At 41.0% G+C, this 72,089-nt stretch overlaps 1 protein-coding gene and 1 pseudogene across 1 annotated transcript; one reads left to right on the top strand and one right to left on the bottom strand.

Moving 5' to 3' along the window:
* Positions 1-17,619: 17,619 nt before the first annotated feature.
* Positions 17,620-68,520, bottom strand: USP18 (ubiquitin specific peptidase 18; the record flags this gene model as incomplete). The annotated part of the gene is made up of 10 exons (XM_058744295.1): positions 17,620-18,151; positions 19,431-19,480; positions 20,307-20,438; positions 25,876-26,043; positions 26,494-26,589; positions 26,975-27,121; positions 27,416-27,495; positions 53,839-53,984; positions 67,111-67,207; positions 68,286-68,520. Coding segments are annotated over 10 exons (1,197 nt in total), but the record flags the coding sequence as incomplete, so codon positions are not given.
* On the top strand, positions 30,264-30,783 carry LOC131483721 (myelin-associated neurite-outgrowth inhibitor-like; annotated as a pseudogene).
* Positions 68,521-72,089: the final 3,569 nt, after the last annotated feature.

The following is a 72,089-nucleotide window of genomic DNA, read 5'->3' as shown; positions in this document are numbered from 1 at the left end:
ACTCGAAGTTTTCACTTGAAAACTTGAAAACTGTGGAGAAACGATCTTTCAACTCACATCTGGTTTCTCTAAGTTATATCTGTTTCAAAACCTATATGGTGCCTATGTGGAATTGTCCATATACTCAACTGTGACAAAGTGTTTTTGGGGGAAGTCATAATTAAGATTGTGCAAAACTAGGTTAGAAGTGAATGAGGACCTGGGAAGGAAAAGATGAAGACAGTGAAATATACCAGCCACTGTGAAAAACCCTGTGGTGAAAGCATCTTTCAAGTAACATCTTGTAACTCTATGTTAGAAATGTTCAAAATCTATGCAGGGAACGAAGTGGAATGTGACATATACCAGCCACTGTGAAAAAATCCTGTGGAGAAACCGTATGTCAACTATCCTCATGTTTCACTATGTTAGCAGAGTTTGAAACCCAAGCGGGGCCTATGGGCAAAGTCCCATATACGCAACTCTGGGAAGATGAACTTTGGGTAAACAATCTTTCAACTAAATTCTTGCATACCTATGGTAGAATTGTTTGGAAACGTAGGCGGGGAACAATGTGGAAAGTGACATATTCAATAATCTGAAATAACAATGCAGAGAAGCCATCTTTCAAAGAACATCTAGTTTGACTGTTAGAAGAGTTTGAAAACGTATGCGAACGTGTATGGTAAGTGCTCCATACTCAGCTAGGTGAAACAACACTGTGGGAAAAACATCTTTCAAGTAAATTCTTTCTCTACATTAGAAGTTGAACAATTACGTGAGGACTATACTGAAAGTGCCATTATCTCTGTGAAAATACACTTTGGAAAACCATCTTTCACATACATCTTGTATCTCAAAGCTGGAATTGTTTGAAATCTTATGCAGGGAACAATGTGGAAAGTGACATTTACTGGACACTGTGAAGGAATACAGTGGAGATACCATCTTTCAACTAATACCTTGTTTCACGATGTAAGCACGGTTAGGAAATCTATGTGGGGCCGAAGCAGTAAGTATATACCCAATTTTGTGAAAAAACAACATGATGTAGAATCATCTGTGTGGAAACATACTGTGGAGAAAGGATCTTTCAGCTAACATCTGGTTTCTCTAAGTTAAAGGTGTTCAAAAACCTATGCGGGGGTCTAACCGGAAGGAGCCATATACTCAATTATGTGGAAACACACTGTGGTGATACCGCCTTTTACTTAGTATCTTGTTTCACTAAGTCAGAAATGTTCAAAATCACCTATGGGGGTGTTTACAGGGCAATGCCATATAGTCAACTGTGTGAAAGAACACTCTAAGTTAACCCCTTTTCAACTAACATCTTGTTTCACTAGGTCAGAAGTGTTTGAAAACCTATGCGGGGCGATGCAGAAAGTAACACGTAGTCGATTCTCTGAAAGGATACTGAAGAGAAAGCATTTTTCCACCCAAATCATGTTGGACTAACTTACAAGAACTTGAAAACGTATGCGGACGTACACGGTAAGCCCTTACATAACTCACCTACGTGAATCAACACTGTGGGGAAAAACCTTCTTTCAATTAACATCTCCTTTCTGTAAGTTAGAAGAGGTCGCTCCATTTTGTGTGCCCTACACTGACGGTGCCATATCCTCACCTCTATGAAACAGCACTTTGGGGAAACCATCTTTCAACCAAAATTTGTGTCATTATGTTGGAAATGTTTCAAATCTATACGCGGGGCGATGTGGCAAGTCACACGCATCGATTCTCCGAAGGGATACTGTGGAGAAAGCATTCTGCACCAAAATCTTGCTTGACCAACAAGAATTTGAAAACACATGCGGACGTACACGGTAACTGCCACATACTCAGCTAGGTGAAAGAAACAACACTGTGTGGGGAAAACATCTTTCAAGTAACATCTCCTTTCTCTAAGGTTAGAAGAGGTGAAACCATTTTGCGAGGTGCCATATACTCACCTCTGTCCAAATGCCCTTTGGGAAACCATCGTTCACGTAACATCTTGCATCACAAAGCTGGAAGTGTTCGGAACCCTCTGCAGGGAATGATGTGGAAAGTGACATTTACTCGACCATGTGAAGGAATACTGTGAAGGAACCATCTGTCAACTAATACCTTCTTTCACAAAGTTAGAACCGTTAGGAAATCTATGTGGGGCCGAGGCAGAAGTCCCATGTACTCAAATCTGCGAAACGACCCTGTGGAAAAACCATCTTTCATCTAACACCTCCTTTCACTGAGTTACAATTGTTTGACAACCTGTGGGAGCTTGTTCGGAAAGCGCCATGTACTCAACTGTGTCAAGCATCTTTGGGGAAACCATCTTTCAAGGAACATCTTGTTTCACCATGTTAGAAGTGTTTGAGAAACTTTGCTGGGAACGATGAGGAAAGGTAAATATACAGGACTCTGTGAAAACATACTGTGGGGAAACCATCTTTCTGCTAAAATCCGGTTTCACTCAGTTGGAAGTGTTTGAAAACCTATGCTGGGCCTATGAAGAAAGTGCCATACACTCACTTCTGTGAGACAACACTGTGGTGAAACAGAGAATTTGTGGCGTACCCAGGGGTGTCAAATGACTGAGGGATGGTTCCATGGTGCATAATGGAGAAAAAAATACATTCTCAAAAACACAGCAAGGGGACGGGAATGGGCGCCAGGTGGGCCAAACTCACCATTTCAACTGGGAAAAGGGATCCACTTGGAAAGCTGTTTTGTTTCATTTGCCCTCGGCCCAGAAGGTGACAAGCTCCCTGCCCTAATCTCTGGCCAGTATACACACCAAACATCTTCTACTGGGTCCTTTCAAATGCCCTGGGCATCAGAATGGACACATACTTCTGGAACCCAGTGATTTCATGAAGAGGCCCTGTGGCAAAAACTCTCCGACAATCACAAGGACTGGGCCAATCGCAAGGACTGGGAAGATTGAAGACAGGACTCTTCAAACACTGATTCTGAACAGAGTGTGAGAAAAACCTGGTTGCCACAAGAGAGCAACGATGCCTCAAAGTGGATGAGGAGGGCCTGAGCTCTTCAGAGCTTGAAAAGGGAATTCTATGGAGAAGGCACTTCCCTGCACCAGCTCCTGGCAACCTACCTGGCTATAAGAAGAAACACCAGAGAGCTTATGAAAAGCGCCATCTAGTGTCTCTATCTGGGAGTTGTGTCAGGACCAGGCCTGCTTTCTTTCTTCAGAAGGACCTAGGGCACCCTGGGCCTGCTTGGGCTTTTGTTGCTTTTTGCAACATTGAATGGAGTGAGCAGTGACAGTGCTATAGCTGGAAGGTGGGTCCAATGTGTGGAGAGGGGCAGTGGTGCCCTCTTACCGTAAGAGCCTCTTTCTGTGCTGACCATCTCTTGGAAACTTCAGCTCCTGTGTGGTCTCCATTTCAGAAGGATGTCACTTCAATCAGGCAGAACAGAGAGGCGAGGTGGCCCCACTCCCCCCACCCCTGCCTACGAACAGCCAATCACCAAGGTCAGGGTATGGAGGCTCATTCTCCTTTGGGATATCTATCAGATGCTGATGGCTATAACTGAGCATGCAACTGAGTGGGAACCCGATGCCCATCCAAGGTTGCCTGCTGAGTGCTACCTCTAACACTCCTGTGGATGAGGAGGCAGGCAGAAACGCAAGAAGGGAGAGGATAGAGCTACAGCCAGGACTAACGAGCATTCAATATTTCCATCCAGTGGGAATGCGATCAGTGTGGAATGAAGATGATTTTCCTCATTCCCACTAGGCCCAGCAAGGGGCACAGCTCGCTGCTAATATATCTGGCCCAGCGTCCGCACACACAGCTCTTGGCTGGACCCCTTCCAATGCCCTTAGGTCGTTGGATGCCCACGTAGACCGGAAACCTAAATGCCAAGGCCACTTTAGCTCCACCTGTCCCACAGTCGCAAGGGCCGATCCCTGTATGGTATTTGCAAGTCAGTAATAGCACTCTAAAAGTCTGCATGAGCTTGGACCCCAAGATGAACCTTGACAGATGATAAAGCAATGTCATGAAACTGGAAACGAGGGCCAGAGATCTTCATGTTTAGAAGGACCTGACTAGAAAATGTATTCACAAGCTGGCTTGCTCAGGAATCCCAAGCACATTTTACGGGCTTTGACTCCAGGAGTTCTGCAAAAGATAACCGTTGGAACCTGTGAGCAGGAGACCCACATTGTCCCTTAAGAAACAGAGGAAACTTTGGCTTCTAGTGGGTTTCTCCCATCATAACCATCGAGAGGGTCAGGAGTGGACCTGAGAGATGAAGAATGGGCTTCCATGCAATGAGCAAGAAGTAGGAATGAGGTCTTGGTGCACTATTTATTCAAAGGGCCTTTTGTGCACTGATCAGGTTGTGAAACATGCTGTACTTTGCCAGACTGTCTGTTCTTTCCATTAATGGTGGCTTCATCCATTAGGAATGGGGGTCCAGGTGGCTACCCATTCCAGTGATACTGTAAATTGCCCACCAACAAGGGTTCTAGGACTGGGGGAATAGTCTTGTGAGACATGAGACTCTGAGAGCCATGCTCTCAGGTCAGGAAAGGCTGGAAACTCACCCTCAAATCAGGGATCTCGGTTGTTACAGGGGAGAGACACAGGTTCTCCATGTGTGAACCGAGAACAAGTTAGGAAAGCAGCAATGGGAAAGGAATGACTCCAGGGTGAGTCAAAGCTGTGCCTTCAAATAGGCACGGGGTACTCTGAGGAAAGACACCCTGACTTTCCCTACCCCTTGACCCACACAGCAGGTGGGATCCATTCCCAAGTTCAGGTTTAGCCTATGAGCCATGTCGGTTCAGGTTTAGCCACGAGCATTCTCCCAGGGCACCTTCACACACCGTGGGTATGGGCAGGGTCGTATAATTCTGAAACCAAATTGAGAAGGGCCCAATGCAATACCTCTATCACCATCAACACACTACCAAACACCTAAGCTGAAACAAGTGGATGTTATTCTGAGACACTGTTCCTGAATAGTGTCCATGCAAACCCCCTGTCATCGGGAAAGTTCAGGAGTGGTGATGGAGACATACACTGTTAGAGTTCTTCACCACACATGAGATTTGGAGAAAGACAAGAATGAAGTACCCAATGCAGTCTCCTATCAACCAGGCCATAACCAGAATAAGATAGGCCTGTGGGATTAGGCCAAAGGGAACCCCCTGAAGAACTCCACCTGGGAGCCCTGTCAGCAAGAAGCCTGCCTTCCTTCTTAAGGAGCCAGGGATTTCTAGCTTGGTCTATACCTGCCACGTTCCCCATCAGTTAAGGGAGGCTGCAGTGTTTGAGCTGTAGCTATGGAGTTCTGAGGGCTCTTTCTCAGGAATCTCCAAGGACTTTGTTCCCTAATTTCTGGCAAGGGCTCTTTCAATGCTTAGCCCCGCTCCCCCCGGTTCCTACATCTCCATGTTCAAACAGTTTCTCAGAATAAAGGCAACTCAGTCATCCAGGTCTGTGAGGCAAGCTTGCTCCCCTTCACCCTCCATATAATAACTGTCCAAGCACCAAGCACCCAAGGACTCAAGACCCTCTTTCCTTTGGTAGAGCAGAGCCTGACAGCTCTCACTGAACACTGGAGCAGGGTGGGAAACTGTGGCCTAGCCAGGTTTGCCAGCTGAGTGAGTGATGGTTCCATGGTGCCTAAGGTAGAAGAAAAATGTCGGACACACGGCCAGGAAAGGAAATGGACACCGGGTGGACCAAAGCTCGACATTTACGGTGGGAATAGGGATCCAGTTGGAACTATGTTTTTGCTTCTTTTGCGTCTCTCCAGAATGAGGCCCGCTCTCTGCCCAAATCTCTGGGCTAACCTAAACACCAGACCTCCTCCTCTGGTGCCCTTCAAATCCCCGAGCTCTGAATGGCTGTATACTTCTTAATTCCCATGAATTAATGAAGTAGCCCCATGGCAATGTCTCTCCTGCAGTCACAAGGACTGGATCAGACTCCCAGGGGGAAGACAGAGGTTCCACACTTGAGACACTGATTCTGAGTGGATTGCACAAGAGCCTTGTTTCTATGAGAGATCAAAGATGTGTCAAGGTAGATAGGGAGGGCCAGAGAGCTTCAGAGCTTGTAAGGGGAATTATATGGAGAAGAGAGTGCCCAGCACCAACTCCTGGTAACCTGGCTGGCTGTGAGAAGAAACAGAAGGCTTAGGCAAAAGTGTCCTCTAGAGTCTCTTTCTGGGACCTCTGTTAGCAACAGGACAGCTTTCTTCCTTCAGAAGGACATATAGAACACTGGGACTTGGTTTGTTGCTTTCCCATCATTGGAGTGAACAGGGACAGTGTTGTAGCTTGGAAGTTCCTGGAGCTGTGGCTCCAAAGTGTGGGGAGGGCCATTGGTTCCTCTTCAGTACAAGCCTTGTTTTGTGTGACCAGCTTCTGAAGCCTACTGCTCCTGTGTGAACTGTGTGCTTTTCAGAAGGAAGGCATCTCAATCAGGCAGATCAAGGAGGTGAGCTTGCCCCCCTCCCCCCTGCCCCTGGCTACAAACAGCCAAGCACCAAGCCCAGGGATAGGAGGGCTATTCTTCTTTTGTGATATCCAATGCTCATGGCTGGTACTGAGCACGGGATGGAGAAGCCGACACCTGTCCCTGGGTTCCTGCCTAGTGAATGCCAGCTCCAAGGCTCCTAAGAGTGAATGAAGAGGCAGTAAGAAACACAGGAAGGGAGAGGGTATGGCTGCAGCCAGATCCAAAGGGCATTCAATATTTCCACCATATGTGAATGCAGTCATGTGGAATGGGGATGTTTATCTTCATTTCCCCCTGGGACCACCAAAAGAGCCAGATTCCCGCTAACATGTCTGGCCCAACTTCCACACAAACAGCTATTGACTGGACCCCTTCCAAAGCCCTACTGCTCTGGATGTCCATGTAATCCCCAAACCAAAAGGCCAGGGACCCTTTGGTTCCACCTGTCCCAAAGTCACAAGGACTGGCCTCATTGATCATCTGCAGCCAGACACAGTACTCTGAAAGACTGAGTTTTTATGGACCCGAAGACAAACCCTGATGCATGATAAGGCAATATCATGAAAGTGGATGCACTGAGGGCCAGAGTTCTTCATGATCAGAAGAACCTGATCAACACAATATATTCGTAATGTGCCTTGGTAAGGAATCACAAGTGCCCTTGGGACCTTTGGTTACAGGAGTTCTCCACAGGATGCCCCTTGTGAATGAGAAGTCCACATTCTCACTGAAGAAATAGAGGCGGGTGGAGCCTGGGTGTCTCAGTCGGTTGGGTGACCAACTGTCACTCAGGTCATGATCTTGCTGTTTGTGTGTTGGAGCCCCGCATCAGGCTCTGTGCTGAACGCTTCCTCTGAGCCAGGAGCCTGTGTGTCTGCTTCTCTCTCTGCCCCTCCCCAGCTTGTGCTCTTTCTCACTCTGTCTCTCTAAAACAAATAAATGTACAAAAACTTTTTAAAAAGGAAATAGAGCAGAACGTTGGTTCTGGTGTGCTTCTGCCCATATTAGTAGAGAGGGGCAATGTTGGCTGGGACATATGAAGAATGTGCTTACATGTGATGAGATGATTGTGGGAACGAGGCCTTGGTACTCTATTTATTCAAAAGCATTTTGGTGCACTGGTGAGGTCCAGGATCATGGTGTGTATGCACAAACTGTCTGTTATTTCCTTTGAGGGTAGTTCCATCCATTAGGGACAGGGGTCCATGTGGTACCCATTTGCACGATACTGTAGCTTGCCCCCCACCAGGGGTTCAGGGACAGTGGGCTACCTGTCCTCTGGGACATCACCTCTGGGAGCCCTGCATTGGGTCAGGAAAGGCTTGGAAAATCACTCCTCAACTGGGACCTCGGTTGGTGTAAGAGACATACACAGATTAGGGTAACTGTGTGTGAACTGAGACCAAGTTAGCAAAGCAACAATGGGACAGGAATGACTACAAGGTGAGCCAACTCTGTGTGTTCAAACAGGCATGGGGAAAACCGAGGAAAGAGACCATAACCTTCTCTTCTCCTTGTCCCACACAGGAGGCGTGATTCACCCGTAGCCACAGGCTTTGCCTACCCATGAGGATTCTCCCTGGACATCTTCACACACTCTGGGTATGGGCAGGGCCACATCTTTCTGAAGCCAAATTGAGAAGGGCCCAATGCAATAATACCTCTATCATTATCACAAACACCAGCTGAATCATTATCACAAACACCCAAGCTGAAACAAGTGGATGCTACTCTGAGACACTGTCCCTGAATAGTGTCAATGCAAACCCTCTTTCATCAAAAAAGCTCAAGAGTGGTGATAGAGACACACACTGCCAGAAATCATCACCACACATGAGATTTGGAGAAAGTTGAGAATCCGGAATAAGAAACACCCGTGGGCTTAGGCCTAGGGAGCCCTCTGAAGGACACCACCTGGGTGCTCTGTCAGCAAGTACCCAGCCGACTTTCTTTAGGAGCCAGGGATTTCTGGCTTGGACTATCCATGCCATTTTCTCCATTAGGTGAGGGAGGCAGCAGTGTTTGTGCTATAACTATGGGATCTGAGGGGTCTTGCTCAGGAATCTGCTACACTAACTTGGTTCCCTCATTCCTGGCAAGGGCTCTTCCACTGCAGAGCCCCCCCTGGTTCCTACTGCCCATGTGCAAACTGCTTCTCAGGATGAAGGCACCTCAGTCATCCAGGACAGTGAGGCCAGCTGGCTCCCCTTTACCCTCCATAGCACAGCAGGCCAAGCCCCAATATGCAGGGTCTAAAGGCCTTTCCTTTGGTAGAGTGGAGCCTGGTAGCTTTCACTGAGCCCAGGAACAGAGTGTGAGATTGCGGCCAAACCGGGTTTGCCAATTGAGTGAGTGATGGCTCCATGGCCCCTAAGGGAGAACACATATGCTTTGGGAGACACACAGCAAGGGAAAAGAAGTGGGCACCAGGATGGCCCAAACTCAGCAATTCCAGTGGGAATGGGGATGACCTTGGCACAGAATGAGGCCAGCTCCCTGCCTAAATCTCTGGCCCTGCCTACAAACCAAATATCCTCTGCTGGGGTCCTTCAAATGCCCTCAGATTCAGAATGGCCTCATACTTCTGAAACAAAAAGAATTATTGAAGGAGCCCTGTGGCAAAATCTCATGCACCCCCATCACAAGGACTGGACCACACTACCAGATGGAAGGCAGAGGATAGGACTCTTGAAACACTGATTCTGAATGGATTGCGGGAAGAACCATGTTTTCCCAAGAGGTCAAGGTGAATAAGGATGGCCAGAGCTCTAAGGGTGTGAAAGAGAAATTCTATGGATATGGGAATGCCATAGCCTGTTCCTGGCAACCTGGCGGTTAGAAGGAGAACACTAGAATGCTTCGGCAAAAACACCTTCTCAAGCTCCATCTGGGAGCCCTGTCAGCTCCAGGCCTGCCGTCTTCCTTCAGAGGGACCTAGAGAGCCCTGGGACTTGGTCGGCTCTTGTTGCTATTCACATCATTGAATGGAGTGAGCAGTGACAGTGCTGTAGCTGGGAGGTGCCCCAAGCTGTGGTCCCAAAGTGTGGAGACGGGCTTTTTGCTGCCCTCTTCCTGTAACCGGGTTTTTGTGCTGACCAACTTCTGGAGCCTAATGCTCCTGTGTGAACTGCTTTTCAGAAGGAAGGCACTTCAATCAAGCAGCGCAAGGAGGCGATCTGGCTCCACTCCCCCACCCTTTGTTACAAACAGGCAACCAGTAGGCCCACGGATATGAAGAATATTATCTTTTGGGATATCTGATGCTGATAGCTCTAAATAAGCAAGGGACAGAGTAAGAACCCTATGCCTGCCCATGGGTGCCTGCTAAGTGTCAGCTCCAAGCCTCCTAAGGAAGAATCAAGAGACAGTCAGAAATGCAGGGGGGCAGAAGAGATGGCTGCAGCCAGGACCAAAGGGCATTCAATATTTCCATCCAATGGGAATGTGATCAATGTGGGATGGAGATCTTTATCTTCATTTTCACGAGTCCCAGCAAGGGAACAAGCTTCTGGCTTATATGTCTGCCCAAGCTTCTCCACACACAACTCTCAGCTGGACCCCCATCTGATGCCCTCTGGCGCTTCATGTCTTTCCAAGAAACTTGACAGCTAACGAATTGGTCAAAAAATGATTTAAGCAATATAACGGAAAAAGAATTTAGAATAATAGTCATAAAATCAATCGCTGGGCTTGAAAAAAGTATAGAGGACAGCAGAGAATCTATTGCTGCAGAGATCAAAGGACTAAGAAATAGTCATGAGAAACTAAAAAATGCTATAAATGAGGTGTAAAATAAAATGGAGGCGACCACAGCACGGATTGAAGAGGCAGAGGAGAGAATAGGTGAATTAGAAGATAAAATTATGGAAAAAGAGGAAGCTGTGAAAAAAGAGAGATAAAAAAATTCAGGCATATGAGGGGAGAATTAGAGAACTAAGTGATGCAATCAAATGGAACAATATCCATATAATAGGAATTCCAGAAGAGGCAGAGAGAGAGAAAGGGGCTGAAGGTGTACTTGAACAAATCATAGCCAAGAACTTCCCTGATCTGGGGAAGGAAAAAGGCATTGAAATCCAAGAGGCACAGAGAAGTCCCTTCAGACGTACCTTGAATCGATCTTCTGCACGACATATTATAGTGAAACTGGCAAAATATAAGGATAAAGAGAAAATTCTGAAAGCAGCTAGGGATAAACAGGTTCTAACCTAAAAAAGGAGACCCATAAGACTAGTGGCAGACCTATCTACTTGGCAGGCCACAAAGGAAGGGCAGGAAATCTTCAATGTGATTAATAGGAAAAATGTGCAGTTGAGAATCCTTTATCCAGCAAGTCTGTCATTCAAAACAGGAGAGATAAAGGTCTTGCCAAACAAACAAAAACTGAAGGAATTCATCACCACTAAACCAGCCCTACAAGAGATCCTAAGGGAGATTCTGTGAGTGAAATGTTGCAAGGACCACAAAGTACCAGAGACGGCGCTACAAGCATGAAACCTACAGACATCACAATGACTCTAAACACAATGACTCTATTATCTTTCAATAATAACACTGAATGTAAAGGGACTAAATGCACCAACCAAAGACATAGGGTATCAGAATGGATAAAAACAAGATCCATCTATTTGCTGCCTACAAGAGACTCATTTTAGACCTGAGGACACCTCCAGATTGAAAGTGAGGGGATGGAGAACTATCTTTCATGCTACTGGAAGCCAAAAGAAAGCTGGAGTAGCCATACTTATATCAGACAAACTGGACTTTAAATTAAAGGCTGTAACAAGAGATGAAGAAGGGCATTATATAATAATCAGAGGGACTATCCATCAGGAAGAGCTAACAATTATAAATGTCTATGCGCAGAATATGGAGCCCCCAAATATATAAAACAATTAATCACAAACATAAGCAACCTTATTGATAAGAATGTGGTAATTGCAGGGGACTTTAATACTCCACTTACAACAATGGATAGATCATCTAGACACAGGATCAATAAAGAAACAAGGGTCCTGAATGATACATTGGATCAGATGGACTTGACAGATATATTTAGAACTCTGTATCCCAAAGCAACAGAATATACTTTCTTCTTGAGTGCACATGGAACATTCTTCAAGATAGATCACACACTGGGTCACAAAACAGCCCTTCATAAGTATGAAACAATTGAGATCATACCATGCACACTTTCAGACCATAGTGCTATGAAGCTTGAAATCAACCACAGGAAAAAGTCTGCAAAACCTCCAAATACATGGAGGTTAAAGAACATCTACTAAACAATGAATGGGTCAACCAGGAAATTAGAGAATAAATTTAAAAATATACGGAAACAAATGAAAATGAAAATACAACAATCCAAACACTTTGGGATGCAGCAAAGGCAGTCCTGAGAGGAAAATACATTGCAATCCAGGCCTATCTCAAGAAACAAGAAAAATCCCAAATACCCAAATACCCAATATACCAAATACCAAATACCCAATATACCAAATACCAAATACCCAATATACCAAATACCCAAATACCCAATATACCAAATACCCAAATATAACAGCACACCTAAAGGAACTAGAAGCAGAACAGCAAAGACACCCCAGACCCAGCAGAAGAAGAGAAATAAGAAAGATCAGAGCAGAAATAAACAAGATAGAATCTAAAAAACTGTAGAGCAGATCAATGAAACCAAGAGTTGGTTTTTGAAAAAATAAACAAAATTGATAAACCTCTAGCCATGGTGCTGGGAGAACTGGACAGCAACATGCAGAAGAATGAAACTAGACCACTTGCTTACACCATTCACAAAAATAAACTAAAAATGGATAAAGGACCTGAATATGAGACAGGAAACCATCAAAACCCTAGAGGAGAAAGCAGGAAAAAAACCTCTCTGACTTCAGCTGCAGAAATTTCTTACTTGACACATCCCCAAAGGCAAGGGAATTAAAAGCAAAAATGAACTATTGGCACCTCATGAAGATAAAAGCTTCTGCACAGCAAAGGAAACAATCAACAAAACTAAAAGGCAACCAACGGAATGGGAAAAGATATTTGCAAATGACATATCGGACAAAGGGCTAGTATCCAAAATCTATAAAGAACTCACCAAACTCCACACCCAAAAAAAATAATCCAGTGAAGAAATGGCCAGAAAACATGAATAGACACTTCTCTAAAGAAGACATCCAGATGGCCAACAGGCACATGAAAAGATACTCAACATCGCTCCTCATCAGGGAAATACCAATCAAAACCACACTGAGATACTACCTCACACCAGTCAGAGTGGCTAAAATGTACAAATCAGGGGACTATACATGCTGGAGAGGATGTGGAGAAACAGGAACCCTCTTGCACTATTGGTGGGAATGCAAACTGATGCAGCCACTCTGGAAAACAATGTGGAGGTTCCTCAAAAAATTAATAGATCTAGCCTATAACCCAGCAATAGCACTGCTAGGAATTTACCCAAGGGATACAGGAATGCTGATGCATAGGGGCACTTATACCCCCATGTTTATAGCAGCACTTTCAACAATAGCCAAATTATGGAAAGAGCCTAAATGTCCATCAACTGATGAAAGGATAAAGAAATTGTGGTTTATGTACACAATGGAATACTACATGGCAATGAGAAAGAATGAAATATGACCTTTTGTAGCAACATGGATGGAACTGGAGAGTGTTATGCTAAGTGAAATAAGTCATACAGAGAAAGACAGATACCATATGTTTTCACTCTTATGTGGATCCTGAGAAACTTAACAGAAGACCATGGGGGAGTGGAAGGAAAAAAAAATTAGGAGAGGGAGGGAGCCAAAACATAAAAGACTCTTAAAAACTGAGAACATCTGAGGGTTGATGGGGGGTGGGATGGAGGAGTGAGTGGGTGATGGGTACTGAGGAGGGCACCTGTTGGGATGAGCACTGGGTGTTGTACGGAAACCAATCTGACAATAAATTTCATATTTAAAAAATAATAATAATAAATAAAATTAAGTTAAAAAATAAATTAATTAATTAAAAGAAAACCAAAACAAGAAACATCACAATCCTGGACTTCAAACTATACTACAGAGCTGTAATCATCAAGACAGTATGTGGTACTCACACAAAACGGACACTCAGATCAATGGAACAGAATAGAGAACCCAGAAATGGACCCACAAACGTATGGCCAACTAATCTTTGACAAAGCAGGAAAGAATATCCAATGGAATACAGACAGTCTTTTCAGCAAGTGGTGTGGGAAAACTGAACAGCAACATACAGAAGAATGAACCTGGACCACTTTCTTACACCCTATACAAAAATAAACTCAAAATGGATGAAAGACCTCAATGTAAGACAGGAAGTCATCAAAATCCTTGAGGAGAAAGCAGGCAAAAACCTCTTTGACCTTGGCTGCAGCAACTTCTTACTCAACACGTCTCCGGAGGCAAGGGAAACCCAAGCAAAAATGAATTATTGGGACCTCATCAAAATAAAAAGCTTCTGCACAGCAAACAATCAGCAACACTAAAAGGCAGTTGACATAATGGGAGAAGATATTTGTAAACGACATATCAGATAAAGGGTTAGTATCCAAAATCTATAAAGAACTTATCAAACTCAACACCCAAAAAACAAATAATCCAGTGAAGAAATGGGCAAAAGACATAAATAGATACTTCACCAAAGAAGACATCCAGATGGCCCACGGACACATGAAAAAATGCTCAACATCACTCATCATCAGGGAAATAAAAATCAAAACCACAATGACATACCACCTCATACCTGTCAGAACGGCTAACAGTAACAACTCAAGCAACAACAGATGTCGGCGAGGATGAGAGAAAGAGGATTTCTTTTGCATTACTGGTGGGAATGCAAGCTGGTGTAGCCACTCTGGAAAACAGTATGAGCCGAAAACAGTATGAACAGAAAAAATAGAACCACCCTATGACCCAGCAATTGCACTACTAGGTATTTATCCAAGGGATACAGGTATGCTGTTTCAAAGGGGCACATGCACCCCCATGTTTATAGCAGCACTATCAACAATAGCCAAAGTATGGGAAGAGCCCAAATGTCCATTGATGGGTGAATGGATAAAGATGTGGTGTGTGTGTATACACACACACATGCATACAATGGAGTACTACTCAGCAGTCAAAAAGAATGATATCTTGCCATTTGCAACTATGTGCTTGGAACTAGAGGGTATTATGCTAAGTGAAATTAGTCAGAGAAAGAAAAATATCATATGACTTCACTCATTTGAGGCCTTTAAGACACAGAACAGATGAACATAAGGGAAGGGAAGCAAAAATAATATAAAAACAGGAGGGGAAAAAACATAAGGGACTCTTAAATATGGAGAACAAACAGAGGGCTACTGGAGGCGTTGGGGGGGGGGTGGTTAAGACAAATGGGTAACGGGCATTAAGGAATCTACTCCTGAAATCATTGTTGCACTGTATGGTAACTAATTTGGATATAAATTTAAAATATAATAAAAATAAATAAAATAAAATAAAATAAAATAAAATAAAATAAAATAAAATAAAATAAAGTAAAATAAAAAAGATGTGGTATACAGAGATACAGATAGGTAGAGATAGGGATATAGATTATGGATATAGATATATGTATGTATACATATGCAATAGAATATTACTCAGCCATCAAAAAGAATGAAATCTTGCCATTTGCAATGAGGTGGATGGAGCTAGAGAGTGTTATGCTAAGCAAAATAAGTCAGAAAAAGACAAAATACCATATGATTTCACTCATATGTGGAATTTAAGAAACAAAACAGGGGCACCTGGGTGGCTGTCAGTTGAACATCTAACTTTGGCTACTGTGGTAATCTCATGGTTCATGAGTTCGAACCCCAAGACAGGCTCACTGCTATCAGCACGTAGCCTTCTTAGAATCCTCTATATCCCTCCTCCCCCTTGTGCTCTCTCTCAAAAACAAAAAAGAAACATTAAAAAAAATAAACATCTTTTAAAAAAAAACCGATGAACATAGAGGAAAAAAAGAAAAAAGTGTGGCAAACCAGAAAACAGACTCTTAATGATAGAGAACAAACAGGGTTATTGGAAGGGAGATAAGGGACATGAGGATTGGGTTACATGTGTGCTGGGTATTAAGGAGGGCACTTGCGATGAGCACTGGGAGTTGTATATGAGTGATGAATCACTAAATTCTATACTAGAAACTAATATTACAATGTATGTTAACTAACTGGAATTTAAATTTAAACTTGAGGGGGGTGGGAGAGAGGGTATTGAGGAGGGCACCTGTTGGGATGAGAACTGGATGTTGTATGGAAAACAATTTGACAATAAATTTCATATTAAAAAATAAAATTAAATAAGTAAATTAAAACTTGAAGCTAAAGAAGCCTAAAAACAAGTAATTGGTGTTAACTGGAGTCAATTTAGCAGTATCTACAACAATTTTTAGATACCCATCCCCTTGGCTTAATAATTTCACTTCTCAGTACCTACAAAAATATTTATACATGCACAAAAATACATCTAAAGGTAGTCATTCAATGCATTTTTTAAATATTGAAGAAAAGGAAATGCCCTAAACATTCACCATTATGGGGATCAAAAAAATATAGTGTATGTGTCTATGGAATTAAATGCAACAACTTTTCCAAGGAGATTTTCTAAGACATTGTTAAGTAAATAACTTATTGTGCTATTATGTAAAACTTATATATGTGATATTATGTAAAAATTATGTGATGTATATGAATGCAAAAGCATAAAAATGGCCTAGTGAGATACACACTTTTACTGCATTTAGTGTCCCACAAAAATTCATGTTTTCCTGGAACCCTAGAATGTGAACTTATTTAGAAATGGAGCCTTCACAGATATAATTAGCCAAGTAAAAATGACATCACAGTACATTAGCGTGGGCCCTAAATCCAATGACTGGTGTACCTAAACAAAAGCCATGTAAAGACATACAGGGAAGAAAGCCATGTGAAGATGGAGGACGAGACTGTGTGACATTAGCTACAGGTCAATGAATAATAAGGACTGCTGGTAACCACTAGAAACTAGAAGAGAATCATTGGAACAGATTCTCCTTCAGAGGCTCCAAAAGGAACCAACCTTGCCAATACCTTGACTTTGAACTTCTGGCCTCCTAAACTGTGAGAGAGAAAATTTTCTGTTATTTTAAGTCATCCATTTTGTGATAGTTTGTTATGGCAGTGCTAGGAAGCTAGTTATACACTTATTTAACAATGGCTAGCTACAAGGAAGGGACTCTATGTATTTCTATATTGTTTGAATATTTACAGTGAGAATTTATTACTGCATGGCTAATTTTTTGCCAAAAAAATAAAATAATAAAGAAATTATCCATATTTTATGCTGGAAGTTTTGGCTCTGCCACTTATCAAGTATGAAATCTTGAGCAAGTCATTAAACATATGAATGTCTCAATTGCTTCATCTGTAAAAATAGGGATAGTAACATCTACCCTGCTCACCTTGCAGGTTGGTATTGAAGTCTCTTTGGACCCTTTCTTTCACTGTCCATATCCATTCTTCCTCCAAAGTGGCTCTAGTGACTATGAATACCTTTCCTTTCATACTACCATCTCTGTCTCTAATTCATGTTGCCAGCCCCCAGGAGATTTATTGTATCAAAACGCCACTAAATGTTCCTTTCCTTTCTGAACCCCTTCAACAATTCCTCATTACCTGTTAAATTAGAGCCAGTAGTTCTTAGTAGTTCAAGACCTTCTACATTTTGAGCCCCACTGACCATCCATCCTTATCAATCATCACTGCTTCCTTGGTAGAGGAAAACCAGGTTTGTGGTTTTGAACCTTGAGCCTCACCTTTTTCAGCCATACCATTGTGTATATTTATCCCTGTAAATGGACTGTCCTCCATCCTAACCTCCTTTCCAGGCTTATGGCTTATCACACGGTCCTAAAATAGAAATATTGCACTTTACTTTGAACTCCTGTAGCACAAGCCCTCAGTATCTTATGCATTTTAATTACCCCCCCCCCCATTAAACTGAAAACTCCTTTGGAGAAAAAAGAACTTTATTCATTATGGTGTCTAGCACACTACCTTTCAGAGAGTAGGTGATCAATACATATTTGTCAAATAAATGAATAACAATTACAAAACACTTCACTTTTATTAAAGTAGTATGGGTTCTAAAATTGTTTTAAATTATAAACAAAAATAATATTCTGCCAGTACATACCAGTACAGTCAAACTAGCTGTAAAATACTGAAATACTTCCCTACCACTGCCCCTTGCCACCTGAATGCCTCCCATTACAATTGTTGGCCTGGTTTCCCCTCCCCTGTGAACACTTCAACCCCTCTACTCTCCTAACTAAAGGATTCATGCCTTCCACAGCAGGAAGCACTCAGGTCCTGGCTCTAGCCAGTGGAAGTGTCTATTCTGACTGATCAAGACCCATGCAGAGTTACTGGTAAATATTTTGATAATCAACCCCGATTATAAATAAAATTTAACTATACAATTTGAAAATGATCCTTCTTCTCACTGCAAAATCTCTTGAGAGAGTCAGCAGATCCAGGGATAGAAAAGGAAAATGAAACTTTGTCAGTCTCTGACAGTTTAGGGTACATCCATTAGGATTCAATCTTCATGTAAACCAGAAGATATGCAGTTTCCCGCCTAGAAAGAAAAAAAAATGCAACATAACAGAAATGGAACATTCATAGTTAAGTGATATGTTTTTAACTCATGATAGGACAAGCATCAGAAAAGTTTCTAGTTATTGGATAAAGTCTTCATTTATCCATTACCTCAGAGGAGAAGAAAATGGGTAACCTGAGAAAATAGCCATTAAGCTCCTATTAGTTAACATCTGTATCATGGGTTGACAAACTACCTGTCCACAAGCCAAATATAGCCTTGTTTTTTTAAATAAATTTAACTGGAACACAGCCACACTCATTCATTCATGTGCCATCTGTGGCTGCTTTTGTGCTACAAGGGCAGAGTTGAGTGGTTCCAACAGAGACTGTGTGGCCCACAAAGCCTAAAATATTTACATTTTGGCCCTTTACAGAGAAAGTTTGTCAAACCCTGATATAAATAATGGGACAATCACTGACGACCAGAAAGTGACAAAGAGTGCGTATCTAAGAGGGATGTTCAGAAGAAAAGATAAAAAGTAGAAGATTGTAAGAGAATTTAAAATACAAATTTCACCTAATTCATTATTTTTCAAGTGATCAGTCCTACTTAGCTGAAATAATTTCAAATATCACCTTTGGTGTACAATGTCACTGCAACCCAGAAACTCATCTGAAAAAACTTACAAAGTCTCTGCTTTAACTTCATCCAGCTCTTTTTTTTCTCTCTAGCTTCCCCTCTGTAGTTGTTGATTTTTTTTTAATAGATTTATCACTATTTACTAAATGCAAGCCACTGTACCGGACAAAGAAAAAAGAATGATCCTTGCTCACAAAAAGTTCATGGTCTAATGTAAAAAAAAAGTTATATATGCAAACAATTACAAAACAGGGAGGTCGTTTCTATAAATGAGGTATGCTTAAAGTGCAGAGCAAGCATATGAGAAGTCCCTACAAATCTGCTGGGGTCAATCAGTGAAGGCTTTATAGAGTAGGAAAAGCCATGAGCAGAGACATTAAAGCATGGTGGGAGTTTGTCTTAATAATAAATTAGGAGAGGGAAGGACAGATCAGGAACTGCATGTGTAAAACCATGGAGGATATGATGTTTGGGGAGCTACTTATAGTTTAGTATTGTTGGAATCTAAATTGTGAAAAAAGCATGGTATGGTAATATGGGTATTCAGAGATGAGGCTTAAATGTCACTGGGGAGTTACCCAAATATAAGCGGCAGCTGAATTCATGAGAGTTTCATACAGCACTAAGAAACCTGTGTAAACTCACTGGGTTTCCATCACTCAAACACTTCTCTTACCAGCGGTAGTTATGATTTCCATAAGTACACTGGATGTCTTCCCAGGATACCTGGAAGTACATAAACAGATGAAGTGAAGTATCCAGCTCACATATGTTAAGCATCCAGAGTATAGGGTGCTACAATTTACCCTCTGTCACTTATCCAGACAAACCCCTCCCTGGTACCTCCCAAGACCTGAATCATCCAGTGATAGGATGCCATGTATATGAAGCCTCTTTTAGTACACTGGTCCTTCTATTTTTGGTTATGCTTGGTTCTAACTTACATATATCTAACTCTTCTGGCTCTCTATAAGTTTTCCACAAGCATGAAGCTGCAGGGCACTGAGCCTAGAACACCAAAAACCTAGACAATGAGCTAAGTGGATTCTTATAGGGCTATACACCAGATGGGGACTTGATGCAGGAAAGGACTTTAAGCAGGATCAGACCTATAAATACAGAGGACGAACTTATGGTTGGTAGAGGGAGTGGGTGGGGGATGGGAAAAATGGGTGAAGAGGAATGGGAGATACAAGCTTCCAGTTATGTAATGAATAAGTCACAGGAATAAAAGGCACAGCATAAGGAATATAGTCAGTGATACTCTGATAGTGTTTTATGGTGACAGATGGTAGGTAGCTATACTTGTGGTTAGCACAGTATAATGTATAAACTCATTGAATCACTATACTATACACCTGAAACTAACATTGTGTTAACTATACCTGAATTTAAAAAATGTTTTTTTAAAGAAAAGGACTTGTTTAAGGGCTGCACACACAGAGAAAACAGGCTCACAATGTGTCCTGACCTTAAGGACCCATCTAGTCCTGGGTTCATAATTTATTAGAAGTGGCTAATCCAGGACAACATTTTGGACAATGTTCCTCACCCAACAAACATTGGAGTCGTTGAAGCAGAACCATTTTCCATCCACAGAATTCTGGATATAGGCACAGTAATGACCAAAGTCAGCTGCCCCAACATGGGCAACCACAGCAAAGAGCTCATACTGTCTTCCAAGCTGGAGGGACATAAAGCACAAAATTATTCACCTATCATCCCTTTTTTTCTAACCATAGAATAAAGAAACATTATTTCATAATATATTTTACTGCCTACTCTGTGCCAGGCACTGGTACTTCAAGGGGACTAGAAAATAGTCTTTGAACTCAAGAATCTCGTGATTAGTTTAGCCAGAATTAAAATGCCATATTTTATACTAGGTATATTTACAGGTAAATTTGGGAAGACTCAACTTTTGCCCCAAAAGAGAAAAAGGAACAATCAGCTAAGAAAAGCTCCCCAAAGAAGACATTCTTGAATTGATCTTGAATTGATTCTTGAATGAATAAGATTAGGAGACAAGTTATGGGAAGGAGGTATACTCAATGGACCCAGAAATTGCAAAGGCTTTGCAGTGTAACAGAACAGAGCATGCTGAGGAAATGGAAGTCAGAGAGGTTTCTGGGAAGTCACAAGAGATGAGGCTACAAAAATCAAGGCAGGAACTAGAACTTTATCTAATTTTTTTCAAGTTTTTATTTAAATTCCAGCTAGTTAACATACAGGGTAATATTAGTTTCAGGTGTAAAATTTAGTGATTTTTTTTTTATAATAAGAATTAGAATTATTGGGACCCATCATAAGTTTAAGCAGAGAAAAAGCATCATCAGATGTGTTTGAGAAAAATACTGAAATAATGTGGTTTGAAAAATGGAATGAGAGTTCAAGTGAGGCAGAGGCCAACGAGATCAGTTTGGGCACCACTACAATGCAAGAAAAATGGCTATAGTCTAGACAGTGACTATCAGTAGTAGTCACCAAAATGATAATAATCATTCTCAACATAATAATTATTAGCTAACCTTTGGCATTTGCTATGCACTTAGCTATGTCTTTACATGAGTTATTTCATTTAATATTCATAAAAATCATGTTAAGCTGGGTGGTGATATAAATCCTATTTCACAAAGGTGGAATCTAAGCTCAGGGAGGTAAAGTAATTTACCCAAAGGTCAGAGCTTATAACTAGAAAAGGCAGAATTCCAACCCAGACCTGTCTGGCCTCAAAGCCTAAGCTCTTAATCCCTATGCTACACTAAGAAAGTGAGACTAAAGGTGAGACTGAGGGGGCATATTTGCACAAAATTAGGCATAAATAACCAAGGACTGGATATTGGGGTATTGGGGAAGGGGCAAGTAGGAGGCATCTCTGGCTTGGAAATTAAGAAAATATTGGTACTATAAAGTTAAATATGGAACAGAGCTGTTTGGGAAAAAAGATAATGAATTTGGGGACTATGTGACAACATTCAGTAGAGGTGAATACACTGGTTTGGAGCTCAAGTGTAAGACGTGGACAGGAGATACAAATTTGGAAGTCTTAAGTTTGAGGTGATTACCAAAATCATGAGAATTAATGAGATGAAATTTGAAAAATGGATAGGAGAAATAATGGAAAACTATATGCTAATAAAATCATGGGCACGAAAGGATCCACCAATAAAGAAAGAAGCTGTATGAGGAAAGCTTATGGTAGATTCTGAAGGAGAGTAGGATCAATAAAAGAATATTACAAAAAGATCAAGTAAGGGAAGGACCAAAAAGCATCCCTTAGATTTGGCAGTAAGTCATTCTACTCTCTCAAATCTTAGAAACTGAAGATAAGAGAGAATTTTCTGTGAAAAGAGAATAGTGGTAGGGGTACCTGGGTAGTTCAGTCGGTTAAGCAGCCGACTTCAGATCAGGTCATGATCTCACGGCTCATGAGTTTGGGCCCCACGTTGGGCTCTGCACTGAAAGCTCAGAGCCTGGAGCCTGCTTTGGATTCTGTGTCTCCTTCTCTCTCTGCCCCTCCCCCACTCAAGTGCGCTCTCTCTCTCTCTCAAAAAAACAAAAAAAAAAATTAAAAAAAATTTTTTTAAAGAAATGGGAATAGTGGTGGGAGAGATGGAGTTTGGATTGATTGTGAGAAGGATCTCAACATTAGTCAGAAATACCTTATTCTTTTATATTAACACAGTCAAATAATATCCCTAATCTGAGACTTTGAAAAACTATCAATATGGGAGACAGGGGTGAGGGGAGTCCAAATGAAGCTAAGTCACCCAAAAGGGAGAACTCAAATTATTCTCTATTTTCATTTGGGAATTTACACTAGACTTTAAAAATGCAGAGCAATACCTAGCTCTAATTGTTTATAAGAAATACAAAGGATAAAGGAACATGTTAAATAACACCAACCAGCAAATTCTGGATATTTATTTTTGAAAACCTTCAACCAAATGAAACGCAAGGACAAGAAAAAGAGGGGAAAGAAATTTAAAAGAAACAACCTAGGGGCACCTGGGTGGTTCAGTTGGTTAAGTGTCTAACTTAGGCTCAGGTCATGATCTTGCAGTTAATGAGTTCGAGCCCCATGTCAGGCTCTGGGCTGACAGCTAGGAACTCTGAGCCTTCTTTGGATTCTGTGTCTCCCTCTCTCTCTGACCCTCCTCTGTTAGCACTCTCTTTCTCAAAAATAAACATTAAAAAAAATTATAAAAAAAACAAAAAGAAACTTAACCTAAAAGAAAAAAAGGCAGGAAGAAGTAGAGGGAAGGAGGGAAAGAGAAGAGGAAGGAAGGATGGAAACTTAGGCAAATGCAAGTGTAGCCTTTGTTGGGATCTAGGTTCAAACAAACCAATGTATAGGTCACAGAAACCTAAATATTGACTGGGCATTAGTGACAATAGGAAATTATGAGATATGCTATTGGTGGGAGTGAAAACTGGTGCAGCCACTATGGAAAACAGTATGGAGTTTCCCCCAAAAAAGTAAAAAATGGAACTACCCTATGATCTAGTAATCATAGTACTCAGTATTTACCAAAAAAATGCAAAAACACTAATTAAAAGGAATACATGAACCCTATGTTTATTGTAGCATTATTTACAATAGCCAAGATATGGAAGCAGCCCAAGTGTCCATCAATAGATGAATGGATACACTTGAGTTAAGGTGGCGGAGCAGTAGGGGGTCCCTATACTTGCCTCAGCCCTCAAAAACAGCTAGATAAATACCAAATCATTCCAACACACCCAATAAGTCAATCTGAATGCTGAGAGAATGACCTGCAGAACCAGAGGGAAAAAAGAAGCCACATCATGAAAGGTAGGAGCTGCAGAGATGTGATTCCAGGGATAAAACAACTGCGGGTGGTATGGAGGGGAGAGAGCCTTGATCTTGTAGCGATCAGAGAGAGAAACAGAAAGCAGTTCACAAGGGTTTGCACAAGGGAAACATCTTCACTAAAACCACTGACTAGAAAACTAGAGTGGCTGATTATTGCAGGTTTTTACAAAGAGTGGAGCTCAAAGTCTGAAGTTTTAGAAGTCTGCACCACTGCTAGGCTCCACGTGGTGGGCATAGTAGTGCTCCTATAGGGAAGAAGCCAGAGGCCCAGGAGCAGAAAGCATGGTTTGAGAATCTCCTGGGTCACTGGGAGAAGCAGTTCCCCTTCTTGGAGTGCATTTGGGAGAGGTGGCATGGCATCTCTGGGGACAAAAAGTTGGTGGGCCCAAATGTGCTGCTCCATTCATTAACATAGTGACAGAGACACCTGGCTGAGGGCAGCAAACCTTGGTGCCAGCTTTTTGCTGCACTTTACCATAAATTCCAAGCCTTTGCATGATTCTGTGACTGCTTTTCTGAAACAAACCAGCACAAGCTGCAGTGTGGTGAGACCCTCCTCCATAGGATCAGTGCCATATCTGTACCACACCGGGTCCCTAAAATTTGGAGTTTTGAAACCCAGCCACATGCCTGAAATAAAACAGAACTATGCTGCCTGGCAGGTAGACAGCTCAGACACGGGGTGAAGACAGCAATTTGACAGAAGCCAGGGACACAAGAGGGGAGACTGTTCGCTCTTCTGTGAGGGATTCCTGGACAGTGGCAAGCATGAACTTCCTGCTCCAGGGAGGAGAGAGCAGGGTGACACCATTTTCGCCCTGCCTATCAGCGCTGACAGACTTCAGTGAGCAACACAGTGCCCCCAGTGGAAGCTGGAGCTGCTTACACCTAGCCCAGCATTCTTTTCTATCTCCGTGGCTAGCTCCTTACACCTTCTGCCCTTTTTCCTTCTCTTCTTCTGGGATTCCTATGGTATTACATTTTATGGAGTCACTGAGTTTCCTAAGTCTACATTCGTGATCCAATATTTTTCTTTTCTTCTTTAGAATGGCATAATGAAATACTTTAAATGAAATGGCATGGTGTCTGGGACGTGCTTCAAAATAATCCAGTAGAGGGTTGGAGAAAGAAGAGGATGAGGATGTTGGTAAAGCAAGATTGGGCATGAATCTTGATAAATTTTAAGCTGCTTGAAAGACATGGGGATTCATTGTATAATTCCCCATTACTTTGCTACATATTCAAGATTTTCTATAACAATGTCTTGTTAAGTGGAATAAAATTTTAATATATTATTTCATTAAGATATACTTCATAGTACACAAACAGAAATAAGGAAAATTCAAAGGACAGAAAATAATAATCTTACAAAATGTATATACACTAAATAGGCAAAGAAACCATGTTATATAGGAGCTACTATATTATCAGGCCTCAATTTTTAAAATACCAGGGTTCTAGAACATGAATAGCAAACAAAGCATGAACAAAACAGTCCATAAAAGGATATATAAAGGATATATTCTTTATGGACTATATATATATATATATATATATAATTATATATATATATCATTTACTAAATGTAGCATTTCAAACCTAAGAAAAGGTATTTATGTCATATCTTTTCCTCAGAATTTCCCAATAAGTTACCAGCTCAGGACAACTGAATTCAACTTCACTTTGATTAAATTTGACCTAAATGAACTGGCTCTCTTGTTACTATCCTCAAAGTAGGCATAAACTGTTTCAGGAAGAAAGTTAGGTTGATATTATATTTAGAACCCAAGATGTTGTGTTTACCTATGTATATGTATAACATACCATATTTAAGTGGAAAGAGAGTTATGGGTTCTTTCCCTCTCTCAGTGCTGTGGAGTACATAAACCAAAGCTCAATATTTAGAAATAAAGTCTCTGGATTCTTAAAAGAAAAGCAACCATAAGCAGCAAATGTTGTTGATAGTAGTATGGTAGTAACAACCTATCATTGTTATTCAGGAATCATTAAAATACTGTTTTAAAAAGAATATTTCTTGAATGTATGAGTATGTTTCTATGAATCATACCAAGTAGCTGCCGATGAGTTTCCCTCCCTTTGTGTACCCCACGCACGGCCAGCAGAGGCCATGATTTCTGAGATGATACAATGACAGATGAGATGCCCAAAAGTGCCATCTCTGTTGAGTGGGTGACTTCAAGCACCTTAGGGGAGGAGAAGCAAAATCAAGCAGACAAGGGGTCTGAAGAGAAGGAGAATGGAAGGGAACTGAGGAGCTTCTCACCTGTTCCTCAGCACTGCAGAGGTCTTCCTCAATCAGAAGGACCTGACTTAAATCCAAACTCTGGGGGAAATAAAGTGAGTGGCAGATTTTTTCTGTCTGCGAATTCCTGATGGAGAACCGTAAGAGGTGGATTGTCAAGGTCTGGGGCAAATGGGTCAGCTTCAAAACCTGAAAAACCAAAATTACTGTGGAGATGAAGTCCTAAGGCCCTTGAAATGGGTAGATTCAGAGAAATACCAGAGCTGATCATATATTCTTCCCAAAAAGAGAGGTAAGAATGATATAATACAGAATTAAGGGCCCCCATTTGCTGAATCTGTTGAGCTCTCTCACAGGAACCAGAGCTCAGGGAAACTACAGAGGCTGCTCTAGAGAGCTAGTCTAACCCTGGGGGGGGAACTCTGCATGCTTCCCTTGGATATTCTCCTCTTATCTTTTAAAAGGCTCTGCTCCTCTCAGTGATGGGCCTCTGATAATCAGAAGCCCCAGATCCCGGGCTGCTAGCCTGATATGGATTCCCTCCCTCAACCATCACAAGGTACCCTCAAGGCCTCCATTAGGAAATCCACCAAGGACAACCTCAGAGTAGGGAAGCTTCTGGTTTTAGGGAGCAAGTACCTGCTTCCCACAAGTCTTCTTCCCACAGTTCTCACAGAAGCATTTGCTTTTGCCTGATAACTCCCTGGGTTGGAAGAAACAGCGAAGGGCATCCTCCTGTCCCAGGAGAACAAAGAAAAAGCAGAGTTGGTATTTACCATATACAGTATAACATATCACCCTACAGATGAGGATTTAAGCTTTCCTTCTGATTCTCTCCTTGTTCCCCTTACCATCTGGCCCACTGTGATGCATGTGGCAGGATTTCCAAAAGTACCTACTGACTTGAAGGAAAAACAGGAGGGAGCATTTGTTAAGGTAGCAGCATGAGGAAAGGAAGTAAAAGGAAAGAAAGGTTTTCACCAAATCAAAGGAGAACTTAGAATTGTGCAAAGGAAATAGAAATTATTTTTTAAAAGCCAAAGGTGGATTAAAGAAGCAAGAGCACACTGGCAGCACTGGGTTTATGGGAACAGCAAATTCACCAAGAGGAATTCCTCACCAGGGTTTTCAGGGGCTTTGAGTCCATATCAAAAAGAGGAAGGGGGAGGGTCAGCATGCTACTATTTCTGCTCCTTTCCGTTGTACATTCAAGGCAAACCAAGGACTCCTTCATCCGGATTGTATAAAGGGCCTGCAGCCTCTCTACCTGCAAGAGAGAGGAAGTGAAAGGAAAGAAGGGTACAAAGCCATAAACAAAACAGGTGAGGTGAATTTCCAGAAATTATATCCACCAGACAGAAGCTCCACAAATGGCAGCCACTGATTCTCTTTGCTCTTCAAAAAGGTACAAAATAATAACAGTAATAATATTACGGAATTGTGATAAGTATTTATGTGGATTTTCTCTTTTAATCCTCTCTATACATTATATTGATGATAGCTGAATGAGCTAAATGAGCAGCATCTTAAACTTCTGAGTTCTTTAGTTCTAACATCTTACCAAGTCCACATCTGTGATTTGGTCCTTAATTAGGTTCCAGACTGTGAGGTAGAGTTGAGCAGCATCATGCTGGACAAACACTGGCCAAAGAGAAAAGTAACAGCTTGATCAGTGAGGTCACCAAGGACATTTCCCATGCCCTTGTGCCCTAGCTACCTAGATACACATGAACACTCATCACTTTGTCCTCTTCTAGCCTTCACTCCCTCCACCCCAGCTTTTCAGGCTAAATTTACACTCGATGGTAGGCATTAATTAAAAATGAAAAATAAACTTGTTATTTATTTTTAAGAACTCCTCTTAAAACTTAAAATCCAGTCTGACTGCATCACAGAAGTTTCCCTTCCCCTGACTGGCCACTCACACCTACTGACCTCTACTGTGGGACCCAGCTAGATAAAACCAATATGCAATAGTGCATTCTCTCCTCTCCTATTTTTAAGCCAAGCCAATACCTTAATTGGACTCTAATGGCCACTAATTTCTCTGTACCTTTATTTAATTTCTTTTCTCATTCCCCAGAAATTTAGCAGTTTCCTAATGCTCATATCTGACCCAGGTCTTCCCCAAAGGTATCTAGGAGAACAAAAAAGGAAAGGACCATCTCAGTGTTAGATGATGCTAGCTAAGAGGAGATGGGAACTAAGCACTGAATTCTCCATATGTTATATAAGTAAATGTAAGGCTAAAATATTCTGTACATATATAAATGAATTTCTGTTGTTCAAAAGAAACCTAGGAAGAAAACGAATATGAAAAACACACTGAGTATTATTTTACAAAAGGATAGATGTCTGCCAACATGCAAAGAAGACATTGCAAGAAAACATAACATGCAAGTTGTTGTAAATGTAGTAAATATTCATGTCAGCTATCTCAACACCAATACTTACTACAATTTGTACTTAATGTTTTTGGATTTCATTTTGTTTTGGTCTGTCTCTTCTCTAAACCGTAAGCACCATGGAGGAGTCTTTACTCTTATCAGTCTTATTCTCTTATCTACAGCACCAGCACAATACCTGGCACATAACAGGTGAACACTATATATGAGTTGAATGAATTAATTTAATCATTGGGTAATAATCCCTAACCTAAAGACAGAGTGGAACTAGGGCTGAACCTATGCTGTCCCCAGGGAATTATGGAGGCAACTCTGAACACAAAGGAAGTTAGATCACCTTGCCATTTGGAGACATTTTGCTTTATCTGACCATAGCAAAGCTAAGAGTCCTGATACATCTAAAAAATACAGGGATATTTGCTCAATCCATATTTACTGAAAACCTTCTATGTGCAAGGCATTGTACATGCTAGATAAAGTTACTATCCTCAATAAACCTAAATTCTAGTGGAAGACAAGTATCCATAAAATCATAATTCAAAGAAGAATAAGAAAAATTCCTTAAGGTGTACAAAATATTATGAAAAGCTATATGAAGGTGAATACAATTGGAATGGTGGAGTGAGGGTCTCTATAAATCTACTCCTCCATAAAAGCAATTAAAATGCTGGCAAAAAAAAGTGAAAATTGTTTTTTTCAGAACTCTGAAAATTAACCAAAAGTATACAAAAATCTTAGGCATATTTATTCAACAAACACTGCAGAACCTAAGAAGAATAGGATTTGAGACTTTTCAACTTGGCCTATTCCCATTTCCTTCTTCTCAGCTCTGTAGTAGACTTGGAAACAAGAAAACCTGCAAGCATGGAAACTGCGGAAACCAGAAGCCTAGCAATGAGAAGAAGGGGCAGACTTTTTGGGTCTGAGGAGACCCTCTCCTTGAGGAGAAGGAGCTCCTCAAAAAGTTCCATACCAAAGCATTTTTATTATCTGACCTGCTTGCAGCTTCACTGAAAAAGCAATGAAAAGGGGAAATTTAAAGTTAAAAGCACAATATTGTTTACATTAGCACCCATGAAAATGAAATACTTAGGCATAAATCTAAACAAATACATACAAGATCTATATGAGAAAAACTATAAATTTTGATGACAGAAATCAGAAGAATTATATAAGTGGAAAGATATACCATGTTCATGGATAGGAGGACTCAATATTGTCAAGATGCCAGTTCTTCCCAACTTGATCTATAGACTCAATGCAATTCCAGTCAAGATCCCAGCAAGTTATCTTATGGATACTGAAAAAGTGATTCCAAAGTCTATTTGGAAAGGCAAAGACCCAGAATAGCCAACATAACATTGAGGGAAAAAATAAAATCAAAGACCTAATTCTGAAACTAATAAAATATCAATAATCAAAACAATGTAATATTGCATAAGAACAGAAAATAGATCAATGGAATGAAACAGAGATCCCAGGAATACACCAACATAAACAATATTACTGCTCTTTGACAAAGAAGCAAAGGCAATATGATGGAACAAAGATAGTCTTTTCACTCAATGGTGCTGCTTAACACCTGCATATCCATATGAAAACAAATGAAACCATACACAGACTTTATATCTCTTAAGAAAACGAATTCAAAATATATAACAGACCTCCTAAATATAATATAGGAGAAAACCTAGACCTTGTGTTTGGTGATTACTTTTTAGATACAACTGCAAAGTACAAACAATAAAAAAAGAAGTGATATACTGGACTTCATTAAAATTAAAATTTTCTGGAACGTCTGCGGGTAGCACATGTTGTGGAGAGGTGGGCTGGGTGAAGCAGAACAATTGGAAGTACCTGCCAGGGCAGTGGTGGCATCAGAGACCCAGCCTCGAGGCTCAGCCCCTGCATCCTTGCTGAACCCAACTGCGGAGACCGCCCCTGGCTGGCATGAGCTGGGCACTTTGGCCCAGGCTTTCACTGCCACAATGCCTTCTTGAAATCATGAATCCTGTTTATAGCCCTGGTTTTGTTGGGGTTCCCCTCTGCAAATGCCAAAGAAATTGGTTATTCAGCTGGTTTCCCTGTGGGCTATGCAGCCATAGGTCCTGCCTATTCCACCAACATGTACCCTGGAGCAAATCCTACCTTCCAAAAAGGTTACAATCCTGTCACACCTTACACAGTATTCTGTCCCCCCACCAATGGGGCAGTGCCACCATACTCCTCTTCCCCTACCAAAATGCCTACCCCCAAGAGAGCCCCTATGCACACACAGCCCCAGTAGGCAGTGCCCCCTCAAATCATCCACCACACCACAATTGTGCAGCCCAACTGCATGCTGGTGGCGATTTACCCCGATCCCATCCCTCCACTTAGAGGCAATGGCGTCACCATGGGTATGGTGTCTGGGACCACTGTGGCCATGTCAGCAGGTACCCTCCTGACCTCCCACACCTCAACTCCTGTTGCCCCCATGCACTGTGCCCACGTATCTGGCCCCAGGGACCCCACTTATAGCTAGGTTCCCCCTCAGTGGTGATCACCCAACAAATGTCTGAGGATAGAGCTGTGCAGTCACATCATGGAGGTTCCACAGCTGTGCTGCAGGCCTGGTGCCTCGAACCCAGACTTTCTTCTTAATGCTCTTGACACTTAGCTAAACACTACTATGGCCCAGCCCAGCAGGTCCCAATGCCATCAGTCTCCAACTGACTCTGTAGGTTGATCTTAAAGCAAATCCTGTTTTGTGGGCTGCCTGGCAATTTTTTAGCTAACTGTAATGATAAAAAATGGAGAATTAATCTAAATAATTTTTTAAAGTTCTGTTCTGTGAAAGATATGTTAAGAGCATAAGAAGGTAAGCCATAAACTGAGAGAAAATATTTGCAAAAAGCATATCTGATAAAGAACTGTTATCCAAAATATACAAAACACTCTTAAACTCAACAATAAGACATACACACAGACACACACACACACACACACACAAAACCTGATTAAAAAAGTGTGAGAGATTAGAAGGAAGATGGCGGTGTAGGAGGACGCTGGGTTCACCATGCGTCCTGCTGATCACTTAGATTCCACCTACACCTGCCTAAATAACCCAGAAAACTGCCAGAAGACTAGCAGAACAAGTCTGCAGAGCCAAGCACAGACGAGAGGCCCACAGAAGAGGGTAGGAAGGGCGGAGAGGCAGTGCGCACTACACGTACTGGCGGGAGGGAGCCGGGATGGAGGGGCGGCCCACGACCAAGCAGAGCCCCCGAGTCTGGCTTGCAAAAGTGGAGGGGCCAGACGGAGTGTGTTCCCACAGCAAGCAGAACTTAGCATCTGGGAGGTCATAAGTTAACAGCTCTGCTCGGAGAGCGGGAGGGCTGGAGGAAAACGGGAGGGAGAGTTGTTGAGCCCTGGACGACAGAGCTCAGCTTGGCGGGGAACAAAGACGCTTGCCAGCGCCATCTCCCTCGCCCATCCCCCAGCCAAAATCCCATAGAGAACCAGTTCCTGCCAGGGAACTTGCTTGCTCCTCGAAAACACCCAAGGCTGTGCTTCTGCAGAGCCACCCCTCCAGCGGGTCTGACTCCCTCCCGCTGCCACAGGGCCCCTTCTGAAGTGGATCACCGAAGGAGAAGCGAGCTAAGCCTGCCCCTCCTGCCCCCGTGCGCCTTGCCTACCCACCCCAGCTAATACACCAGATCCCCAGCACAACAAGCCTGGCAGTGTGCAAGTAGCCCAGACTGGCCACGCCACCCCACAGTGAATCCTGCCCCTAGGAGAGGGGAAGAGAAGGCACACGCCAGTCTGACTGTGGCCCCAGCGGTGGGCTGGGGGCAGACATCAGGTCTGACTGTAGCCCCGCCCACCAACTCCAGTTATACACCAGAGCACAGGGGAAGTGCCCTGCAGGTCCCCACCACTCCAGGCACTATCCAAAATGACCAAACGGAAGAATTCCCCTCAAAAGAATCTCCAGGAAATAACAGCTAATGAACTGATCAAAAAGGATTTAAATAATATAACAGAAAGTGAATTTAGAGTAATAGTCATAAAATTAATCGCTGGGCTTGAAAACAGTATAGAGGACAGCAGAGAATCTATTGCTACAGAGATCAAGGGACTAAGGAATAGTTAGGAGGAGCTGAAAAATGCTATAAACGAGATGCAAAATAAAGTGGAAATGACCACGGCTTGGATTGAAGAGGCAGAGGAGAGAACAGGTGAACTAGAAGATAAAATTATGGAAAAAGAGGAAGCTGAGAGAAAAAGAGATAAAAAAATCCAGGAGTATGAGGGGAAAATTAGAGAACTAAGTGATGAACTAAAAAGAAATAATATACGCATTATTGGTATTCCAGAGGAGGAAGAGAGAGGGAAAGGTGCTGAAGGTGTACTTGAAGAAATAATAGCTGAGAACTTCCCTGAACTGGGGAAGGAAAAAGGCATTGAAATCCAAGAGGCACAAAGAACTCCCTTCAGACGTGACTTGAATCGATCTTTTGCACGACATATCATAGTGAAACTGGCAAAATGCAAGGATAAAGAGAAAATTCTGAAAGCAGCTAGGGATAAACGTCCTCTAACATCTAAAGGGAGACCGATAAGACTAGTGAGGAATCTGTCTTCTGAAACTTGGCAGGCCAAAAAGGAATGGCAGGAAATCTTCAATGTGATGAACAGAAAAAAATATGCAGCCGAGAATCCTCTACCCAGCAAATCTGTCATTTAGAATAGAAGGAGAGATAAAGGTTTTCCCAAACAAACAAAAACTGAAGGAATTCATCACCACTAAACCAGCCCTACAAGAGATCCTAAGGGGGATCCTGTGAGACAAAGTACCAGAGACATCTCTACAAGCATAAAACATACAGACATCACAATGACTCTAAACCCACATCTTTCTATAATATCACTGAATGTAAATGGACTAAATGCACCAAACAAAAGACATAGGGTATCAGAATGGATAAAAAAACAAGACCCATCAATTTGCTGTCTACAAGAGACTCATTTTAGACATGAGGACCTTCAGATTGAGAGTGAGGGGATGGAGAACTATTTATCATGCTACTGGAAGCCAAAAGAAAGCTGGAGTAGCCATACTTACATAAGACAAACTAGACTTTAAATTAAAGGCTGTAACAAGAGGGGCGCCTGGGTGGCGCAGTCGGTTAAGCGTCCGACTTCAGCCAGGTCACGATCTCGCGGTCCGTGAGTTCGAGCCCCGCGTCAGGCTCTGGGCTGATGGCTCGGAGCCTGGAGCCTGTTTCCGATTCTGTGTCTCCCTCTCTCTCTGCCCCTCCCCCGTTCATGCTCTGTCTCTCTCTGTCCCAAAAATAAATAAAAAATGTTGAAAAAAAAAAAATTAAAAAAAAAAAAAAAGGCTGTAACAAGAGATGAAGAAGGGCATTATATAATAATTACAGGGTCTAACCATCAGGAAGAGCTAACAATTATAAATGTCTGTGCACCGAATACCGGAGCCCCCAAATATATAAAACAATTACTCATAAACATAAGCAACCTTATTGATAAGAATGTGGTAATTGCAGGGGACTTTAACACTCCACTTACAGAAATGGATAGATCATCTAGACACATGGCCAATAAAGAAACAAGGGCCTTGAACGATACATTGGATCAGATGGACTTGACAGATATATTTAGAACTCTGCATCCCAAAGCAACAGAATATACTTTCTTCTCGAGTGCACATGGAACATTCTCCAAGATAGATCATATACTGGGTCACAAAACAGCCCCTCATAAGTATACAAGAATTGAAATTATACCATGCATACTTTCAGACCACAATGCTATGAGGCTTGACATCAACCACAGGAAAAAGTCTGGAAAACCTCCAAAAGCATGGAGGTTAAAGAACACCCTACTAAAGAATGAGTGGGTCAACCAGGCAATTGGAGAAGAAATTAAAATATATATGGAAACAAATGAAAATGAAAATACAACAATCCAAACACTTTGGGATGCAGCAAAGGCAGTCCTGAGAGGAAAATACATTGCAATCCAGGCCTATCTCAAGAAACAAGAAAAATCCCAAATATAAAATGTAACAGCACACCTAAAGGAAATAGAAGCAGAACAGCAAAGGCAGCCTAAACCCAGCAGAAGAAGAGAAATAATAAAGATCAGAGCAGAAATAAACAAGATAGAATCTAAAAAAATGTAGAGCAGATCAATGAAACCAAGAGTTGGTTTTTTGAAAAAATAAACAAAATTGATAAACCTCTAGCCAGGCTTCTCAAAAAGAAAAGGGAGATGACCCAAATAGATAAAATCATGAATGAAAATGGAATTATTACAACCAATCCCTCAGAGATACAAACAATTATCAGGGAATACTATGAAAAATTATATGCCAACAAATTGGACAACCTTGAAGAAATGGACAAATTCCTAAACACCCACACTCTTCCAAAATTCGATCAGGAGGAAATAGAAAGCTTGAACAGACCCATAACCAGCGAAGATATTGAATCAGTTATCAAAAATCTCCCAACAAATAAGAGTCCAGGACCAGATGGCTTCCCTGGGGAATTCTACCAGACGTTTAAAGCAGAGATAATACCTATCCTTCTCAAGCTGTTCCAAGAAATAGAAAGGGATGGAAAACTTCCAGACTCATTCTATGAAGCCAGTATTACTTTGATTCCTAAACCAGACAGAGACCCAGTAAAAAAAGAGAACTACAGGCCAATATCCCTGATGAATATGGATGCAAAAATTCTCAATAAGATACTAGCAAATCGAATTCAACAGCATATAAAAAGAATTATTCACCATGATCAAGTGGGATTCATTCCTGGGATGCAGGTCTGGCTCAACATTCGCAAATCAATCAACGTGATACATCACATTAATAAAAGAAAAGATAAGAACGATATGATCCTGTCAATCGATGCAGAGAAGGCATTTGACAAAACTCAGCACCCTTTCTTAATAAAAACCCTCGAGAAAGGCGGAATAGAAGGAACATACATAAAGATCATAAAAGCCATTTATGAAAAGCCCACAACTAACATCATCCTCAATGGGGAAAAACTGAGAGCTTTTTCCCTGAGATCAGGAACATGACAGGGATGCCCACTCTCACCGCTGTTGTTTAACACAGTGTTGGAAGTTCTAGCATCAGCAATCAGACAACAAAAGGAAATCAAAGGCATCAAAATTGGCAAAGATGAAGTCAAGCTTTCACTTTTTGCAGATGACATGATACTATACATGGAAAATCCGATAGACTCCACCAAAAGTCTGCTAGAACTGATACATGAATTCAGAAAAGTTGCAGGATACAAAATCAATGTACAGATCAGTTGCATTCTTATACACTAATAATGAAGCAACAGAAAGACAAATAAAGAAACTGATCCCATTCACAATTGCACCAAGAAGCATAAAATCCCTAGGAATAAATCTAACCAAAGATGTAAAAGATCTGTATGCTGAAAACTATAGAAAGCTTATGAAGGTAATTGAAGAAGATATAAAGAAATGGAAAGACATTCCCTGCTCATGGATTGGAAGAATAAATATTGTCAAAATGTCAATACTACTCAAAGCTATCTACACATTCAATGCAATCCCAATCAAAATTGCACCAGCATTCTTCTTGAAACTAGAACAAGCAATCCTAAAATTCATATGGAACCACAAAAGACCCCGAATAGCCAAAGTAATTTTGAAGAAGAAGACCAAAGCGGGAGGCATCACAATCCCAGACTTTAGCCTCTACTACAAAGCTGTAATCATCAAGACAGCATGGTATTGGCACAAAATCAGACACATAGACCAATGGAATAGAATAGAAACCCCAGAACTAGACCCACAAACGTATAGTCAACTCATCTTTGACAAAGCAGGAAAGAATATCCAATGGAAAAAAGACAGTCTCTTTAACAAATGCTGGGAGAACTGGATAGCAACATGTTGAAACTAGACCACATTCTCACACCATTCACAAAAATAAACTCAAAATGGATAAAGGACCTGAATGTGAGACAGGAAACCATCAAAACCCTAGAGGAGAAAGCAGGAAAAGACCTCTCTGACCTCAGCCATAGCAATCTCTTACTCGTCACATCCCCAAAGGCAAGGGAATTAAAAGCAAAAATGAATTACTGGGACCTTATGAAGATAAAAAGCTCCTGCACAGCAAAGGAAACAACCAACAATACTAAAAGGCAACCAACAGAATGGGAAAAGATATTTGCAAATGACATATGGGACAAAGGCCTAGTATCCAAAATCTATAAAGAGCTCACCAAACTCCACACCCAAAAAACAAATAACCCAGTGAATAAATGGGCAGAAAACATGAATAGACACTTCTCTAAAGAATACATCCAGATGGCCAACAGGCACATGAAAAGATGCTCAACGTCGCTCCTTATCAGGGAAATACAAATCAAAACCACACTCAGATATCACCTCACACCAGTCAGAGTGGCCAAAATGAACAAATCAGGAGACTATAGATGCTGGAGAGGATGTGGAGAAATGGGAACCCTCTTGCACTGTTGGTGGAAATCGAAATTGGTGTAGCCACTCTTGAAAACAGTGTGGAGGTTCCTCAGAAAATTAAAAATTGACCTACCCTATGACCCAGCAATAGCACTGTTAGGAATTTACTCAAGGGATACAGGAGTACTGATGCCTAGGGGCACTTGTACCCCAATGTTTATAGCAGCACTCTCAACAATAGCCAAATTATGGAAAGAGCCTAAATGTCCATCAACTAATGAATGGATAAAGAAATTGTGGTTTATATACACAATGGAGTACTACGTGGCATTGAGAAAGAATGAAATATGGTCCTTTGTAGCAAGATGGATGGAACTGGAGAGTGTGATGCTAAGTGAAATAAGCCATACAGAGAAAGACAGATACCATATGTTTTCACTCGTATGTGGATCCTGAGAAACTTAACAGAAACCCATGGGGAAGGGGTAGGAAAAAAAAAAAGGAGGTTAGAGTGGGAGAGAGCCAAAACATAAGAGACTCTAAAAAACTGAGAACAAACTGAGGGTTGATGGGGGGTGGGAGGGAGGGGAGGGTGGGTGATGGGTATTGAGGAGGGCACCGTTTGTGATGAGCACTGGGTGTTGTATGGAAACCAATTTGACAATAAATTTCATATATTGAAAAAAAAATAAAAAATAAAAAATAAATGGGTGAGAAACCTGAATAGACATCTCACCAAAGAAGATACACAGATGGCAAATAAGCATATGAAGCAGTGCTCAGCATATGTCAATAGAAATTGCAAATTAAAATAATGAGATACCTCTACATACCTATCAGAATGGCCAACAATTTTAAATGCTAACATCAAATGCTGGTGAGAACACAGAGAACAGCAACTCTCATTCACAGCTAGTGAGAAAGCAAAATGGTACAGCCACTTTGGAAGACAGTATGGTGGTTTCTTACAAAACTAAACTTACTCTTTACATAGGACTCAGCAATCACGGTGCTTGGTATTTACTCAAAGGAGTTGAAAACATATGTATACTAAACCCTGATATGTTCATAGCAGCTTTATTCGTAATTGTCAAAATTGGAAGCAACAAAGATGTCTTTCAGTAGGTAAATAGATAAATAAACTATGGTTAACCCAGACAATAGAATATTCAGTGTCAAAAAGAAATGAGCTAGGGAGGATTCTAGGAATATAGAGGAGTAGGAAGCACCAGGAATCTGTCTCCCCATGTAGACAATAATTGCGCTGGCAGATTCTGTCTGATATTAATATTTTTGAACTCTAGACTTCGTTGAAGGTTCGCAACTTCTAGGGGAAGACTAGGGATAAACAATGGTTAATTTCAGTCAATTTCATCTCTTTGCACAGTAGCAACAACTCATCCCCCACCCCTAGCCATGTGGCCAGCAGCTTGTGCATGGTGTGTCAAAACTGGGATGGGCGTAAAGGACTCTGTCTTCCAAATATTGAGATCTGTGCTCTGATTATTGATGTTTCTGATCACAGATGTGCAAACAAAGAGGCAGGCAGCCATGGTAATTTTATGTCTCTCCAGTGTTTCAAGCCCCTCTCCTTCAGGCTCAAATGACTTCCAAGAGGAATTTAAAGAACTAGATCCCTGATTTCCTCTCCCTTCATTTTTTGCTTTTCCCCTTTTAGGAGTCAAATGCTAAAGACTAGGACACCCCAAAACAATGGTATAAACAGAGAAAATTAAAAAGTGACCATAAACACAAAGGGAAAGGTGCAAAATTACCAGAGGAGATATTAAGTTTATACTTTACTCTGACCCTTGGCACAGAGATAACTACCATAATAAAAAAAACAAAAGCAATAAACAAAAATAATAATAAATAAAAATAACAAATAAAATAATAATAATAAACAGAAAATCCTGGAGAAGAATCTGATTTCCAGAGTTACCACATTATTAAATTCAAATGCCAGCGTTCAACAAGGCATACACAAGGCATACAAAGAAATAGGAAGTATGGCCCAATCATTGAAAAACCAAAAAGAACTCAAGTCAACAACCTAACTTATAATTTAAGGAAACAAAAGAACAAACTAACCAAAAGCTAACAGAAAAAAGTGAAATAACAAACATTAGAGCAGAGATAAAGTAAATAGAGAATAATAATGGAGAAAATCAATGAAACTAAAAGTTGGTTTTTTTAAAAGATTAACAAAATTGACAAGTCTTTAATTGGCTAAATGGACTAAGAAAAAAGGGCCTCAAATTACTAAAATCAAACATTAAAGTAGAATTTAATATCAATTCTACAAAAACTTTTAAAGTATTTTAAGAGATCACTATGAACAAAAAATGGAATAACCTAGATGAAATGGACAAATTCGGAGAAAAACAAACCTACCAAAACTAAATCGTGACAATATAGAAAATCTGAATATGCCCATAATGAGTTAGATTGAGTCAGTAATCTTAATATCTGGACAAAGAAAAATCATAGTGCTTATGGCTTCAGTAATTAATTCTACCAAACATTTAAAAGGATCTAATACCAATCTTTCCCAAACATTTCCTAAAAACTGCATTTGAGAAAACACTCCTCAACTCGTTTTAGAAGACCAGCATAACCCTGATACTAACGCCAGACAGTCACTGCAAGAAAAGACCAAAATCCCTTATTAACATTTATGCAAAAATCACCAACAAAATATTAGGAAACAATTCAGCAGCATATTGAAAAGACTATACATCATTACCAAATGAAATTTATTCCTAGAATGCAAGAATGGGTCAACATATGAAAATCAATCAATGTAATATGCCACATCAACAAATCCAAAAACATGTGATCATCTGAATTGATGCAGAGTAAGTATTTCACAAAATTCAACATCCTTTTGTGATAAAAATAAATATGAATAGAAGAAAATATAACATATAAAAGCCACATATGACAAACCCTCACCAAACACCACTCAATTGTGAAAGACAGAAAATTTTTCCTCTAAGATCAGGAACAAGGCAAGGATGCCCATATTAACCACTTCTCTTCAACACATCACTGAAAGTTCTGACCAGAGCAATTAAGAACAAGAAACAACACTACGGTAAATCAAGGATTTAGGTGATAATGATGTATCAATGCAGATTCATCTATTTTAATGAATCTACCATTCCGGTGCAGAAGATTGATAATGGAGGAAAATGGGTGTGCAGTGGCAGGGAATCTATGGGAAATGTCTGGGCTTTCTGCTCAATTTTTCTGTGAAGCTAAAGCTGCTCTAAAAAAAAAAAATCTACTAAAAAAAAATGAACAGAAATTCAGAATCTGTGGGATACCATCAACTACACCAACATACATATAATGTAAGTCCCAGAAGGAGCAGCAAGAGACAAAGGCCAGAAGGAATATTTTTAAAGAAATAATGACCCCAAACCTTATAAACATGAAAATTCAGTTCTGGAGGCTGTGGAGTCAAAGTTCAAGATATCAGCAGATTCTAGGCCACTTTCTTGGGTATCTTCACATGGTGTAAGAATCAAACGAGATTTTTCAGGCCACTTTCATAAGGACATTAATTCCATTAATGAGAGCTCTGCTTTCATGAACTAATCACCTCTGAAAGGCCCCTTCTCCTAATACTATCACTCTGGGGGTTACATTTCAAAATATGGATTTTGATGGGACACAAACATACACAACAGGTGCTCAATAAGATCACACCTTCCTTCTCATCAGAAAATGAGAACAGAAGATGGTGGGATAACATATTCAAAATGCTGGGTAGAAAAGCTGTCAACTAAAAGTTCTATATCCAGCAAAACTTCTCTTCAAAAATGAAGCAGAAATTAAGACACTGAAATAAACAAAAACTGAGACCATTCATCACTAAAGACTTGTCCTACAAGAAATACTAAAGGAAGTTCTCCTGGATAAAATGAAACTGTACAGTAACAACATGGTAACACAAATCCAAATGAGGAAATAAAGAAGCACCAGGATTCAGGAGGGAGTTAAGATTGTGGAGGAGTGGGAGACTCTAGGCTTGTCTCATTCATTGAACACAGCTAGATAAATATCAAATCATTTTGAACACCCAAGAAGTTGATCTGAGGACTGAGAGAACAAAAAAGCACAACTAGACTTAGAAGGTAGGAGCTGTGGAGAGTTGATTTAGTGGGGAGAAGAGCTGTGGGTGTTGTGATGGTGAGGGAGCCCTGATCATGGAGAAAGGAAGAGGAAGAGAGAGAGAGAGAGAGAAAGCAAGCAAGCGAGCATGTAGGGAATTGCACAAGAAAAAACTCTTCCCCAAAAATATTGACAGAGAAGAGGAGAGAGACTGAATATGACAAGTTTTTATAAACAATGGAGCACAGGGTCTGAAGTTTCAGAGTCACACATGCTGGGCTTAATAGTGCTCTGGTGGGGAGGGAGGACAGAGACCTAGGAGTAGGCAGCATAGGCTGAAGATGCCCTGCTTGGAACGCATTTAGGAGAAGGGACACAGCTTCTCCAGGAGCAAGAGACATAGTGGGTGCTACTGAGCTGCCCCGTTCACTAACATAAGAAAAGGAACACGGGCTGAGAACAGCAAGCCTTGGCACTGGCTTTCTGCTGTGCTTTACCACCAATTCTGAATTGCTGCATGGTCATGAAACTGATTTCTGGGGCAAGCTGGCACCAGGCCATAGTGCAGGAAGACACGACCATAGAGGATCAGCACATGTCCATGCCACTCAGATCTCTAAAATTTGGAGTTCTGTGCACCTGAGGTAAAACACACAAGTGCTATGCCACCTGGAAAGCAGACAGCTCAGACACAGGCAGGGAGAAAGCAGGGATCTTGTGGAAGAAGGGGACACATGACAGGTGGTTGTTTGCTCTTCTTTGAGGGTTTCCTGAAGAATGGCAGGCGTGAGGTCCCCACTCTGGGGATGAAGGAATGGAGTGACACCATTTGCACCCTGCCACAAGCACTGACAGACTTCAGTGAGCAAAAGAGCACCACCAAGTGGAGGCCAGAGCCACTTATACAAAGCCCCACCACCCTACACCCTGCAGGTGCATCTCCACTAGGGCAAGTCCACCTGAGAATCACCACAGCAGACCCCACCCCCAGAAGACCAGCACAAACTCCTCACCTGCACCAAGTGTACTGATTATAGAGTGCTGCAAAGCTATAGCTCTAGGGGAAATACGATCTAGCTTCCTTTGGTTTTCTTCCCCTGCTTGGGATACAGAGAAAGCAATTTTTATTTATTTATTATTTAAAAAATTTAATGTTTATTTATTTTTGAGAGATAGACAGAATACAAGCAGGGGAGGGACAGAGAGAGAGGGAGACATAGAATCTGAAGCAGGCTCCAGGCTCTGAGCTGTTAGCACAGAACCTGGTGCAGGGCTTGAACTCACAAACCACAAGACCATGACCTGAGTTGAAGTCATATGCTTAATTGACTGAGCCATCCAGGTGCCCCAGAGAAAGCAATTTTTTATTTTTTTTCATTTTTATTTTTATGTTTTTAATTTTTTTTTTAATCTAGCTTCTTCTAACAAGCAGACCTAAACACATCTAGGATCTAGCTTCCTTTTTTTCTCGACCTTAGAAAGACAGTATGAAAAGACACAGGAATTCACCCCAGAAAAAGAACAAGAGGTCACAGCCAGGGATTTAATCAAAAGATAGATAGATAGATAGATAGATAGATAGATAATATGCCTGAACTAGAATTTAAAACAATTATAAGGATACTAGATGGGCTTGATAAAAACATAGAAAACAGTAGAGAATCCCTTACTGTTGACATAAAAGAACTAAACTCTAGGCCAAATTAAAAATGCTATAACCAAGATGCAAATCCAAATGGATTCCATGACAATGAGGATAGATGAAGCAGAAGAACAAATCAGTGATAGAGAAGATAAAATTATGGTAAATAATGAAGCTGAAAAAAGGGAAAGAAAGGTATTGGATCACAAGTGTAGACTTAAGGAATTCAGCAACTCCTTAAAGGATAATTATATTCCTATCATAGGAGTCCCAAAAGATGAAGAGAGAGAAAAAAGGGCAGAAGGTTTATTCGAACAAATTATAGCTGAAAACTTCCTAACCTGGGAAAGAAAACAGACATTGAAATCCAAGAAGCACAGAGAACTGCCATTAAATTTAACAAAAGCCGGCCATCATCAAGACATATACTCAAATTCACAAAACACACAGACAAGGAAAGAATCCTGAAAGCAGCAAGGGAAAAACGTCCTTAACCTATAAGGGAAGACAAATCAGATTCCCAACAGATCTGTCCATAGAAACTTGGCAGGCCGGAAGAGAGTGAATGGCATGATATATTCAATATGCTGAATGGGGAAAATATGCAGCTAAGAATATTTTATCCAACAAGGCTGTTACTCAGAATAGAAGGAAAGGTAAAGTGTTTCCCAGATAAACAAAACTAAGTGAGCTTGCGACCACTAAACCAGCCCTTCAAGAATTATTAAAGGGGACTCTTTGAATGGGGGGGGGGGGGGGGGGGGAAGGACCAAAAGCAACAAAGACTAGAAAGGAACAGAGGACAACCAGAAACATCAACCTTACAGATAACACAAAAGCACTAAATTCATATCTATCAATAATCACTCCGAATGTAAATGGACTAAATACTCCGCTAAAAAGACACAGTGTATCAGAATGGATTAAAAAGAAAAAAAAACAAGACCACATATGCTCCCTACATGAGACTCATTTTATTTATTTTTTTTAACGTTTTATTTATTTTTGAGACAGGGAAAGACAGAGCATGAACAGGGGAGGGTCAGAGAGAGGGAAACACAGATTCTGAAACAGGCTTCAGGCTCTGAGCTGTCAGCACAGAGCCTGACGCGGGGGCTCGAACTCACAGACTGCGAGATCATGACCTGATCCGAAGTCGGCCGCTTAACCAACTGAGCCACCCAGGCGCTCCTAAGAGACTCATTTTAGACCTAAAGACACCTGCAGATTGAAAGTGAGGGGATGGAGAACCATCTATCATGCTAATGGATGCCAAAAGAAAGCTGGAGTAGCCATTCTTATATCAGACAAACTAGATTGTAAACCAAAGACTGTAACAAGAAATGAATAAAGGCATTACATCATAATTAAGGAGTCTATCCGTCAAAAAGATCCAACAATTATAAATATTTATGCCCCCAACTTGAAGCACCCAAATATTTAAAACAATTAATAACAAATATAAAGAAACTCACTGATAGTAATACAATAACAGTAAGGGACTTTAACACTCCACTTACAACAATGGACAGATCATAAAAGCATAAAATCAACAAGGAAACAATGGATTTGAATGACATACTGGATGGACTTAATAGATACATTCAGAACATTTCATCCTAAAGCAGAACACACATTGTTCTTGAGTGCACATGGAACATTTTCCAGTACAGATCACATCCTGGGTTACAAATCAGCCCTCAACAGGTACAAAAAAACTGAGATCATACCATGCATATTATCAAACCACAATGCTATGAAACTTGAGGCCAAACACAAGAAAAAGATTTGGAAAGACCACAAATAGATGGAGGTTAAAGAACATCCTACTGAATAATGAATGAGTCAACTACAAAATTAAAGAAGAAATTAAAAAATGCGTGGAAGCAAATGAAAAAGAAAAGATGGAGGCATCACAATTCCAGACTTCAAACTACAAGCTGTAGTCATCAAGACAGTACGGTACTGGCACAAAAACAGATACATAGATCAATGGACAGAATAGAAAACCCAAAAATGGACCCACAACTATATGGTGAACTAATCTTCAACAAAGTAGGAAAGAATATCCAATGGAAAAAAGATAGTCTCTTCAGCAAATGGTGTTGGGAAAACTGGATGGCAACATGCAAAAGAATGAAACTAGAACACTTTCTTACACCATTGTGGGGGATAAACTTAGGAATCCCCCAGGCTTACACCAATGGGTTAACAAGGCATAAAGAAATACAAAGTCATAAAATTCTCACACCCCAGTTTGGGTAACCAGATTGGCACGCCAAGAATAGGGAAGCACAAAGGTGCCAAGAATAGGGAGGTGCAAATGCACCCCAAAATAGGGAGGGGGTGCTGAGCCCCCAAAAATAGAGAGGGAGAGGCAAAGGCCTGAAATAGAAACAGTGCAAAGGTACCCAATACATAGGAATAACAAGATTAGATATTCAGGGTGAAAGCACCCCAAATTTAGTACTACAGCATACAGCTGCTTTCATAGGAGAATAGGGCCAGGTTAGGCAAACTGGTGAACTGGACTTTGGACTACTGTGCTGCAGGCACAGCAGCCCAGAGCAGAGATGGTTAACAAAAGAAAAGGTGCCTTATTAACCCTGAGGTTATTCCCCCTATCTGTCTCATCCCCTAGGCTGACAAAGATAAACAGGGATGGTACCTCCTGTCTGCTGTTGACAACCATCTACCCATCTGCCCAGCACCTGGATTTTGTTTTATATTGACCAAAACCCCAAACACTGTATATCTTCAAAATCCCCTTTTCCACCTCACATCCACAAATTAATGTTCCCAGTTTCTTTGTCTCTTTGTACATACCCATCACGTTTGCAAGCCTTCTGATCTGAATAAATACAGGGCAAGGACCCTCATTTGGGGCTCTTGTCTTTTTCCTGGACATTAGCCATCTCTCATTTTAATCCTGCATCCTCTCATTTGCTAGACAAAGAGAACTTTAGACTTAGAGTCTATGACACACCATACACAAAAATAAATTTAAAATGAATGAAAAACCTAATTGTGAGACAGGAAACCATCAGAATACTAGAGGAGAACACAGTCAGCAACCCATTTGGCCTTGTCATAACTTCTTCCTAGCAAAATGAACTGTTAGGACTTCATCAAGATAAAAAGTTTCTGCACAGTGAAGGAAACAATCAATAAAACTAAAATGCAGCCTATGGAACAGAAGATATTTGCAAATGACATATCTGATAAAGGGTTAGTATCCAGAATTTATCAAACTCAACACCCCAAAAATAAATAATCCAGTGAAGAAAGAATAGACACTTTCCCAAAGAAGACATCCAGATGGCTAACAGACACATGAAAATATATTCAGCATCACTCATCATCAGGGAAATACAAATCAAAACCATGATGAGGGGAACCTGGATGGCGCAGTCACTTGAGCATCCAACTCTTGATTTCGATTCAGGTCATTTTCCCAGGGTTATGGGATCAAGCCCTGGGTTGGGCTCTGCATTGAGCGTGGAGTCTGCTTACGATTCTCTCCCTCTGCCCCTCTCCCCAGCTTGCTCACTCTCTCCCTCTCTCAAAAGAAAAAAAAAAAAACATGATGAGATACCACATCACACCTGTCAGAATGGCTAAAATTAACAACACAGGAAACAACAGGGGTTGGTGAGGATGCAGAAAAAGGGGAACCCTTCTGCACTGTTGGTGGAAATGCAAACTGGTGCAGCCACTCTGGAAACAGTATGGAGGTCCCTCAAAAAATTTAAAATAGGGGCATGTGGGTGGCTCAGTCAGTTGATCATCCAACTTCAGCTCAGGTCATGATCTCATGGTTCGTGAGTTCTAGCCCTGCATTGGGCTTGCTCCTGTCAGCACAGAGCCCGCTTTGGATCCTCTCTGTGCCCCCCTCTCTCTGCCCTTCCCCACACATGCTTTTTCTATCAAAATAAATAAATATTTTAAAAAATTAAAAATAGAACTACCCTATGATCCAGCAATGGCACTACTAGGTTATTTACCCAAAGGATACAAAAAATACAGATTCAAAGGGGTACATGCACCCTGATGTTTATAACAGTCTTATCAACAATGGCCAAACCATGGAAAGAACCCAAGTGGCCATTGACTAATGAATGGATAAAGAAGATGTGGTATATACATACAATGGAATATTACTCAGCCATCAAAAAGAATGAAATCTTGCTATTTGCAATGAGGTAGATGGAGCCAGAGAGTATTATGCTAAGTGAAATAAGTCAGTCAGAGAAAAAACAAATACCATTGATTTCACTCATATGTGGAATTTAAGAAACAAAACAGATGAATATATGGGAGTATGGGGAAAGACAGAGGAAAACAAACCATAAGAGACTCAAAGACAGAGAACAAACTGAGGACTGATGGAGGGAGGTGTGTGGGGGATGGGCTGGATGGGTTATGGGCATTAAGGAGGGCACTTGTTATGATGAGCACTGGGTGCTGTATGTAAGTGATGACTCACTAATTATACTCTTGAAAACATTACACTATATGTTAACTAACTGAAATTTAAATAAAATTTTTAAAAAAGCATTGGGATTCAGAGTGACATCACCAAGATGGCAAAGTAGAAGACCCCAGTCTCCAAGCCCCCACAAAAGATCAACGATTCCATAGCTATCCATAAATAAAAACAGGAGAGTCCACTTAAAAAACTTCAGGAACAGGGGTTCCTGGGTGGCTTAGGTGGTTGAGTGTCCAACTCTTGATTACAGCTCAGGTCATGATCACAGGGTTGTGGGATCGAGCCCCACATCAGGCTCTGTATTGAGCATAGGGCCTGCTTAAAAATCTCTCTCTCTCTCCCTCTGACCCTCTCCCAATCTCATGCATGCCTTTTCTCACTCTCTTTCTCTCTAAAATAAAATTTAAAAAAAGAAACTTCAGCAACAGGAAGAAAAAAAAAACTTGAGCAACACAATGGTAAAAACCTGAGGATAACCACACAAAAAGGATAGGAAAAAGAGCTTCATTTTGCCTATATCATCCCACCCTCCAGGCCAGCACTTCCCAGTGCCAAGAGGGAACTCCCCAGCTCGAAAGAACTCCTTTTAGCCCTGAATGATACATTGGAACAGAGGGACTTGACAGATATATTTAGAACTCTGCATCTCAAAGCAACAGAATATACTTTCTTCCCGAGTGCACATGGAACATTCTCCAAGATAGATCATATACTGGGTCACAAAACAGCCCTTCATTAGTATACAAGAATTGAGATGATACCATGCACACTTTCAGACCACAATGCTATGAAGCTTGAAATCAACCACAGGAAAGAGTCTGGAAAACCTCCAAAAGCATGGAGGTTAAAGAACACCCTACTAAAGAATGAAAGAGTCAACCAGGCAATTAGAGAAGAAATTTAAAAATATATGGAAACAAACGAAAATGAAAATACAACAATCCAAATGCTTTGGGATGCAGCGAAGGCAGTCCTGAGAGGAAAATACATTGCAATCCAGGCCTATCTCAAGAAACAAGAAAAATCCCAAATACAAAATCTAACAGCACACCTAAAGGAAATAGAAGCAGAACAGCAAAGACACCCCAAAACCCAGCAGAAGAAGAGAAATAAGAAAGATCAGAGCAGAAATAAACAAGATAGAATCTAAAAAAAATGTAGAGCAGATCAATGAAACCAAGAGTTGGTTTTTGAAAAAATAAACAAAATTGATAAACCTCTAGCCAGCCTTCTCAAAAAGAAAAGGGAGAGAACCCAAATAGATAAAACCATGAATGAAAATAGAATTATTACAACCAATCCCTCATAAATACAAGCAATTATCAGGGAATACTATGAAAAATTATATGCCAACAAACTGGACAAACCTGGAAGAAATGGACAAATTCCTAAACACCCACACACTTCCAAAACTCAAACTGGAGGAAATAGAAAGCTTGAACAGACCCATAACCAGCGAAGAAATTGAATCAGTTATCAAAAATCTCCCAACAAATAAGAGTCCAGGACCAGATGGCTTCCCTGGGGAATTCTACCAGACGTTTAAAGCAGAGATAATACCTATCCTTCTCAAGCTGTTCCAAGAAATAGAAAGGGAAGGAAAACTTCCAGACTCATTCTATGAAGCCAGCATTACTTTGATTCCCAAACCAGACAGAGACCCAGTAAAAAAAGAGAACTACAGGCCAATATCCCTGACGAATATGGATGTAAAAATTCTCAATAAGACACTAGCAAATCGAATTCAACAGCATATAAAAAGAATTATTCACCATGATCAAGTGGGATTCATTCCTGGGATGCAGGGCTGGTTCAACATTCGCAAATCAATCAATGTGATACATCACATTAATAAAAGAAAAGAAAAGATCCATATGATCCTGCCAATTGATGCAGAAAAAGCATTTGACAAAATTCAGCATCATTTCTTAATAAAAACCCTCGAGAAAGGCGGGATAGAAGGAGCATACTTAAACACCATAAAAGCCATTTATGAAAAGCCCACAGCTAAAATCATCCTCAATGGGGAAAAACTGACAGCTTTACCCCTGAGATCAGGAACACGACAGGGATGTCCACTCTCACCGCTGTTGTTTAACATAGTGTTGGAAGATCTAGCATCAGCAATCAGACAACAAAAGGAAATCAAAGGCATCAAAATTGGCAAAGATGAAGTCAAGCTTTCACTTTTTGCAGATGACATGATATTATACATGGAAAATCCGATAGACTCCACCAAAAGTCTGCTAGAACTGATACATGAATTCAGAAAAGTTTCAGGATACAAAATCAATGTACAGAAATCAGTTGCATTCTTATACACTAACAATGAAGCAACAGAAAGACAAATAAAGAAACTGATCCCATTCACAATTGCACCAAGAAGCATAAAATACCTAGGAATCAACCTAACCAAAGATGTATAAGATCTGTATGCTGAAAACTACAGAAAGCTTATGAAGGTAATTGAAGAAGAGACAAAGAAATGGAAAAGCATTCTGCGCTCATGGATTGGAAGAATAAATATTGTTAAAATGTCAATACTACCCAAAGCAATCTACACATTCAATGCAATCCCAATCAAAATTGCACCAGCATTCTTCTCGAAGCTAGAATAAGCAATCCTAAAATTTGTATGGAACCACAAAAGACCCCGAATAGCCAAAGTAATTTTGAAGAAGACCAAAGCAGGAGGCATCATAATCCCAGACTTTAGCCTCTACTACAAAGCTGTAATCATCAAGACAGCATGGTATTGGCACAAAATCAGACACATAGGCCAATGGAATAGAATAGAAACCCCAGAATTAGACCCACAAAAGTATGGCCAACTAATCTTTGACAAAGCAGGAAAGAATATCCAATGGAAAAAAGACAGTCTCTTTAACAAATGGTGCTGGGAGAACTGGACAGCAACATGCAGAAGGATGAAACTAGACCACTTTCTTACACCATTCACAAAAATAAACTAAAAATGGATAAAGGACCTGAATATGAGACAGGAAACCATCAAAACCCTAGAGGAGAAAGCAGGAAAAAACCTCTGACCTCTGCTGCAGCAATTTCTTACTTGACACATCCCCAAAGGCAAGGGAATTAAAAGCAAAAATGAACTATTGGCACCTCATGAAGATAAAAAGCTTCTGCACAGCAAAGGAAACAACCAACAATACTAAAAGGCAACCAACGGAATGGGAAAAGATATTTGCAAATGACATATCTGACAAAGGGCTAGTATCCAAAATCTATAAAGAACTCACCAAACTCCACACCCAAAAAACAAATAATCCAGTGAAGAAATGGCCAGAAGACATGAATAGACACTTCTCCTAAGAAGACATCCGGATGACCAACAGGCACATGAAAAGATGCTCAACATCGCTCCTCATTAGGGAAATACAAATCAAAACCACAATGAGACACCAGCTCATGCCAGTCAGAGTGGCCAAAATGAACAGATCAGGAGACTATAGATGCTGGTGAGGATGTGGAGAAATGGGAACCCTTTTGCACTGTTGGTGGGAATGTAAACTGGTGCAGCCACTCTGGAAAACAATGTGGAGGTTCCTCAAAAAATTAAAAATAGACCTACCCTATGACCCAGCAATAACACTGCTAGCAATTTACCCAAGGGATACAGGAGTGCTGATGCATAGGGGCACTTGTACCCCAGTGTTTATAGAAGCACTTTCAACAATAGCCAAATTATGGAAAGAGCCTAAATGTCCATCAACTGATGAATGGATAAAGAAGATGTGGTTTATATACACAATGGAATACTACATGGCAATGAGAAAGAATGAAATATGGCCTTCTGTAGCAACGTGGATGGAACTGAAGAGTGTTATGCTAAGTGAAATAAGTCATACAGAGAAAGACAGATACGATATGTTTTCACTCTTATGTGGATCCTGAGAAACTTAACAGAAGACCATAGGGGAGGGGAAGGAAAAAGAAAAAAAAGGTTAGAGAGGGAGGGAGCCAAAACATAAGAGACTCTTAAAAACTGAGAACAAACTGAGGGTTGATGGGGGGGTGGGAGGGAGGGGTGGGTGGGTGATGGGTATTGAGGAGGGTACCTGTTGGGATGAGCACTGGGTGTTGTATGGAAACCAGTTTGACAATAAATTTCATATTTAAAAAAAAAAGCTCCTTTCACCCGGAAAAGGAGAACAGGATGAATGACCAACTTCCCCACCCTTTCAGCACACTGGATGAAGGACCTAGTTTCGTTTCACCCCACCTGGAAATCAGTAAAGCTGAGATGTCTGTAAATGTCTAGGAACAAGGAATAAGGGAAGCAACTGCTAGTATCATCCATGTAACAGAAGCCACCACAGTTCCCCGTGACCCACCCAACTAAGGACCCCATTAGCTTCTACCACTGAAAAAAAACTAATGGACAGTACAACCACCATGGATACCCTGCAGATTTCACCACTGAGATGGTCACCCCACAGACTTTTGTTTACAGGCACCATTACCAGAGTCCCTCCCCACTACATTCCCCTCCACCCACCAGTGCTCAGAAAATCACAACAGCAGACATTCCTGGCCTCTGTGGCTGCACACATACAAAGTGTCAGCCTACATCCTCATAGCTGACCCCCACCCCCATTTACACACTTGTAGCTAAACCCTGTGGCTGTGCACCTACACCTGCCAGCCTGAATCCTGTCGCCATTCTCTACTGCCTTTTGTACATCCAGAGTGAGCCCCTATAGCCACATAACTGCTTCTCAACAGCTAAGACCCACCCGTCCCAAGCTGCCTATGAGCCTGGGTCCAACCCTGACACTTGTCACTGGCCTGCGCCTCTGGGGTTGCCTACAAGTAACCTCTGCATCTGTGCAACCTATACACTGCCAGCCTGAATCCCATCACCAACCTCTGTTGCCCTACACATTCCAGGGGCAAGCTTTTTCAGCCAAAGGAGTGCACTATGCCCTCACAGCTGCTTGTGGGCCCACATCTGGCCCCAACTACTGTCTCTGTCCTATGCCCTGGGCTCATCTACAGCTAGCCTCCACAGCTGTGCATGTGTATACTCCTGGCTTGACCTTTGTCACCAGCCTTCAATGTAATGTGTGCACCCATAGTGATCTCTGCAACCACAGAACTGCAAACCAATAGCAAAAGCCCCTACAGCTGCTAATGCACCCTCAGTAAGACCCAGCACCTGCTGCTGGCCACAGCCCTCACCACTATGTGTGTGTCTACAACCAGACCCTGCCACCAAGCAGCCACCTGCAACTAGCCCCCACAGACAAGCATGCACACCACCAGTGGCAACCACCACTCCCTGCCCTGGTCCTAGCTGCTGCACCAAAAGGTCCACTGAGGACTCTAACAGCTCTTGTAGCTATTTCAGATACCCTACATCTCTCTCCAAGGATCACACAGTTATCTAGGTCATGGACCCCAGAAGCCTAAGCCACTAAGACATTATAACCCCTGGACCCAGAGCCACCATACACCACACCTGGTGCCCCCACACCACTAGACCTAGACCACAGCACACTCTAGCTGTAGGTGAAGGTCTTTCTCTAAAAAAGTCAATGCATAAAGTCTGTAATAAGTAACTACTTCTTCAAATGTGGAGACACCTACACAAGGCTACAGGGATCGCAAAGAATCAGGGAAACACGATATCACCAAAAGAACAGAATATACTTTCAAAAACTGATCCCAAAGAAATGGAGATATACAAATTGCCTAGAAAATAATTATAAATAATTGTTCTAAAGATACTCAGAGCTGTCACAGAACATAATCAATTTCAATAAATCAGGAAAACACTGCAAGAAAAACAGAAGTTTAACAAAGAAAGAAAACATAAAAAAGAACCAAATAGAAATTTTGGAACTAAATAACACAGTGATTCAGCTGAAGATTTCAATAGTTTCGACAGCAGACTGGATGGAGTCTCAAAAGAGAAAGGAAAGTGACAGAAAACTTACTTAAGAAACAGTAGCTGAGACTTCCCAAATCTGGGGAGATTAGACATCTAAGTTAATAAAGCTCATAGGTCCCCAAGCATATTTAATTCAAACAGATATTCTCCAAGACACATCAGTGTTAAAACTTCAAAAAATCAAAGACAAAGAGAGATCTTAAAATCAATAATAGAAAGGAAGCTTATCACTTACAAGGGAACCCCCTATAAGGCTATCAGAGGATTTCTCTGCACAAACCTTACATGCCAGGAGACAGTGGAATGACATATTCAAAGTGATGAAAGAAAAAAACCGCTATCAAGAAAACTTTACTTCAGAAATGAAGGAGAGATAAAGGCTTTCCCAGACAAATGCTGAGGGAGTTCATCATAACTACACTTGCCTTACAAGAAATGCTAAAGGGAGTTCAGTTCTTCAACCTGAAAAGAAAGAACACTAACTGTAAAAAGGAAAGAGACTGAATCAGTCATTTTATTGATTTTTATTTTTATTTTAGAGAAAGCACGAGTGGGGGAGAGGGGCAGAGGAAGAGAGAGAGAGAAAAAATCTTAAGCAGGCTCCACACAAAGTGCAGAGCCTGACACAGGACTTGATCCCACAACCCTGGCATCATGACCTTAGCCAAAATAAAGAGTTGGACACTCAACTGACTGAGCCACCCAGCCACCCCTGAATCAACCATTTTAAAGCTTCCCACAAAGAAAATCCCAGGCCCAGAGGGCTTAATTCTGCCAAACATTTAAAGAATTAACACCTATCTCTTCACAAACTCTCCAAAAACAAAGAAGGGAAGGGGACAGTTCCTGACTCATTTTTGAGGCCCTCACCCTCCCTCTACCCCCTTACCATCCCCCCTCCCTCCCTCTCTCAGAGATGAGAGGGCTGTCTTACTTGGAACATTGTACTTCTGGAGACAGTAGGCAAGTTCCAAGGGTTGCACTGCTTTCTGCCGGCTGTCCCGCATCCTCTCTAGTAGCAAGAGCAACTGGAAGGGGACACTTCTCCTTTGCTCTTCTGTTCCCCTTGGTACTGTTATCCTGCCAAATAAGAACATCCATTATTATCCTGCCAAATAAGAACCTCCTTATCGCCACAGTTCTCAATGCTAGATGCATACTGGAATCACTTGGGGGAACTTTCAAAAATATCCATGTCCGGGCCACTTTACAGATACCTAAATCAGAATTTCTAATAGTCGGGCCCAGTTATCAGAACTTTAAGTTTCCCAGATGACTTAAATGTACAAACGACTTGAAAAATACCATGTTAGCATATTGGCTATAGAGAGTACCCTCTCAAGAGGGGATCAGACAACTGTTGTCTCACCCCTCTCCCAACTCTGCCCAACAGTCAAACTTAAATGAAGGGCAGATGCAGAAGGTCCTGGGTCCATAGCAAAATGGCCACACAGTAAAATGTCCAGGCTGAAGTACTCCAAAGTGAAAAGGCAAATACTTATCTAGGTCCTGGGAAGAAAGGCTCATGCCAATGGAAGGGAAAAAAAAGAAAGCACTGGGCAGAAAAGAATATATGATAGGCAGAAAGGAAGATGTAAGCAAAGTAGGAGGACCAGAGGCTCACCTCATCCCAGGAACACAACTGCATAACTATCAAATTGTCCTAAATACCCCAGAAATTGACCTAAAGACTGATAAAACAAACTCCACAATGAAAGGAAGAGAAGAGGCCACATAGAAAAATGTAAGAAGTATGGAGGTGAGGTTTTGGGGAGAAACAGATCACAGCTGCTGTGGAGGGGAGGGAACCATGATTGTGGAGAAGGGGGAGAGAGAGAGAGAAACGCACAGCAGAGTGCACAAGGAGAACATTTCCCAAAAGCCATTGGTTTGGGAAAAAAAGAGGGGCAGACTTTTATGACTTCTTGCAACCAGCAAGGCTTAAACCTTGGAGTTTTAAAGGTCAGAGGTCTTGGCAGGGACAGAGTGTAGAGGGTCCTATACTGCTCCTGGAAAGAAGGCAGGGAAACAACTGGGGGCAGATAGCATGGAAACGACCATCTAAAAAGCACCCAGGGAATCAAGATCATCCAGAGGTAGGAAGATGGCAGCGTAGGAGGACGCTGGGCTCACAGCGTCCTGCAGATCACTTAGATTCCACCCACACCTGCCTAAATAACCCATAAAACCACCAGAAGACTAGCAGAACAGATTCTCCAGAGCCAAATGTAGACGAGAGGCCCACGGAAGAGGGTAGAAAGGGCAGAGAGGCGGTGCGTGCTACATGGACTGGCAGGAGGGAGCCGGGGCAGAGGGGCAGCCCGCCGGCAAAGCAGAGTCCCCGAGTCTGGCTTGCAAAAGTGGAGGGGCCGGACAGAGTGTGTTCGGACAGCAAGCGGGACTTAACATCTGGAAGGTTATAAGTTAACAGCTCTGCTCAGAGAGGGGGAGGGCTGGAGGACAATGGGAGGGAGAGTTGTTGAGCCCCGGACAACAGAGCGCAGCTTGGCGGGGAACAAAGGCACTTGCCAGTGCCATCTCCCTCGCCCAACCCCAGCCAAAATCCCAAAGGGAACCAGTTCCTGTCAGGGAACTTGCTTGCACCGCGCAAACACCCAACGCTGTGCTTCTGCAGATCCATCCCTCTGGTGGCAGGTCTGACTCCTCCCGGTGTCACAGGGCCCCTCCTGAAGCAGATCACCAAAGGAAAAGCAAACTGAGCCTGCCCCACCCACCCCTGTGCAACTTGCCAATCCACCCAAACTAATATGCCAGATCCCCAGCACCACAAGCCTGGCAATGTGCAAGTAGCCCAGACAGGCCACACCACCCCACAGTGAATCCCGCCCCTAGGAGAGGGGAAGAGAAGGTATACACCAGTCTGACTGTGGCCCCAGCGGTGGGCTGGGGGCAGACATCAGGTCTGACTGTGGCCCCGCCCACCAACACAAGTTATTCAAGACAGCACAGGGGAAGTGCCCTGCAGTTCTGCACCATTCCAGGGACTATCCAAAATGACGAAACGAAGAATTCCTCTCAAAAAAACCTCCAAGAAATAACGACAGCTAATGAACTGATCAAAAACGATTTAAACAATATAACAGAAAATGAATTTAGAGTAATAGTCATAAAATTAATCACTGGGCTTGAAAACAGTATAAAGGACAGCAGAGAATCTATTGCTACAGAGATCAAGGGACTAAGGAACAGCCAGGAGGAGCTTAAAAATGCTATTAATGAGCTGCAAAATAAAATGGAAACGACCACACCTCGGATTGAAGAGGTAGAGGAGAGAATAGGTGAACTACAAGATAAAATTATGGAAAAAGAAGCTGAGAAAAAGAGACATAAAAAAATCTAGCAGTATGACAGGAAAATTAGAGAACTAAGTGATGCAGTAAAGAGAAATAATCTATGCATAATTGGTATTCCAGAGGAGGAAGAGAGAGGGAAAGGTGCTGAAGGTGTACTTGAAGAAATAATAGCTGAGAACTTCCCTGAACTGGGGAAGGAAAAAGGCATTGAAATCCAAGAGGCACAGAGAACTCCCTTCAGACGTGACTTGAATCGATCTTCTGCACGACATATCATAGTGAAATTGGCAAAATGCAAGGATAAAGAGAAAATTCTGAAAGCAGCTAGGGATAAACGTGCTCTAACATATAAAGGGAGACCGATAAGACTAGTGACGGATCTCTCTTCTGAAACTTGGCAGGCCAGAAAGGAATGTCAGGAAATCTTCAATGTGATGAACAGAAAAAAATATGCAGCTGAGAATCCTCTACCCAGCAAATTTGTCATTTAGAATAGGAGAGATAAAGGTTTTCCCAAACAAACAAAAACTGAAGGAATTCATCACCACTAAACCAGCCCTACAAGAGATCCTAAGGGGGATCCTGTGAGACAAAGTACCAGAGACATCGCTATAAGCATGAAACCTACAGACATCACAATGACTCTAAACCCACATCTTTCTGTAACACTGAATGTAAATGGACTAAATGCACCAAACAAAAGACATAGGGTATCAGAATGGATAAAAAAACAAGACCCATCTATTTGCTGTCTACAAGAGACTCATTTTAGACCTGAGGACACTTTCAGATTGAAAGTGAGGGGATGGTGAACTATTTATCATGCTACTGAAAGTCGAAAGAAAGCTGGACTAGCCATACTTACATAAGACAAACTAGACTTTAAATTAAAGGCTGTAACAAGAGATGAAGAAGGGCATTATATAATAATTACAGAGTCTATCCATCAGAAAGAACTAACAATTATAAATGTCTATGCGCTGAATATGGGAGCCCCCAAATATATAAAACAATTACTCACAAACATAAGCAACCTTATTGACAAGAATGTGGTAATTGCAGGGGACTTTAATACCCCACTTACAACAATGGATAGATCATCTAGACACAGGGTCAATAAAGAAACAAGACCCTTGAATGATACATTGGATCAGATGGACTTGACAGATATATTTAGAACTCTGTACCCCAAGGCAACAGAATATACTTTCTTCTCGAGTGCACATGGAACATTCTCGAAGATAGATCACATACTGGGTCACAAAACAGCCTTCAAAAGTATACAAGAATTGAGATCATGCATATTTTCGGACCACAATCGTATGAAGCTTGAAATCAACCACAGGAAAAAGTCTGGAAAACCTCCAAAAGCATGGAGGTTAAAGAACACCCAACTAAAGAATGAATGGGTCAACCAGGCAATTAGAGAAGAAATTTAAAATATATGGAAACAAACGAAAATGAAAATACAACAATCCAAATGCTTTGGGATGCGGCGAAGGCAGTCCTGAGAGGAAAATACATTGCAATCCAGGCCTATCTCAAAAAATCCCAAATACAAAATCTAACAGCACACCTAAAGGAAATAGAAGCAGAACAGCAAAGACGCCCCAAAACCCAGCAGAAGAAGAGAAATAAGAAAGATCAGAGCAGAAATAAACAAGATAGAATCTAAAAAACTGTAGAGCAGATCAATGAAACCAAGAGTTGGTTTTTGAAAAAATAAACAAAATTGATAAACCTCTAGCCAGCCTTCTCAAAAGAAAAGGGAGAGGACCCAAATAAATAAAACCATGAATGAAAATAGAATTATTACAACCAATCCCTCATAAATACAAGCAATTATCAGGGAATACTATGAAAAATTATATGCCAACAAACTGGACAAACCTGGAAGAAATGGACAAATTCCTAAACACCCACACACTTCCAAAACTCAAACTGGAGGAAATAGAAAGCTTGAACAGACCCATAACCAGCGAAGAAATTGAATCAGTTATCAAAAATCTCCCAACAAATAAGAGTCCAGGACCAGATGGCTTCCCTGGGGAATTCTACCAGACATTTAAAGCAGAGATAATACCTATCCTTCTCAAGCTGTTCCAAAAAAATGGAAAGGGAAGGAAAACTTCCAGACTCATTCTATGAAGCCAGTATTACTTTGATTCCCAAACCAGACAGAGACCCAGTAAAAAAAGAGAACTACATTGGGGCGCCTGGGTGGCTCGGTCGGTTGAGTGTCCAACTTCGGCTCAGGTCACGATCTCACAGTCTGTGAGTTCGAGCCCCGCGTCGGGCTCTGTGCTGACAGCTCAGAGCCTGGAGCCTGTTTCAGATTCTGTGTCTCCCTCTCTCTCTGACCCTCCCCCGTTCATGCTCTGTCTCTCTCTGTCTCAAAAATAAATAAAAACGTTTAAAAAAAATTTTTTTTTAAAAAAAGAGAACTACAGGCCAATATCCCTGACGAATATGGATGCAAAAATTCTCAATAAGACACTAGCAAATCGAATTCAACAGCATATAAAAAGAATTATTCACCATGATCAAGTGGGATTCATTCCTGGGATGCAGGTAGGGTTCAACATTCACAAATCAATCAACGTGACACATCACATTAATAAAAGAAAAGAAAAGACCCATATGATCCTGTCAATTGATGCAGAAAAAGCATTTGACAAAATTTAGCATCCTTTCTTAATAAAAACCCTCGAGAAAGGCGGGATAGAAGGAACATACTTAAACATCATAAAAGCCATTTATGAAAAGCCCACAGCTAACATCATCCTCAATGGGGAAAAACTGACAGCTTTACCCCTGAGATCAGGAACACGACAGGGATGTCCGCTCTCACCGCTGTTGCTTGACATAGTGTTGGAAGATCTAGCATCAGCAATCAGACAACAAAAGGAAATCAAAGGCATCAAAATTGGCAAAGATGAAGTCAAGCTTTCACTTTTTGCAGATGACATAATATTATACATGGAAAACCCGATAGACTCCACCAAAATTCTGCTAGTACTGATACATGAATTCGGCAAAGTTCCAGGATACAAAATCAATGTACAGAAATCAGTTGCATTCTTATACACTAATAATGAAGCAACAGAAAGACAAATAAAGAAACTGATCCCATTCACAATTGCACCAAGAAGCATAAAATCCCTAGGAATAAATCTAACCAAAGATGTAAAAGATCTGTATGCTGAAAACTATAGAAAGCTTATGAAGGAAATTGAAGAAGATACAAGGAAATGGAAAAACCTTCCACGCTCATGGATTGGAAGAATAAATATTGTTAAAATGTCAATACTACCCAAAGCCATCTACACATTCAATTCAATCCCAATCAAAATTGCACCAGCATTCTTCTCGAAGCTAGAATAAGCAATCCTAAAATTCATATGTAACCACAAAAGGTCCCGAATAGCCAAAGTAATTTTGAAGAAGACCAAAGCAGGAGGCATCACAATCCCAGACTTTAGCCTCTACTACAAAGCTGTAATCATCAAGACAGCATGGTATTGGCACAAAATCAGACACATAGGCCAATGGAATAGAATAGAAACCCCAGAATTAGACCCACAAAAGTATGGCCAACTAATCTTTGACAAAGCAGGAAAGAATATCCAATGGAAAAAAGACAGTCTCTTTAACAAATGGTGCTGGGAGAACTGGACAGCAACATGCAGAAGGATGAAACTAGACCACTTTCTTACACCATTCACAAAAATAAACCCAAAATGGATAAAGGACCTGAATGTGAGACAGGAAACCATCAAAACCCTAGAAGAGAAAGCAGGAAAAGACTTCTCTGACCTCTGCTGCAGCAATTTCTTACTTGACACATCCCCAAAGGCAAGGGAATTAAAAGCAAAAATGAACTATTGGCACCTCATGAAGATAAAAAGCTCCTGCACAGCAAAGGAAACAACCAACAAAACTAAAAGGCAACCAACGGAATGGGAAAAGATATTTGCAAATGACATATGGGACAAAGGCCTAGTATCCAAAATCTATAAAGAACACTCCAAACTCCACACCCAAAAAAAAAAAATAATCCAGTGAAGAAATGGGCAGAAAACATGAATAGACACTTCTCCTAAGAAGACATCCGGATGGCCAACAGGCACATGAAAAGATGCTCAACGTTGCTCATCAGGGAAATACAAATCAAAACCACACTCAGATATCACTTCACGCCAGTCAGAGTGGCCAAAATGAACAAATCAGGAGACTATAGACGCTGGAGAGGATGTGGAGAAACGGGAACCCTCTTGCACTGTTGGTGGGAATGCAAACTGGTGCAGCCACTCTGGAAAACAGTGTGGAGGTTCCTCAAAAAATTAAAAATTGACCTACCCTATGACCCAGCAGTAGCACTGCTAGGAATTTACCCAAGGGATACAGGGGTACTGATGCATAGGGGCACTTGTACCCCAATGTTTATAGCAGCACTCTCAATAATAGCCAAATTGTGGAAAGAGCCTAAATGTCCATCAACTGATGAATGGATAAAGAAATTGTGGTTTGTATACACAATGGAATACTATGTGGCAATGAGAAAGAATGAAATCTGGCCCTTTGTAGCAACGCGGATGGAACTGGAAAGTGTGATGCTAAGTGAAATAAGCCATACAGAGAAAGACAGATACCATATGGTTTCACACTTATGTGGATCCTGAGAAACCTAACAGAAACCCATGGGGAAGGGGAAGGAAAAAAAAAAAGAAGTTAGAGTGGGAGAGAGCCAAAGCTTAAGACACTCTTAAAAACTGAGAACAAACTGAGGGTTGATGGGGGGTGGGAGGGAGGGGAGGGTAGGTGATGGGTATTGAAGAGGGTATCTTTTGGGATGAGTACTGGGTGTTGTATGGAAACCAATTTGACAATAAATTTCATATACTAATAAATAAATAAATAAATAAATAGCACCTAGGGCACACAATGGGGTGATTATTCATTCTTCTCAGAGAGCATCTCCGAGAGGCAGCATTCACAGGGACACTTCTCTGGGAGTAAAAGGACCAGCTTGTGCCATTTCCCTCCCCCACTCCTCAGCAGAAATACAGAACCACCTATGGGGGGGCAGCACAGCACCAACACTAGCTGCCTAACTTGCATACACCATGCCCCACACCCCCAATCTCCAGTAACACAACTCTTTTCAATCATTCTTGCCTCAGTCCCAATGTGGTGGGCCCCTCCTCCAGAAGACCAGCACAAACTTCTGCCCACACCACACCTCTTGACCAGAGAGTCCTGCAGGACCTCAGTTCCAGTGCAGTTGGTGACAGGCCTCACTTCACAAGCAGACCAGAGCATAACTAGCTTAAACTCAACATTCAGGGAATAACATTGCCCATAGCAGGCAAGGAGAGTCTTTTCAGACAACTGGCCTGAAAGACAGAGCAGCTGAAACACAACAGCAGGTGGCATGCAGCATACACTAGAGACACCTCCTGAAGTGGCAGGCCCTGGTCACTACATGACATCTCTTCATTAGGACATTACTTTCAGGAAGAGGAGACACAACTGGCTTTTCTATCACAGAGAAGTAGGCAGAGATTTAGACACAATTGGAAGACAGAGGAATTTATCCCAAATGAAAGAACAAGATAAGGCCACAGCCAGAGACCTAAGTGAAACAGATATAAGTAACATGCCTGAGGGAGAATTTAAAGCAATAATCATAAGGATATTCACTAGGCTTGAGAAAAAAATGACAGACATCAGTGAGACCCTTATTACAGAGATAAAAGAGTTAAAAAAGAATCAATCAGAGATGAAGAGTGCAATAAATGAAATTAGAAACATGTCTGATGCAATGAACAGCAGGCTGCAAGAAACAGAGGAACAATTAATGACCTAGATGACAAAGTAAAGGAAAGCAATGAAACTGAACAAAAGCAAAATTATGCAACATGAGAATAGATATAGAACTCGAAGACTCCATCAAATGTAATACCATTTTATTATAGGAGTCCCAGAAGAAGAGAGAGAAAGGGTGACAGAACATGTATGTGAAAAATAGCTAAAAACTTCCCTAATCTGGGGAAGGAAGCAGACATCCATATCCAGGAGGCACAGAGAACTCCCAACAAAATAAACAAAAGGGGGCCAATACCAAGACATACTGGAATTAAATTTGCAAAATATGATTAAAAAGAAAAACCTTAAAAACAGCAAGACCAAAGAGGTCATTAACTTACAAGGGGAAACTCATGAGATTTTTCAATGTAAACTTGGCAAGCCAGAAGGGAGGGGCATGATATATTCAAAGTGCTGAATGGGAAATATCTGCAGTCAAGAATACTCTATCCAGCAAGGCTACCATTCAGAATATAAGGAGAGATAAAGAGTTTCCCCAACAAACAAAAACTAAAGTAGTTTGTGACCACTAAACCAGCCCTGCAAGAAATATTAAAGACAACTCTTTGAGTAGAAAGAAGAGGCCAAAGTGACAAAGACAAGATCAGAGAAAATCTTCCAGAAACAATGACAAAACAAGTAATAAAATGGCAATAAATAATACCTATCAATAATTACTTTGAATGTAAATGGACTAAATGTCCCAATCAAAAGACCTAAGATATTAGAATAGATTAAAAAACAACAACAACAAGACCAATCTATAAGCTACCTACAAGAGACTCATTTTAGACCTAAAGACACCTACAGATTGAAAGTGAGGGGGTGGAGAAACATTTATCATGCAAATAAATGTCAAAAGAAAGCTGGAGTGGCAATACCTGTATCAGATAAACTGGATTATAAAACAAAGACTGTAACAAAAGGCAAATGGGGGGGGGGGTGGCTGGGTGGCTCAGTAGGTTAAATGTCCAACTCTTGATTTCAGCTCAGGTCATGATCTCATGGTTCATGAGATGGAGCCCTGTGTCAGGCTCTGCACTGACAGCAAGGAGCCTGCTTGGGATTCTCTCTTTTTCTCTCTCTCTGTCTTCCCCCCAGACCAATAACCTGCAAAGAAATTGAATAAATAATCAAAAAACTCCCAAGAAACAAAAATCTAGAATCAGATGGCTTCATAAGTGAATTCTACGAAACATTTAAAGAAGAGTTAATACCTATTCTTCTCAAACAATCCCAGAAAATAGAAAAATAAGGAAAACTTCCAAATTCATTCTATGAGGCCAGCACTACTGTGACACCAAAACACCACTAAAAAAAGCAAACTACAGGCTATTAACCCTGATGAACATGGATACAAATAAAATAAATACTAGCAAACTGAATCCAAACCTCAATAAAATACTAGCAAACGAAATCCAACAATACATTAAAAGAATTATTCACTGTGAGCAAGTGGGATTTATGCTTGGGTGGCAAGGGTGATTCAATATTTACAAATCAATCATTGTGAAAAATAACGCTAATAAAAGAAAGGATAAGAACCATATGATCCTCTCAATAGATGCTGAAAAAGCATTTGACAAAGTACAACATCCATTCATGATAAAAACCCTCAACAAAGTAGGGATAGAGGGAGCATACTTCAACATAATAAAGGTCATATATGAAAACCTCACAGCTAGCATCATCCTCAATGAGGAAAAGCTCTCAGTCAGGAAGAAGGTCAGGAACAACGGGGATGTCCACTGTCACCACTGTTATTCAATGTAGTACTGGAAGTCCTAGCCATAGCAATCAGACAACACAAAGAAATAAAAGGCATCCAAAGTGGCATGGGAGAATTCAAACGTTCACCATTTGCAGATGATATGACACTCTACATAGAAAACCCTGAAGATTCCACACAAAAAAAAAAATGCTAGAACTGATACACGAATTCAGTAAAGTCACAGGATATAAAATCAACATATAGAAATCTTTTGCATTTCTATATGCCAATAATAAAGCAGAAGAAAGAGAAACAGGGGTGCTTGTGTGGTTCAGTTGGTTAAGTGTCTGAATCTTGGTTTCAGCTCAGGTCTTGATCTCATGATTTTGTGAGTTCAAGTTCTACATCAGGCTCTGTGCTGATAGCATGGAGCCTGCTTGGGATTCTCTCTCTCTCTCTCTCTCTCTCTCTCTCTCTCTCTCTCTCCCCCCTTCCCCCACTCACACTGTCTCTGTCTCTCTCAAAATAAATAAATAAACTTAAAAAAAAACTAAAGAGAAATGAAGGACTCAATCTCATTTACAATTGCACCTAGATTCCTAGATACCTAGGAATAAACCTAGGTACCAAAGAGGTGCAAGACCTATACTCTGTACTCTGAAAACTATACAACACTGGCAAAAGAAATTGAAGAGAACACAAAGAAATGGAAAAACATTCCATGTTCGTGGATTGGAAGAACAAATATTGTGAAAATGTCTACACTACCCAATGCAATATACACATTTAATGCAATCTCTATCAAAATACCAACAGCATTTTTCACAGAGCCAGAACAAACAATCCTAAAATTTGTATGTAACCACAAAAAGACTCTGAATATCCAAAGCAACCCTGGAAAACTCTTGGAGTTTTCCCTGGAAAAGAAAAGCAAAGCTGGAGGCATCACAATTCTGGACTTCAACTTATATTACAAAGCTGTAGTGGTCAAGACAATAGGGTAATAGCACAAAAATGGACACATAGATCAGTGGAACAGAGTAGAAAACCCAAAAATAAACCCACAACTATATGGTTAATTAATCTTTGACAAAGCAGGAAAGACTATCCAATGGAAAAAAGACAATCTCTTCAACAAATGCTGTTGGGAAAACTGGACACCAACATGTGGAAGAATGAAACTGGACCACTTTCTTACACCACACACAAAAATAAATTCAAAGTGGTAAAAATGTAAATGTGAGACCTGAAGCCATTAAAATCCTAGGGGATAACACAAGCAGTAATCTCTTTCACATCAGCCATAGCAACTTCATACTATAGGTCTACTTGAGTCAAAGGAAATAAAAGCAAAAATAAACTGTTGGGACTTCATCAAAATAAAAAGCTTCCACACAGTGAAGGAAACAATCAACAAAACTAAAAGGCATTCTATGAAATGGGAAAAGATATTTGCAAATGACATATCTAATAAAGGGTTAGAATCCAAAACCTATAAAGAACTTATAAAATTCAACATCCAAAAAACAAATAATCCAATTTAAAAACGGGCAGAAGACATGAATTGACATTTTTCCAAAGAAGACATCCATATGGCCAACAGACACATGAAAAAATGCTCAATATCACTCATAACCAGGGAAATATAAATCAAAACTATGAGATATCACTTCACACCTATCAGAATGGCTAAAATCAACAACAACAACAACACAACAGGTGTTGGCAAGGATGTGGAGAAAGAGGAGCCCTCCTGCACTATTGGTGGAAATGCAAACTGACACAGTTACTGTGGAAATCAGTGGAGGTTCCTCAAAAGAGGGCCGCCTGGGTGGCTCAGTCAGTTGAGTGTCTGACTTTGGCTCAGGTCATGATCTCACAGTCTGTGGGTTTGAGCCCCACGTCGGGCTCTGTGCTAACAGCTCAGAGCCTGGAACCTGCTTCGGATTCTGTGTCGCCCTCTCTCGCTGCCCCTCCCCCGCTCATGCCCTGTCTCTCTCTCTCTCTCTCTCTCTCTCTCTCTCTCTCTCTCTCTCTCTCTCTCTCTCTCTGTCAAAAATAAACATTAAAAAAAAGTTAAAAAAGAACTTCCAGCTATTGCACTACTAGGTATTTACCCCAAAAGATACAAAAATACTAATTCAAAGGGATATATACACTCCAATATTTATAGCAATATTAACTACAATAGCCAAACTATGGAAACACCCCCCCCGGTGTCTGACTGATGAATGGATAAAGAAGATATGGTATACATACAGGATGGAATATCACTCAGCCATAAAAAATAATTAAATCTTGCCATTTGCAACATGGAGCTACAGAGTATTATGCTACGTGAAAATAAGTCAAAGACAAATACCATATGATTTCACTCATATGTGGTATTTAAGAAACAAAACAAACAATCATAGGGGAAAAAAGAGAGGGGAAACTAAGAAACAGACTCTTAACTACATAGAACAAACTGATGGTTACTAGATGGGAGGTGGGGACAGGGGAATGGGTGAAACAAGTGAGGGGATTAAGGAGTGTATTTGTGATAAGCACAGGGTGTTGTATGGAAGTGTTGAATCACTATATTGTATACCTAAAACTAATATTACACTATATGTTAACTAACTAGAATTTAAACTTTAAAAAAAGAGTCTAGGGACAAGAGAAAACCTTATTAAAAAACTAATTACAGGGGGCCTGGGGTGGCTCAGTCGGTTAAGTGTCCAACTCTTGATTTTGGCTCAGGTCATGATGTCACAGTTTGTGAGTTTGAGCCCTGCATTTGGCTCCACGCTGCTTGGGATTCTCTCTCTCACCCTCTCTCTCTCTGCCCCTACCCTGCTCACGCTCTCTGTCAAAATTAATTAGTAAATAAACATCTTTTAAAATAATGTGTGATAAAGTACATACATATGTAAATATATATACACATATATATACACTTTGTGTGTGTTCATGTTCTGTTTGAGAGGGCTCAATGGAGAGACTCAAGGACCTATTCATTGATTTACTCCTCTGAATTTGGTCTAGTCCCAACACTGTTTTAACCAAATCAGTGGCTGTCAATCCTGGCTGCACTTTACAATCACCTGGGGAGTCTAATGCCTAAGCCCCACCCCAGACCATCTGAAACCAAGTATCTGGTGGTGGGAACAGGCATTTATATTTCTTTTTAAACATCTTAGGTGATTATAGTGTGTATTCTAGAATGTGCAGAACAAGTTCTTTTCTCTGGCAACTTTCAAAAGAAGACTTAAAGTCACTGTGAAAAATTGAGTATTTGAAAATGTAAAATACACATGTTTATCAGCCTTACCTCTTCAATATCCTGGTGAAGCCCACATTCATAATTAATATCTGAATAAGGGAGTTAAGACAGCAGGTCTGTCCAATGTTGTGTAAACCAACCGGGCCTATATAAGAAAGAGGGAAAAAAATACTGAGGACAAGGGCAAGCTACGGGATTTAACAAAAATCAAATGTTCTTCTAAGATCTAAGGACATAAAATCCTGAAGAATACTCTCAGAGGTACAAATATTTCACTAAGGAGCATCCAAACAAATTGGAGAGGAGAGATAAAGCATTGGACTCTGAAAAGCGAAACAGGAGTAAAACTCTTAATAGGAAAAGAGAGCTGTCACAAGAAAGAGTATTACTCAATGTCAAATGAGTAGTACAAGCAATTGTTATAAGAGCAAAGGCAAAGAAAGAAACATTATAGGAAGCATAACTGGAAGCATTATGAGTTCCTCCCACTCAGGTTGTTCCTTACAGAGTCAGAATGGGCACCTATGGAGCTCAGAGATAAGAGTAATTTCTTAGCTAGTCTATTTCAGACTCCACTGGAAAGTCCCCTGCTCAGTCCCTACCATGTGGTTGAAGGAAATCAGAAAAAAAAAAATCTCTGGGGGAGATTCACTAATCTAGGCTGATCTCCAGAGGCTGGAAGCCAAAAGGAACTTAAAAAGATAAGAAAAACAAAAAACAGCACTTTCCTAACAACCTACCAACCTCTCTTATCCCAACCCATCTTGGGCTCAGCAGACTACACAGGTGAGTAATTTAAGAGGGAGGGAATACCACTAATCTCAGCATTCCTGGGGAAAGGGTTTTTGTGTATATGAGATAGGGCATTAAGAAAAAAATCCAGGGACAGCAAGTAATCACAGATTTCAGCTCCTGAATTGGCAGGAGCACCTTGCCTCAAGACAGGCTAGCACATAGGTGTAACAGCAAAGGCAGGAACTAATGCTGACTGCTACTATATGCTAAGCATTAGTTTGAAGCAGTTTCCACAGATTATCTCATTTACCCCTCCCAACAACCTTATGCACTCAGTACTATGATTATTCCTATTTTACAGATGCAGAAATGAAGGCACAAGAAATCAGGAGTCATTAAACACAAAGCTTTACTGCTTCAGGGTACAGTAGATGAGCAAAGCATTTCTATGCAGTGAAAAAGAGAAAAAATATGAGAGATCTAATGACCATGAGGGCAGTCCAAGGCACTGAGGCGCTCCCTTAGCTCTTCCTTCTTCCTCTTCATATTGTTTTCTTCCTTCTTCTCAACGAGTTCTGCTGAGAAATGCTGAGACTCAGCCAGGATGCACTGGCAAATTTCCTCAGGAACCCCAACACCTGACCCTTTACTGATCACTCCAAAATTCCCAGGCCATGAGCTGTCTGGCCTGTCTTCAGGACTGCACACTTCCAGGAAGAGCTCTTATGAGTCAGCTTTGGTGGGAGCTCTGTGAAAACACACCATAGGTAGGTAAGAGAAGAGGGAAAGCATATTCATGTGATCAGTTCTGATTCCAAACAGCCAAGTCTTAGAGGGAAAGAAACGTTTGGCTTATAAAGTTCTAGGGCTAGCAATGACAGCTAGGCTAGACACTCCTTGCCTTTGTCCCCCACATTTCCATTTTTTCTTCTTCAGACCAGACTGCCATATACTCTTTCCCCCAGGTTCTCTATTCTGGAAAAGAGCACAACGTTCACCAAGGGGGTCCAGACCAGAAACCTAGGTCTCTCCTTGCTCCTCACCACCAGACCAAACAATCATTGAGGACTGTCAATTCTACCACCTGAAGGCTGCTCATAAGGACTCTCCTTGCTATACATACCCTTGACTTCCTGGGAAGCCTGTCCTGGCTCCTCCAACAGGCCTACATGCTGTCTAGGTGTCCATGCACTTTGTACTCAGAGCTATTCAAATAATTGGTTCATTATGTTCTATTGTGGGGAATAGCTATCTCTCCACTTGTACTCTACAGTGGTGTACCACTCAGACTCCTCCTACAGGAGAGACACCATTTCTCAGGCTGAGGGGAGCACTGGTTGACAGCTCCCCAATGAGTCCCTGTCCATTAATTTACTGAAAGAAGAAATTTATCCCTATCCAATGACTGGACAATAGGGAGTATATATAAAAGCCTTACCACCTTGCCTCATGGTGAAATAGCTCTGAAGAGTCATCTAGCCCCAGAGCTCCCCTTAAGATCAACTGAGTTCTCTGTTGCAACTATTTGGCAGCTCAACTCCTCCCTCACCTTTCCCAGGTGTTGTTCCCAATGATACTCCCCAGTAAACCTCCCACATGCACATCTCAGAGTTTCAGCATCTGACCTGAGACCCTAAACTGTGAGCATCTGGAAGTCAGGGAGTGTGTACTTTTAACTGATTCCCTTTCACTTTGCACAGAACACAGTGGGCATTCAATAAATAACCACTGAACAAATGAATGAATTAACAAATGGGGACTTGCAGGGAACAAAAGAAATGTTTTCAAATAGCTAAAAGGCTATCATGTGGAAGAGACATAATTAGATTTAATTAGATTTCTTGTCTTTGGGGCATGGGGGTGGAAGAGATCAAAATACCTAATGTGTGAAAACTACAAAGAAATAGACTTCACTTCAAAATAAATAAGAACTTTCTCACAGCCAGCAAGCCAACTCCAGAAGCAGTAATTTGTTCCTCATATAGATATTTAAGCAGAGGCTGGGCTAGCCCTTGAAAGAAATAGAGTGTAGAAAGGAATTGAACAGTAGGTGGAGGGTGAGATCTCTTGTTTCCTTCCAAATATGAAGCCTTTGATTCTTTCTAAATATTCACATTAATTCACATTAATTCACATTAATTCACATTAATTTGACTGTGTCCCACTGAATTATGTGTTCTGGAGAATTAACATGGCAGATGGAATAAGAAATCACTGCTGTTTCTGGAGAAAAGAAAAACCCTTATACATACACAAATACCCACTAAGGAATATATATATTATAATTTTAATACTGTTATTTTTCAAATAATGCTAACTTATGACAAATATTTATAAAATGCAGAAACGTAAAACAAAGAAAATATAAATCACTCATAATCCCAGGACTTAGGGATAACCACTACCTGGTAGGTATCAATTTTTTTCCCATATATTTTTGATATGGTTGATATTTTACATTTTTCTCATTTCACATAACAATAATTTTCCCAAGCTCTTTATAAATACTTTTATCAAAGCTTATTTATTTATTTATTTATTTATTTATTTATTTATTTTTGAGAGAGAGAGAGAGAGAGAGAGAGCATTGGAGGGGCAGAGAGAGACAGAGGGACAGAATCCTAAGCAGGCTCTGCACTGTCAGCACAGAGCTCGATGTGGAGCTTGAACTCACGAACCATGAGATCATCACCTGAGCTGAAATCAAGAGTTGAATGTTTAACCAACTGAGCCACCCACGCACCCCTCTTTATAAATACTTTTTGATGACTAATATAGCAATAAAACATTGCTAAGTATTCTGGTTGTTTTTTGTTTCAATTTTTTACAACTATAACAAATACTACACTGAACATTTTAAGGCAAAAACCTCTTCTCTACCTTTTCGATGTTTCTCATGCAAACTAAAGGTCCAGGGACACAATAAAACTCAGCTATAAATGAGATTACATTAACCACAGAACCTAAATTCCCCCTAGTCTTTTACTTTCTCCTGACAACACAGACGTCAGCCACCTATAAATGTTCCCCAAGCATATTTTGGAATCTCAAGAAGAGTCTCTCATATGTTTTAGAATAAGATGACAACCACTGTACCCTGCCTCTATCCACCCCAGAGTATCCACCAAGTATCTGCAGGACACTGCTGGATGAAACTATCAAGGTTTCCTCCTATCTCCAAGTTGGGGTAAGTGAGGCATGGCCAGCTCCTCCCACTGCCTTGTGCCCTTCGATTTCATCAAGTTCCTTCTGCAAGGATTTCAACTTCTGCCTGCAGCTGCTCTCTGCCCAGGTTTCTCAATCCTGTGCGCAGGTCTAAGCTGGGGAGCATAGACTACACTGTCTTCTCTATGTCTCCCTGCTCTCCACTCAGGGGCATATATGCAAGATTTCCTCAGTTGTTCCCTTGTCCCCAAGCAAATAAATCTGTGGCCCTCTAAGTTATCTGACCATCAGCAACAACCAGACATAAAATCAAGGTTTAGGACAGACTCTTAAACAAGGTCAAAGTGTACAAAGTTTAAGGTTCTTAATATATGTTGCTAAATGCCTTGCACCAGTTTATACTCTGACCAGCAGGCTATGAGCGATCCATCAGAACTCAATGGCTAAATGAAATAACCTAAGTTCATTTACACTCACAAGGACATATTTTCATGGAAAAAAAGCAAGTTAGGAATTGGGTTTATTAAAGAAAAAAGGGTATGGTTTGAAATAAGGGGCATCTTGAGGCAAGGCAGGTAACGTGCAAAAAAGATCAGTGGTTTTAGAGGAGGAGAATGTGAAGAAAAGTGTACAAAGGATTATATAAGCAGATTTGCATAGGTGAGTCCAAACTAGGACTGGAATAAAGTGTAAAAGTTCCAACATTTTAATTTTTCTAAAAAGTAACTAGTCACTAGTAGTCAGGGAAATGCAAATCATGACCGCATTTGACTATTCAATTGGCAACAATTAAGAATTCTGATGGAACCAAATGTTAGAAGGAACATAGATAAATAGGATTGTTTATACACTACCAGGGGAGGAGTGTAAAATGGTATAATCACTTGAGAAAACAATTTATACACTACCAGGGGAGGAGTGTAAAATGGTATAATCACTTGAGAAAACAATTTGGCATCATCTTATAAAGTTAAACATTCACTTAACCTCAACCCAAAAATTCCAAAAGAAATTCTTACATGTCCCTGGAGATGTATACAAGAATGTTCACAGCAGCACTGTTTACAACAGCAAAAACATGGGGAAAAAATCCAAGCACTCAACCCAATGGACAGAAGAATGGGTGC

The sequence above is a fragment of the Neofelis nebulosa genome, chromosome 8, assembly GCF_028018385.1.
Source record: "Neofelis nebulosa isolate mNeoNeb1 chromosome 8, mNeoNeb1.pri, whole genome shotgun sequence".
NCBI lineage: Eukaryota > Metazoa > Chordata > Mammalia > Carnivora > Felidae > Neofelis > Neofelis nebulosa.
This window is presented reverse-complemented; position numbering and strand designations above follow the sequence as displayed.